The following is a 72,089-nucleotide window of genomic DNA, read 5'->3' as shown; positions in this document are numbered from 1 at the left end:
CGGCCAAATAAAACAAACATATCTAACAATGTATCTTATCATAATGATCGATATTATGCAATTAAAGTACTTCAACCAACCCACAAATATATAAAACATAATTATCAGGAGCAAATAAATAAACATGAAGTATACGGCTCCAATGTACCTTCTCAAACTTTCACTCACCACCCCCTCTTTCTCCAACACACTTTACCATTTCTCGAGAACAAGAAACCTCTCACCCCTTTTTCACACTAAAACTTACTGAACGGGAATCATTAAGACTACGACCCATGCCCGAAATAAATGATTCTATCGAGTAAACTGGATGACATGGATTGATAAGACCGTCTTGCCCACTTGGATGTCTCATGGACTTGGCCAAATAAGTGGCACTGTCATCACCGGCTCTAAGAGTTATTTTGCCTTCAAACACATCGATGATTGCTCTAGCAGTACGTAAAACGGACGACCCAAAATAATAGGAACTCTCTCGTTGGCCTCCATATCCACAACAACAAAATCTGCGGGAAAAACCAAATTATCTACCTTAACGAGCAAATTCTCCACGACACCCCTTGGATACTTAACGGAACGATCGGCTAATGACAATGTCATACGAGTAAGGGTGAGCTCTCCTAGTCCTAGCTTTTCAAATAGAGAATACGACATGAGGTTTATACTAGCTCCAAGATCGTCCAATGCTTGACACGTCGTCTCACTCCCGAAAAGACATGGAATGGTAAAAACGCCGGGGTCGGGTAATTTCTCCGGTACTTTATTCAGAACTACTGCAGAACACTTTCCATTCAGCGGTACAGTCGACAGCTCCTCAAACTTATCATTTCTTTTATGAAGATCTTTCAGAAACTTGGCGTACTTAGGCATATGCTGGAGGACTTCGACGAACAGGAGGTTGACATTCAATTGGCTAAATATATTGAGAAAATGCCCGTAATCTTTCGTATACTGTTGATGCTTTAGACGAGCGGGATACGGGACATAAGAAGGGTTAATGATGTGAGGTGGTGGCTGATATGGTTTAAAATATACATGTTATTATATAAATATCTTCTACAGTTTCAAGTATTTTGAGCCAGTTTTTTATTGAATATATTTTTATTTGGCTCATAATTGAATTTTAAAGATAAAATTTTTAAACGAGATAAATTAAAGTATTTATGTTAAACTTGAGACCACAATGGCATCAAAGTAATAATTGGTGGAATAAATTGTCACATATTTTGTGGAGTTTCATGTTCACATGCCTATTAAAATATAAAATTCCACGTTAGCCATGCTTTAGTTACTTATGAGTTTTATTTCTTTACAAAGTGCAGGGGTGCTTGTTGAACTATTTCAAATGGACTTCAAATTTTACAAGACATATGAGATGGTCCAACAAGAAATAAATAAAATAAAAACCCTACACTATTATTATAAATATAAAGAGAGAGCGGCGGAATAGAGGACAATTAACATTGGCTTCTCTAAAAGTTTTTTTTGTGGGTACTGTGCTTGATGTGAAGTCAACAGAAGATAGAAATCAATATATTATAACTTGAAAAGAGGGTTTATATTGTTGTCGTGAAGTGGTGTGCTACTGTGGAGATCAAAAAAACACAAAGAAATTAAGAAGTCAACGAAGTTATCTATATTATTATTATTGATCCTCTTGTGGGGAATTATAGCCAGAGAAGATACTGTGCACAAAATTGGAGTCACAAAGTACAAAAAATAGAAGACTATATTATTTATATTTTGTGGACGGTTGCTGTGGAGATCAAAATTAAGAAGAAAGCAACTAAGCATATTGGTGAATTATTTGTTCTAACTCTTTTATATATTTTGTCATGAACTTATTTACTTTTGTTTTGTAACATCCCGAAATTTTAGAATAATAGTTAATATATTAATTGCGTTGGGTGAAATAAATGAGTTAGCAGAGCGATAATAATAATAAAATATGAAAGAGTAAGTAGGATAATTAGATGAGATTAGTTATGGACCAAAAAGGAAATATGGGCCTTAGGTCCATGGGCTTAAGGGAGTATAAATACCCCCTTAAACCCTAATCCTTTCCATTTCCATCTTATTCTCTACACACTCAAAACACACACACACACCTACACTATTATCGGCCGCGAGCAAGAGGAGAGGAACGAGATCAAACGAACGTTAGTTGGTGTTATACGAGCTAAATACAAGATTGTAGTTCATCACCAAGCTAACCGTAACCTTAAAAACACTTAAAGGTATGATCTTGATCTCTAAAGTTTATATTTTTGTAAACGGTTAGCCATGAAATTGAACCCTAGAGTAGATCGGGTCTAGATAAGCCATAAAGTAGCAAACTCGATGTTAAAATGAGCTTAACGAACCTACGATTACGAACGGCTCGTTTAAAGAAGCTTCAAACCTAGTTTTTGAACATTTTAGCCATAAAGATCCAAGATTTACATTCATTCGGGTCAAGTTTGGACCGCAAACGGTCAAGCGAATGTTTGGGGCTAAGGCCGGACCATAATAAGCGAATTAGGGTAATGAAATGTGTGTTTAGAACAATAAAACAAAACTTGACAGCAGCAGTTCGCTACAGCAAGTTCGTTGCAGTAAGTTCGCTGCAGTAACTTCGCTATAGCAAGTTCGCTACGCATAAGTTCGCTGCAGTAACTTCGCATGCAAGATCGCCCGTTGTTAACTTCTCCACTTTCAAGTTCGTTGCTGACAAGTTCGCTGGATAATAAGTTCGCTTATTATATAAGTTCGCTTACGCGTATGTTCGCTTACATTTATGACCGCTTGCGATTACAAGAGAGTTAAAATAATAATTTAAAATCCTAATGAAAAATACGTTAAGGCAGTTAATGAAAATAAATTTTTTCCAGCTTAACCCCAGCCAGGGGCTCTGCCCCTTGGACCCTGCTAGGGGCTGCCGCCCCTAGAACTCCGCTGCCAGGGGCGCTGCCCACGGACCCCCGTTCGTTGTGGGTTATATAAAGATAGAAATACGATATGAGTAGTATACGAGTAGTAATAGTAAATTGATACATGTAAATATTATACAGTTAGCCGTGCACAGCTCAAGAAAGGGATTACGATTAACGGTGAACGTAACCGCATTCAGGTGAGTTTCTAGCCCCATTTCCTTGTTATGTTTTCGGGGCTGTGTGCATACTCGATGTGAAGTGTGAATACACTTACCTTAAGTGGTAAGTGTATGCTATAGATGTTATACAAGTAGTTATTATATAACGCCTGCCGGTGCGTGAACGATCTTTGAATATTGCACGTATCGCCAAGGATAGTGACTGTCAAGTGGTTATTAGTGTGTATGATTTCTATGACGTGGCTTGCTTATTATGTAAATAATGTGCTGGTAGGAAGTGGGTTATAGACAAGTAGAGGTATAGTATGGTAGAAGTGGATAGGGGTCTAGTAAGAGTGCCAAAGTGGCATAACGTGATTCGTTATTAAAGTGGCAAAGTGACATAACGTTATTCGTTATGAAAATGGCATAAAGTGGCATAAGTGGCTAAGCTGTAGGGGTAATTAAGTGGCTAAGATGTAGGGGTAATTAAGTGGTTAAGCAGGAACAGGTTAGACAGTGGACTGTATATCTTCAGATATATATATATATATATATATATATATATATATATATATATATATGTATATATATATATAATGCATGAAGTGGTTGTATGGTAAGTTGCTTGATTAACTAGAACTCACTCAGCGTAGCTGACTTTTAGTATGCGCGCAGGTGATTCGACCAAAGAGTTAGCATGAGGATGGCACGTGGCATGGATTGAACGGCTGGCATCTCAAGATTGAAGAAACGATGTTTTAAATATGATATTTTATGTTATGGTTTTAAAGAAAAGATTAAATGTTTTGTAATAAACGGTTAAAGTTTTATATTCCGTGAAAGTTTTAATAAACTCTGATTTGTAGAACTTTGTTTATGAGTAAATCCGACGCTAAAGTAGGGCTACCGGGAACGGGGCCTTACATGTTTCATACTTTATTATGAGTAGCTAAACTTTTACACAGCCTAGGTTTTGGTTGAGTACTATGTTAGATTTGATGGTTTGATGAACTAGTTATTTGACTTTGGTTGATTTAATATTGTGGTAAAGTTTTTAATTAGTTTGGTCACAATATTGTTGAGTAATTAAATCTAGTTTCTTATTTTAATATTTATTCCACTTGTGTTTAATAGTTTTTTTGGAGATGGTTAGGCGCATGATTAGGTTGTCTACTTTGTGTTTTTAACTTGTATGCGGTTTATGGTCGAAAAAAATCGTAGGAATAAGTATTGAAAGTGGTTTAGATTTTATTGTTCTTTCACTAGAGAGGCCGGGAGGCAATTTAGTGTTGTGTCATCTTTGTCTTTTGCGGGTTTGGGTAATAATTGCACGGGGGTAAGTTATCCTAGGTCCCTAAGATTATTGTGATACAAGTTGTGTTCAAGTTAATTAAAAATATCCCCTTTATATTAATATATATTGTATCTGAAGAGACCGGGAGGTGATTTGGGTTGTGGGGTACCATAGTATTATTAGGTAAGGTGAGACCGGGATGTGATCCAACCCTTTGACAATTGAGCTTCACATGTGATTAGAGTTCTAGGGTGTCGTCGGTGAGGCCGGGAGGCGATCTAGCGCATTTTTAGTGGTCTCTAGTGTCATATTTTTAAGATACTGTTTTTCAACCAAGTCAAGTTCGTTAGCTATTAATTTTAACTAGTAGGATTCCATTACCTAGGTAGTTGTTTCTCATATTTGTTTTAAACCCAATTTTTATAAAGTTTTTTTTTTAGTTTAATTTTTATTTAGTTAAGATTATTAGTTTAAGTAATATAAAAAAAAGAATTCTAAACAATCAAAATAAATTCTAGGTTAGTAATCTTTTAGGTTTAATAATTAGAGTTTACCCATAGTGTCCTAGGTTCGATATCCGTTCTTACGTGCTAACTACATTGCGACCGGTACACTTGCTGATTGTGTGTTTTTTTAGGTGAATTCGGTAAAACTTGGTTTTTAATATTATATACGTTTTTCACACATCAGTGCCCAACTCCAACCGGCTTCTTTTCAACTAGTGGCTCAATAATCGGTGTTGTAACTTGTGACTTACCCGGAGCCTCTACCTCTTTATATACCAATTCATCATCCCCATTTTTCCCTATTTCTTTACTAACTACCTCCGGACCAAAAACCCTACCACTACGAGTGGAGTGGCTTTTAATTGAGCAGCCAGATTAGTTTGAGGAATACCTGACAACTGACCTGGAGGCCTCTCTTCCAAACGACGAGCAATATCACCAACAGTCCTTTGAATATCAAGAATAGCAGATTGTTGATTCCTAAAAAGTAGATCGTGCTCGGAAAACTTCTTCTGTGTAGCTTGGTCTCTCTCCAAGATTTGCTTCATTATCTCTTCCAAACATCCAATTCCACTGTTCGAATCCTGCACATTATTTTGAACATTAGTACCATTAGTATTATTATCATTAAACACAGTTCGGATGAGGATGTACTGCTAACGGGAGTGGAATTCCCGCGATGTGGCACTTTGGCAAGGTCCGATTGAGCGAAGCTCTCAAACATCTCGTTACACTCGGTGACATTTTTCCTCGCCAATAAACTTCCTCCCGCGGCCGTGTCGAACCGAACTTGGGTTTCGTAGTTCAGCCCATTGTAAAATTTCTCCACGAGAGCCCATGGTGTGAGACCATTCTGTGAGCATCGAGCTAGCATGTTCTGAAAACGCTCCCAAGCATGACAATATTGCTCCCCCGGCTCCATGTGAAACGAGTGAATCTGATCGCGAAGAATTACCGCTTTAGCCGGTGGGAAGTATCTCTTGATAAATGCAGAACGTAGTGCTTCCCAAGTGGTGAACATGCCAGGTGGCTGCGTGTCAAGCCAAGTAGCTGCTTTACCTGCAAGTGAAAACGGAAACAGATGTAAGAAAATAGCATCTTCGGTAGCACCTTGTAAATTAAAAGTTTTAAGAACGCGGTAAAGTCGGTTAATGTGAGCTGGTGCATCCTCGTCATCACGCCCATTAAACTGATTGGTTTGAAAGATGTTGTTCATGATGTATGACGGAATTTGCCACGAGTTGGGGTTGTCGATCTCGGGAACGAAGATGCATGACTGGTTTCCGGTTAAGCCATCGAAGGCTTGAGCAGCAATTTTCCTATTGTCGGCCATTGGGACGTCTGGTTGACTTTTCGGAATTTCTGGTGGTGAACTGTGCGGAGATGATTTTTGTGACGAACTAGCCTCGGACTTCAACGAAGAAAATTCAATATCGGCTAGTGGTGGTCCTTGAGAGCGAAGATGTGACATAAACCTGAAAAACGCAAACGACCAAGTGAGTAGACTCGAATACTTAAAAATAAACTAAAACTGAAATTAACTCCTACGACTCAAACAAAACTAAAACAAATAGCACATATGTAGCAGATAAGTCCAAATAAAGCTAAAAACACAATCGCTAAGAGTCCCCGACAACGACGCCAAAACTTGATGTGCTAAAAACATTCAATTAAATATTAACTAAATTAAACAAGTAATAAAAACTAGACCTAAGACTCAACTACACAAAACACCGGCAAGTGAACCGATCAATTGTACTAAAGCTAAGTAAGTCCGGAATATCGAACCCAAAGGACTCTATAAACTAGTAAATTAACTAATTAGACTCGACTTACGACACGACTATTTATTATTAATGTTTTAAGGGAGTTTTTAAACTAAGATTAAACTAATATTAAGCTAATAAAATAAATAAATAAGTAAACTAGAAACAAGCAACCAAACACAAGATCGAAACCAATAAGAGAAGGAATCTACCTAGGTAAGAATCCCATGCATCAACAATCATAAAGCAATGGACAAATAACATGATATGGAAACTGATTTCTAAACATATTCATCTAACAAACCCTAAAGACCCTTGACCGAATCAAACGAAATCCCAATGAATAATTATTAGATTATTAAGCAATCAGTTATATTGATTTCCGAAAAGTCATCAATTAGGGTTAATTAATAGTATCATGAGCAATCAATCTTACGAAACACTAAACCCTAGATAACTTGATAAGCTAAACACGACATCATGAACAAGGATCAACACAATAAGCAAGAATATTGTCACTAATCTATCCTAGCATGCGATTGACCAAGATACATGAACAACTCCTCACCTTACAGCTTTTGAAATTTAGCAAAACATTTAAAATCCTAATCAACAATCAACAAGCTTCTATGATCTAATAGGCCTATTCAACCATAATAATCAAAACACCAAGTAAAGATTAAACATGAACCCTAATTTCTAAATAACACAATCAATAGAAAACAAGATCAATGTGAAGCAATAATTAATAATCAATCAAGATAATAAATACTTATACGCATCATGAAAACAAAACCAAGTCTTTTACTATTAACAAAACAAAACCATAATCAAAACATTGTCCAAAACAAGAATCAAGCGTCAAACATGTTCATCAAACATAGGTAGACATGAAGTCTAGCCTAGAATCATTATTAAAAATAATACTAAACAAGTATTAAAAACAAAGAGGAAAGACATGAAAAATAATGAACAAGGAACGAAAGTTAAAGCGATAAAACCCTTTGCAATTGATCCTTGAACACCCGTATGAAAGAACTCTCGATCCTCCTTGGTTCCTAGCTTCAAAACTCCTTTAAACCGTTGGTATCTCTCTCAAAATCGACTGGAATATGTTGTCTTTTCGTTTAGGTTTATAACCCTCTTTATATATAAATGAGTTGGGCATTAAATTGCAAAATATAGCTTATCAGGATGCCTAGGTGCCCCGCGACCGGCCTAGCCTTCCCCGTCGCGCGGTGTGGCGGGTACCAGGATGGAATTTTTTTTTTTTTTTATTTTATTATTAAATCAATGCTAGATCTTGTGCAATCTTTCCCTTGAACTCCAAGTATTAATAGGAACCTTCTAGACCTTCTATTCCTTGACTTTCAAACCTCCATCTATATGCAAATAAATTAAAACTCGTAAGTGAAGTAATCATGTAACCAATGATGAGCAAAACGAGCATAAACTTCGCATGAAAAGATAGAAAGAATTAAGTTTAAGATGCAAGACACCAAAAGAGTTAAAATATGATAAATCGTCGTTTCCATCGAAAGTTAGAGCGATAGAACGAAAGTTACAACAAAATCGTCATTTCCATCGGGAAGGGTTAGAATAGGAGCATTGCAAAGCAGGTCCCTGAGAGTACAAAAGGCTTCCTCTTGCTTCGAACCCCAAACGAATGGTTCCCCTTTATGAGAGAGGGAGGTAAGAGGCAAAGAGATCTTAGAAAAATTCCGTATGAAACGTCGATAATATCCGGCCAAACCGAGGAAGGATCGAATTTCCGTGGGAGTCGTTGGAGTTTTCCAATCCTTAACGGCCTCAATTTTAGCGGGATCAACATGAATACCCTTGTTGTTTACGATATGTCCCAAAATTTGAACTTCCTCGAGCCAAAATTCACATTTGGAGAATTTGGCGTAGTGTTGTTCGTTTCTAAGGAGCTCGAGAATGGAACGCAAATGATGTTCATGTTCGGCTTTGATTTAGAAAAGATTAGGATGTCATCAATAAAGACAATAACGAATTTATCAAGGAATGGTTTGCAAACGCGGTTCATAAGGTCCATAAATACCGCAAGTGCATTTGTTAACCCGAAGGGCATAACCGAAATTTCAAAATGTCCATATCGAGTATGGAAAGCGGTTTTAAGAATGTCTTCTTCGCGAACACGCAATTGATGATAACCCGATCGAAGATCGATTTTGGATAAACAAGTTGCCCATTGAAGTTGGTCGAATAGGTCGTCGATACGTGGCAAGGGATAACGATTTTTGATAGTGAGTTTGTTGAGCTCTCTATAATCGGTGAACATACGAAACGAACCATCCTTCTTTTTCAAGAAGAGAACGGGAGCGCCCCAAGGAGAAGAGCTTGGACGAATGAAGACTTTATCGGAAAGTTCTTCGAGTTGGTTTGATAATTCTTGCATTTCCGACGGGGCTAGACGACAAGAAGCCTTGGCCACGGGCATCGCGCCGGGCACAAGATCGATTCGGAATTCAATTGGATGAACAGGAGGAAGACCGGTGACATCATCGGGAAATACATCGAGGTAATCACGAACAATGGAAATATCTTGGATTTTCCTTTCCTTTCTGTCTTTTATCACCGAGAGAGCTAAAAACGGAACGTACTTTTGGCGTAAGTACTTTTGCGATTGAGCACACGACATGAGATCAAGCCTTCGAGGCGTTGCGTTGCCGAATACCTTAAGAATTTTACTGTTGACGAGCGGAATGCGAATGAATCGAAACAAACGACTTCGGCACGGTGCAAAAATAACCAATCCATGCCTACTATGACATCGAAACTTCCCATTTGCATCGGGATGAGATCGATGGAGAATTTATGCTTGGAGAGAATGAGAGAACAATCGCGAACGACGGAATTGATGGTAATAGAATTGAAATTGGCGACTTCAACAGAGAACGGTCGGGAAAGATTAGTTCGAGACATAGCAAGTTTCGACTCAAATTTCAAAGAAATAAAACTTCTATCGGCACCAGTATCAAATAAAATATAAGCCAATGATAGTTCACCAAAAACATACCGTTCACGACATCGTTTGCCACATGAGTTTGAATTGCATTCATCATAAAAGCTCGCCCTTGGTTTCCATTGTTGACTTGAGGTGCTTGTTGTGGAGGTGGAGGTGGTGCTTGGATTGCTTGGATGGGTTGGATGAATGGTGTATTGAGTTGGGGGAGTTGGGGTTGGTAGGTTTGAACTTGGTAGGCTTGGGTTTGGTAATAAGGTATGGTCATGGTTTGGTTAGCAAAAGTGAGGCGAGGGCAATTGTTGGGAAAATGGTTAGGATCTCCACAATTGAAGCAAGCTCGGGGTTGTTGGGGTTGGTTTTGTGGGTAGGGTGCATAACGGTTTTGGGCATTTTGGGGAAGGGTTCTTGGTTGGTTTGGTTGGTTAGGTTGGGTTGGGTTCGTTGGGTGGATCGACATTTGATGTGGAGATGGCCAAGTCAGTTACAAATGGTACAATGGCGACAAGGCATATTTGGTGGGTGGTGAAGTTAGAAAGTGTTGCATGGCGGGGCATTTCCAACATAGGGTTTTCGGTTTTGTGAAAGTGTTTGGGTTTGTTGTTGTGGTTGTGGTTGGGTAACGGCATAGTTTCGGTAGTTGGTTTTGGGTTTCTTGTTGTTGTTGTTGTTGTTGTTGTTGTGTTAGGAAGAGTTTGAGTAGTTAATGGCTTGTGGTGCAGGTTCAACACTGGCTTGCGGTGCGGGCTCGGGCTTGTCTTTCTCACTTGCTTTCTTGAGGGTTAGGGTACCCGCCTTCACGTGATTTTCCGATAGCGCACCGGCTAATGTGATGGCTTCCTCAAGGTTCGCGGGTTTGCTACTCATGACTGAGTCCCGGATTTTCAACGGTAAACCCCCAATATATTTGTCAAGTTGACGTTCGGTCGGGGTAACCAAGTGAGGAACAAGGATGCTCAACTCGTTAAAACAGAGTGAGTAAGCGGCGTTATCACCACTATCTTGTTTTAGGTTCCGAAATTCTTCCTCAAGCTTTTGGAGATCGTGTTTGGGACAGAATTTCTTCATCATAGGCTCCTTAAGATCGGCCCATGGAAGAGCCATAGCCACATCTGAACCTTAGAGGTGCATAACACTACCCCACCATGTTAGAGCGGTTTCTCTAAACACGCTTGACGCGAAATTTGTCTTTTTCGCATCGGGGCATTCGCTGTGTCGGAACACACTCTCGGTCGATTCGAACCATAGCAACAAGGCAGTCACACAATTGGTCCAAGGAATTTGGATGGGTTGGCACTAGTAAATTTCTTGTACAAGTAAGCTGCGAGTTTGGGTTCAACGGGTGCAACAACGGGTGCGGGTTGGTTAGCTTGGATTTGGGTTATCAGTTCGGGATTCACAACGGCCATTTGCTTGACGACGAAATCAGCCATACGTCGGTGGGAGTTCTTGCGCGGTTGGCGTCTTAGCGGAGGCATGCTAAAAATTATAAAGAAAATGGGATAAGTTTGAGGTAAATAAAATGAATATGAGGGTGTAAAAAAAATTTAAATAAGGTGAGATAAAGTTTCAATTGTCTTTGATTGTGAATCCTAGAGTTAGTAAAGAGGGATGTTAGTGTTAGATAAAATGTAGAACTTTGTATATAAATAACAAAACCGTAAACAAAGTAAATGATTTTGAGATGGTTAAAGCTTGAAAAATTTGAGATTTTGAGATTTATAGAGTCGGAAAATCGTGCATGAAACACCATGACTTGATATTCCAACATTAAAAGTTTATAAAATACCATGTTGGAGTCTAGACATGTGCACGAACCACCGCGACTTTTTCATGTTTTAGACTCAAATAACAATAATAACACAATAAATCGAGATACAACGTAATATCAAAACACTAGTCCACGAACCACCGTAGTTCTATTGTTTTAACACCAAAATTTTGGATGGCGACCGGAACGCTCGCATTCGACTACTTAAAGTATTGACATTTATAACACGGTTTATGGCCTAGAAAACGAGCACTATAATTCAACCATTCCAGGTAAGTAAATCACCTTTGATTCATTGAATCTTTTTGTCAAATGGTCTTTTTATAATCTCTCGTTTCCCATGATGACTACAAACCCAATATAAACGCAACCTTTAAGGGATTTGAAACAACGGGATCCAAGTTAATCTTGTAATCCATAAATCACAATTGAAAATTTACTTTTTGCGTTTTAAGGTAAGGATACCTTGGAAATACTATGAAAGTGTGTGTATGTGAACATTTAGGATATTGGTGAATTTTAAACAAGTTTATAAATAAACATGCGATATGAACAATTAAAATAGAGTAAACACGCATGAACACACGTATAGGACCCTAAGCATAACAATTCTAGGTCGTTATGTATAACCACCTATCCTAATTTTCATGGCTCTGATACCAATCTGTCACACCCCCACCAAAGGCGGAGGAACATGCCGAGGTGTAACGATTGCCCATAAGCGCATGACACTAATTAAAGCGACAATATTTAACAAACTCATTTCATTTCACAACTTCGAAAATGTCACATAACAATATCCAAGAGATAGTCAACAACAATATATAACAAAACATAGTAAATCAAATATTGTTCATTTTTGCTAATAACTTAAAGGTCTTGACGTTCGTTTCCTCCACAATCATCAAATCAACCTAGATGCAACCGTCGTTTGAGTCAATCAAAAACCTAATTATTCTAAATAGTTAGAGCAAGTAGGGTATCGTATCACAAGGAGTATGTGGTCAATGAAATTCGTGTACAGACTTAATATTATGAAGTAAATGGTTTTAGTGCTGATCACACAAGCAATTAAAGTGAGTTTATAGAACTAAGCAACGAACGAACAAGCGAGTTGTAAACAATTAACAAAGCAAATCACACCTGGGAATTCAAGTAAGAAACCAAATAGTATCTCATGCAACCTAACAGATTGATTATCAACGATTAACTGAAAACTGATCAACCAGACAAAACCTTAGACGTCAACAATTACTTTACACACGGCACTGGTTATCAAACAGTCCTTTCCAGTGTGACTCAGTTAAGGGTAATTGTACGTTTTATCGTATTCAATCTAACCAAACAGTTATATGACTAATTTTCTAGCAACTGGTAACAGATCGTTCAGACCAACGTAAACCTAAACCGACCGAACACACAGAAATACTAAATATCAATAATCATATATCAATCATCAATAACAAAACATAAGTATTCTTAATCACATGAGAAAAACTGTAAATGGTTACAAACTATACATCTCGGGTGCGATTCTAGGAGATTAGCTAAGCCTAGACATCATCAAATCTTCGATACGGATGATAGGGATCATGCGGGAGGTCTTGACACGAGCTAGGATGGTAGAAATCGCCTATAGGACTGCTGGAAATCGCCTCTTGGTTGTAAAAACGGAGTTAGGGTTTCTTGTTGATGAAAAAGAAGTTATAAACAAAAAACCCGTCTGCACCACCCATCGCGATACGCGATGGGGTCTTCAATGGTCCATCGCGTATCGCGATGGACGAGAAAGTCAAAGTTATTTTTAACCCCCATAGCGATACGCTATGGGTCTTCAAGGGAGCCCATCGCGTATCGCGATGGGTCTCCTCACCAGCAATTATCATTAAACTTCTCGTTTCACGTGCTGCACATCCCGGGTCTTCATTCCATGCTACAACAGGTCCATATTGAGCACTTTAACATCTGTGACCTGAAATCCAGTAATACACGTATGAAGTATCGAAAGTTCTAGAATAAACAGTTAAAACTAAATAATAAACAAACTAAAACATATACAAATTAACCGGCCATCACATCCCCACACTTATCTTTTGCTTGCCCTCAAGCAAAACTCTAAAGCAAACATCGACCTCCATCATAGGTATGTAGATTATCGCCATTAATACTAGTAAGGTTTAAGGTCATACCCAGTTTCCCAGACTGACACTGTTTTTAGATTGACATCTCAAAAATACTGTTAAATGCTATAATAAAAACAATAGAGCCGCCCAGACAGCTGTACTTTGTTTCCGGTTAAGGCACACATGCTCATACCACTCGTAATATAACATCTCTCCTCTCGGTTTCATATATGGACTAGCAAAAGATGTGCCAGTATCACTCAGCTCTCAATATCACTCATAAGTACATATTAATCCATCAAGCTGCTTTGGCACAAATGCAAATCAAGAGATCAATAAAAGGGTTGTAACGGGGCCAGGTGTAAGGTTATGGAAGGGAAATATTTAAGTAGCTCAAACGATCCGACCCGGTTTATTACAAAACATCTAAATAAACGAAACTAATGTACAACTAACTAACTGATTATATACATCTAAATAAACAAACTATCAACATACAGATTTCACAATTTTTTTTTTGACATAAACGAACTTCAACGAACTACAGAATATATAACTGAATAAAACAGACATCTTTTTGTCTTTTTCTCAATTTTTTTTAAGCATAATAACGTGATGCTTAACAATGGAACAAATACAAATACAAGAACAAAAACAAAAACAATTACAATTACAATTACAAATAAACCTAGTAAGCCGGATCGTCTCGTAACATAATGTTGGGGTTAAACAAACGAAAAATAAGTTCAAGAAATGTTTTCTAAGGGACCCAACCCACCTCCCCTCACATTACCCACGCACATATGTATAATGTATGGGGCCCAACCCCCCAGTACACACACTCTCGCTCATCCAGTCGAGGCTTAACCTAATTGCCACTATCACTTTTGCATTTTGCCAACTACGATCCCGTAATCCATGAACATCAGTGAAAGTACTCAAATGACATGTCTGTACTATATATGTATTGTATATATTTGGGTCAACTCACACACGTACCGGAGGAATAGGGTTGACGATATAAACATGTGTACCTGTCCCCATGACTCGTTATCCCCGCTTAAACGACCCCATTTTCAACTTCTCGTAATAAAAACATTTGTGAGCAAGACTAATGAGATGCTGAAAAACCAACCATGACCAGAAACCTATGACTTGGCATTAATGGCAATAATTAATAGTTAACAACTTTGGTTTCTGAACACTCTTCGAGGTACTATCGGGCTAAAATTTTTCAAAATTTCCCCCATCCCCACACTTGAGGTTTACATTGTCCTCAATGTAAGAACACTTAACATTGTCCTCAAAGTTAACAAAAATGATAAAACGATTAATGAACATTTGAGGGACGGGGTTGAAACTGACTTTTTGATTATTAAGAAATTTTAAAATTTCGGGGCTCATGTGTGACGGTTCTACTAACAAATATACAATTACACTTTTAACGATTAAAAATAATAAACAAAATGAAATTATGGAACCGAAATCACCTGATATCAACGTGACTGGAGAAGGACCAGTCGGCTCGTGAGCTCTCTAAAACACTCGTGTACTCTCGTCTCATCCAATTACCAAACTGACAATCGAACCTGCAAAATCTCGAGATGTGTAGAAGCAAGCTTCTCACAAGTGTAAGATATAGGTCTTGTAAGAGTTATGAAAATGAATATTTGTTAATTTATTAAAACAATTACCGAGCCAAATTAAGTCATTTCATAAGAAATTCTGTTAAGTTAGTTAAAAACGTTAAAAGACCTAACTCACTTTCGTAGGAATCACGATTGCATTTAGCGTATGAAACAAGCCCTGTAAACCCCCCGGTAGCCCGGGAGGACGAGTGAGGTCTCGTGAAGGTTTATAGTGAACTACACCCACAAAGTTCGATTACAACAAAATATACAAGTACCTGGATTAACCACAGCAAAATGAACATGAAAGCTCTCTAGGTAGTTTAACTGTAACCTCGTTTTCTGATGGTGCGGTATCCCCACACTTAGCTTTTGCTATGATGGTACGTTTGAAATACAATTAGTAATATAAAAACTAAAACAAAATGGAAACTAAAAATATACAAAATGTACAATTACCACCCTTTTGAAACTTGTATGCCATTCAAGGTGGGCGTCTGGCCCGCTCCCGTGCAACCTTCTCATTATAAGCACGCTTTTCTTCATTCATTTGTTGCTAGTCTTCCGATAGGCCAGAATCTGTCCCGAACATCCTCAATCTCCATTCTCGATCATTTTGTTTGGGTGGCTGTCTCACTTTCTTCTTCCTTGGTCGGTTACCTTTCTCTTCCACCTTCTCACTCTGTAGTTTCTCAAATCCCTTCTTATCTATCCTGTCAATCACAAAACATTCCTCTTTTCTACGATCCTTGTCCAAGGATACACACTTGTCAACAAGAGGGTTAGTAGAATTTTCAAACAAAAATAACCGTTTATCACGGTCCCCGCACTTGATTCCCAAAACCCCCTTAGCACAATCAATTACCGCATGTGCTGTGGCGAGGAATGGCCTACCCAATATGACTTGTGATTGTGTATTATTCCCACGTTTAGCATAGTCAAGTACAAGAAAGTCAACTGGGTAGAAAAATTCCTCCACCCGAACCATTACATTAGTCACCATGCCCCGGGGAAGTGTATGAGTTTGATCCGCTAACACCACGGTGGTGTTTACAATTTCTAATGGGCCAAATTCATACTGATCATATAAACTACCGGGCATAATACTAACACATGCTCCAAGATCTAGAAGTGCCCGATCAGTTTTAAATTTCCCGATTTGAATTGATAAAAGCGGCCCTCCTGGGTCTTGGAGTTTACTTGAGGTGGTATTATTCTCCACCTCCTCATCTCTCATGTTGGTCAATTTACCATTTAAACATTTTTCACATGTGCAATTTTCACAAAAAGACATTTCATACGTTTTTGGTTCTGATTCATTTTGACCGACACAATCACTCTCACCACTAATATCTTCCACCACCTCCTTAACAAACTGTGGTGGTGAATCCACTTCAATACTAGAAATTTCAAAATGAGGTAAAAGATTTACAGCATTGATGTGCACATTGTTTCCCTTCTTGGAGCTTGAGCAGTAATGGTTCGGGTTGACTGTAGTATCACTCGGGGGTTGACCTGCACTCTTTTGCAACTTTGCCATATCTGCTGCGAGCTAACCAATTTGTTTTGACATTGCCCCTGCTGACTTATCGTGTAACTCAAACTGTTTCTTCTTTTCAGCCTTATGATCTGTCATAAACTTCATCAATGCATCCAACTTTGAGTGCACCGACTCATCCGCATTTACCGATGACCCCCTCTACTGGTCATGATTACCTGATGTGTGAGAAACGTATATAATATTAAATACCAAGTTTTACCGAATTCTCCTAAAAAACACACAATCGGCAAGTGTACCGGTTGCAATGTAGTTAGCAAGTAAGAACGGATATCGAACCTAGGACACTATGGGTAAACTCTAATTCTTAAACCTAAAAGATTACTAATCTAGACTTTCTTTTGATTTTTATATAATTTTTTATATTAATTAAACTAAAAATAAAACTTTATAAAAATTGGGTTTTACTAATATGCGAGAAACAACTACCTAGGTAATGGAATCATACTAGTTAAGTTAATAGCTAACGAACTTGACTTAGTTGAAAAACAATATCTTAAAAGTATGACACTAGAGACCACTAAAAATGCGCTAGATCGTCTCCCGACCTCACCAACGACACCCTAGAACTCTAATGACATGTGAAGCTTAATTGTTAAAGGTTGGATCACCTCCCAGTCTCACCTTACCTAATAATATTATGGTACCCTACAACCCAAATCAACTCCCGGTCTCTTCAGATACAATATATATTAATATAAAGATAGTATTTTTAATTAATTTGAACAAAACTTATATCACAATAATCTAAGGGACCTAGGATAACTCACTCCCGTGCAATTATTACCTAAACCCGCAAAAGACAAAGATAACACAACACTAAATCGCCTCCCGGCCTCTCTAGTGACAGAACAATAAAGTCTAATAAACTTTTATAATTTACTCCTACGATTTTTTCGACCATAAACCGCAAACAAGTTGAAAACACAAAGTAGACAACCTAATCATGCATCTAACAATCACCAAAAACTATTAAACACAAGTGGAATAAATATTAAAGTAAGAAACTAGATTCAATTACTCAACAATATTATGACCAAACCAATTAAAAACTTTTACCATAATATTAAATCAACCAAAGTCAAATACTAGTTCGTCAAACCATTAATTTAAACTAGTACTCAACCAAAACCTAGGTAGTGTAAAAGTATTTAGCTACTCATATAAAAATATGAAACAAAAATAAATAAGATATTAAAGTTCATTGAAAAGAAATAAAAAAATAATTTTACTAATTCGATTTGTGCTTCTGCCGTGGACTTTGAGTTGACCAACCAATCTCCTTGCTTCCTTGGTCTTCTTGCGAATTGTTCTCTGATTTATGCACAATAGCCACCAACCCAATGCCTCCAATAATATGCAACAGGAGCAGCACAAATAATTACGTGACCTCTGCTCCCAATCGCCACCAACAATCCCCTTACTATATATATTCTTCTGTGTCCTAATATAATAATATTTTTTCTCCTTGTTTTGCCGACACAAGTTCATCGTTAATAACCTAAAGTGACCAGCCCAAAAGCACTTTGTTTTGTTTCTTCGAAGCCCATAAATTCCTAGGCTGCTCATGTCCTTTTTCAATTAATTTCAGCCCACCACTTGCACTAAATCAAAATAACCTGTACATGAATCGACAAAACAATCAGATTTCATTTTCCTATTTTTTTTCTTTTTATTCACATTACAAACCCGCAATTCGATTTAATTAGTAATACTTTAAGAACCAATTCAAATGATCTCAACAGTTACTTTATGTCATTCTTTTAAATAGGAGTATAACAATAATATATAAAATGGATTCACTGTTTACTCATTGCCAAAAGATAACTTAGTAAAAGTACCCTCATATAACTCGTCGTCTCTTGAAAAATATACAATTTAAATATAACAAATTAAGCCAATTATTTAATTAAAACACTCCAAAAGTTACTCAAAAGTGTAGGAAATAGTTATAATAAATAGATATAATTAAGCTCATATCATTACCCGATGAATTTCCACCCCGGTTACCGTCTCTGTTATACCCCCGATTCTGATCATACGAACCTTGCTGCTGCTGATAACCGCCCTGGCGGTAATTACCCTGCGACCTGTTCTGGCTCGATCCCTGAAAGTTCGGTCGTCATGCCCGGGTGATATGTGTTCAAATTGAACCCTTGGCCTTTGGAATCCCCGTGAGTGTAATTAACTTCATCGGTGTCATCCTCCTCATCATCACAATACTCGGGGCAATTTTCTGCCTTATGCCCGAGTTCACCACAATCTTCACAAACCGGGAATTTAACACCAACTTTCCCGACTTCTTTCTTCTTACCCTTTCTATACCCAGCCAGTTCACGTTCTAACGCAGCAATTCTTTCAGATTCACTCGTGACTGACTTAACTTACCTGGAGGAATTACCACGTCTTCGTCTTTCAGCTGCTGCTTCTGCCTTGGAATCTTCACACATAAATTCCAAAAAATCCCAATCATCTTCCTCAGGCTGATTCAGCAACAGACCATTACACGAGGCCTTAAGATGCTTTCGATCCTCGTATGTCAACCCATCAACAATGCACTTAACCACTTCCCACAGTTCGATCTGGTGATGTGGGCATTTCCTGATCATGTCTTTATACCTGGTAAAGGCTTCGTGAAATAACTCACCAGGTAACTGTGAAAAGTGACGAATGTCGAAACGGGCCTCGGTTGTCTTCGACTGTGAATAAAACTCATTTAGAAAAACTTGTTGCATCTCGGCCCAGTTTCTGATACTGTGCATCGGTAACGAGTTAAACCAAAGTTTCGCTTTGTCTTTTAGGGAAAATTGAAATAACCGCAACCGGACTTCATCTTGATCAAATGTACCGTCACCGATAGACCCGCAGATAGCCGAAAAATCAGTTAAGTGTGAATACGGGTCTTCCGAAGCCATCCCGTTGAAGTGAGGAACGATGTTGATGTAAGATGGCCGGGACTTGAAAGTTGGTTGTCCCTGCACTCGTTCATGTGGAACCAACGGGGATGCTCCATCTGAGATAGCCGATCTGAACCGACTGTTAACACCATGAGCCGGGGCTATGTAATTTCTCCTCTACCCACCGGGGTTTCCCATACCGCCCCGGTTAAGTGGAATACCACGAACTCTTTCGGGACGTTCTGTCCGATTTACCCTTTCTCGACCTCTCCCATTTTTGTTGTCTGCTTCAGCCCGTCTTCGATTAACAGGCTCCTCCACCTCATCTTGATAATTATTATCACTTTCAATCTCTGGTTCACCAACCTCGTTCTCGGGCTCAGCAGCCCGATTCCTTCTAACCCATCGATCTACCTCATCATCAGCTGCCCGAAAACCTTCGTTTCTATTATTATCTTCCCCCTCATCCTCATCTTCAGTCGGAACACTCGATCGAACATCGTCAATATTTATCCGAACTCGGTGATTGGGATTATTGTTTGGAACTGATGGTCCTGCTTGGTCAAAGTTGAGGTTTAAGTTTCGGTTAAGGTTTCGGTTTCGGGTTTGATTTCGGGTTCTGGATGCACGAGCTGAGTTATTTTGGGCGTTTTGGTTATTTTGCTCGTTTTGGTTATTGAAATTGAGTGGTGGAGGTATGTTATCTGGGTGAAACTGGTTATTCTGTGGGAGTGGATCTTGGTTTTGGTTGTTGTTCTGGTTCTGGTTCTGGTTTTGGTCTTCCATCTCAGAATTTCTGTTTTGTACTCGGTTCTGCCGAGCTAACCTCTCAATTTCGGGTTCGTAAATTAACAGAGACTATCGGCCCGAATGGCGGGTGTGCATAAACCTATAATCTGCACAACTAACACAACCCGCGTAAAATACAGTTAAATAAAATTTAAACTAAAATTTGAAAACAAAATTAAAACTAAAATTAAAATTAAAAATAAACACAAAAATCAAATAACACGAAAAACACTAAGCGCACTAACTCCCCGGCAACGGCGCCATTTTGATGACCGTCGTTTGAGTCAATCAAAAACCTAATTATTCTAAATAGTTAGAGCAAGTAGGGTATCGTATCACAAGGAGTATGTGGTCAATGCAATTCGTGTACAGACTTAGTATTATGAAGTAAATGGTTTTAGTGTTGATCACACAAGCAATTAAAGTGAGTTTATAGAACTAAGCAACGAACGAACAAGCGAGTTGTAAACTATTAACAAAGCAAATCACACATGGGAATTCAAGTAAGCAACCAAATAGTATCTCATGCAACCTAACAGATTGATTATCAACGATTAACTGAAAACTGATCAACCAGACAAAACCTTAGACGTCAACAATTACTTTACACACGGCACTGGTTATCAAACAGTCCTTGCCAGTGTGACTCAGTTAAGGGTAATTGTACGTTTTATCGTATTCAATCTAACCAAACAGTTATATGAATAATTATCTAGCAACTGGTAGCAGATCGTTCAGACCAACGTAAACCTAAACTGACCGAACACACAGAAATACTAAATATCAATAATCATATATCAATCATCAATAACAAAACATAAGTATTCTTAATCACATGAGAAAAACTGTAAATGGTTACAAACTATACATCCCGGGTGCGATTCTAGGAGATTAGCTAAGCCTAGACATCATCAAATCTTCGATACGGATGATAGGGATCATGCGGGAGGTCTTGACACGAGCTAGGATGGTAGAAATCGCCTATAGGACTGCTGGAAATCGCCTCTTGGTTGTAAAAACGGAGTTAGGGTTTCTTGTTGATGAAAAAAAAGTTATAAACAAAAAACCCGACTGCACAACCCATCGCGATACGCAATGGGGTCTTCAATGGTCCATCGCGTATCGCGATGGACGAGAAAGTCAAAGTTATTTTTAACCCCCATAGCGATACGCTATGGGTCTTCAAGGGAGCCCATCGCGTATCGCGATGGGTCTCCTCACCAGCAATTATCATTAAACTTCTCGTTTCACGTGTTGCACATCCCGGGTCTTCATTCCATGCTACAACAGGTCAATATTGAGCACTTTAACATCTGTGACCTGAAATCCAGTAATACACGTATGAAGTATTGAAAGTTCTAGAATAAACAGTTAAAACTAAACAATAAACAAACTAAAACATATACAAATTAACCGGCCATCACATTTCATAAAACAAAATTTGTCAACACAAAGGTTGGTGAGCAATTCATTAGTTTGAACAATAGATATATAGTATGAAAAGTCACAAAACTAGTATACGAAACCATAAATAATAGCTATAAACTTGGATAAAATAGTTATCGCTAACAAGTTAGCGATACCCAACTATAAGGGGATGCCAAATAGTTTAGGATTTTATAGTTATCGTTAACTGCATTACGTTAACGACACCTTGCCATGAGGGGTTGCCAAATGATCTAGAATTAATAGTTCCACCATCCAAAAGCGATAAACAAATAGGCAAATAAGCATAGAACACCAAATCGAGCAATTATTCAAGTAAAGTATACAACAACGTTTGTGGTTTAAGACTAAAGTATAAAACATTTAGTTTAAATAAGATGAAATGTCACCCCAAAAATAAAAGATAGAAAACGGGGTATGAAGTTACTCATATTCAAGTAATAAACTTGAAAGATTGATTATTTGGAGATTTGTCGGAACGACGAGTTTAACGTATGAAGCCTAAATAAAAGAAAGTCTTGGATTTAGAAGGGTTGTCTTGAAGATCTTTAAATAAAATAATTGTTGCAAAAAGTAAACAATTAAAGTTCAAGGTTTAAAATGTAACTATTTAAGAATCTATAATAATTACCTTTTTAAAATGTAAGTTTACTCAAAACCGGGTTAAAGTATCTAACCTTAATATTTACTTAACCTATGTTAAGTAATAAGGTGGATAAAAATGCAAGAATGCAAGTCCCCTGGAATAAAGATACTAAAACGGGTTTTTTAATGAGTGTTCGGGTTGTCGGTTCGGGTCTTGATAAATGGTCAAACCCAAAGTCAACTTTCCAAAATATTAATTGTTATGAGATAACTCATTAAAATATAATAACACTTAACCAAGTATGTAGATCTATTGTTTTAGAACTAACAACGTACATTAAGCGAGTGTTTGGTTTTGTCGGTCCAGACTATGTTATGAGATCAAGTTGGATCCAACACTTCCAAATACTTAAGAAAATAATTAAATCAGTTTGTAAACTATTTTTAAAGAAATATACAAGTCTTGATAGCTAAAAACACACTTGTGTGTCTTAAGCGAGTAAAAATCGGATTGGTTCGTTTTCCATCTCACAATCTGTTCCTTGATGGTCTCCACATGCCCAAATACCTTAGATCTTGTATAATGATTTATAAATGAACAATATTTAAGTTTTAAAACTAAAAAGTTAACAAGTCTTTTAAGCAAAAGTTTCGGTTTGGTTTGGTTTCCATCTCCCAATATGTTCCTTGATGGATTCCATATGCTTAATATCAAAGAACTTGTAAAAAAATGATTTTAGAAACTCAAATCTAACATTAAACATGTTTAAACAATTATTTTAACAAAACTAGTAAACAAAAGTTCGGTTTCCGGTTTGGACTATTTACGGTATAACCGAGGTTAGTCTATACAAACCTACACCATGGAACTTCATAAATATGACAAATAAAATAAAAGGTTAGAAGTTAGTCATGGTTAGTATGTGCAAACAAGTTATATAAGTGTGTGTATATAATAAGAACACGAAGTCCTCCATGAAGCCTTGCCTTACGAGGTCGAAACTTAACCAATCGGAACCGGAGAAGTAACTACCAAAAGAAACAAGGGGTGTGTATTATATATATGTTTTACCACCATATTCAAGTGTTAGTAATGTTAGATGAACAAGTTAAAATGAAAGACTATAGTTAGTTGACCTTAGTAATCAAAATAGTAAAATGTTGAAGATGAATACTTGGATTTTGATAGAGAGTTTGGATAAGATGAACAACCAAAGTGGTGCATAGAGCCTTGCTTTTATCATGGTAAGAGTATGGTTCTTTCTAATAGGGTAAAAATGCATGTGATGGTTGAAATGGTCAAACAAGTTTTTGGTAAATGACAATAATAGTCCCCAAAGTTTGTTTTAAGGCTTTAAAGGACCGAAAAGGATGTCTTCAAGACCCAACAAGTGTAAAACAATATTGTAACATAAAATTCATCATTTTGATTATATCATAAGCTTTGGTTTATTAAACGGGTCGGTTTACATGATAAACGAATACAAACGAGACCCGAAATTGACAAATGTCACAATGAGCGCAAAGCATGCTTCAAGAAAAGGTTCACAAGATACATGTACATTTCTTCAAGGTTGCAACTATCAACTGTCGTAAAAAATGCTATTTTTTAAAATCGTGTTTGAAACTATTTATAATATTCAAGTAAGTTTTTTGAGACGAGATATCAATCGTCCATACTGATTTTGACACTCTATGCATAAATCATAATTCATCCAGAACCATCATTAAGAAAGAAACATCCTTGAGTTAAATTTCAAATCTGAGACCTTAAGATCTCATGCCTTAAACTAATCTTTTAGTTTAACACAAATCGTACCATAGATATCAATAGTATCATATACACATCTTTTCTCTAGTAGTTAAACTAAACGAAAATGATGAAATTTTAAAATAATGATATGTAACCAGTGTTGTAAAAATCGATAGTCGGGCGGCGGGGTGGGACTAGCGATTAATCGGGATTAATCAGATCGAACTTTAATGTATATTTTTCAGTTTTATATATACACGCACAAATTTTTATATGTAATTTTCAGTTTTACACATACACAAACATATTTTGGTCGGAAATTGACTGAAATCTCGTTGGAAACCGCTGATTTTGGTCGGAATTTCGTTGACAACCGCTGATTTAGGCTGCATTTTATCGTTGACCGATTAGTTGGCCGACTAGCTCAAAATTAATCAGTTAAGTGAGTACTAGCGATTAATCAGAGATTAATCGGTGCATAGTCAGGATTTTTACAACAATACATGTGATAACATGAACTCATTTTGTCTGTCTTGCTCGATATATATATTTTAATGAATTTTGTATTTCACCACCATATGCATCTTCTATCTAAGGTTGAGAACAAATCAAAATGAGTAACTTTATGTTCCATATCCTACTAAATTTATAAAAAGACAAAATGTGCTATTTTAGAGGATTCATATCTAATCTTCTATCTTTAATTTAAAATTACACTACAAATTATAATGTGTTGTGAAACAAGCCTAATAGCTAAAGATAAGAAAAGACATGTAGGGAGAAAGAGAGAGATTTTATTAATAAGGTGTGTATTACAATGAGAGATAATAAGATGTATATATAATAGAAGATAACTTGGACAATAAGCCTAATCTATATTAGGTATTGATAACCACATAATATATATATTTTTAACACTCCCCCTTGGTTATCAACTTAATACGTTTGGAGATGCTGCCTCATTATAAACCTCGCTCGGAAAACCCAGTGGGACAAAACCATAACTAAGGAAAAAAGAGTGCAGCGCGTATTATCTCCCCCTGATTTATATATCCGTTAAAATAGTAAATATTAATCTTCTGTCAAAGTTTCAAAACGTTTGTACTCAATCATTTGTGTCTTCTTCCTTCGGCATGCGAATCGTTAAATTGAACAACGTTGCATGATCTTCACGTGAAAACTTCTATTGTATCATCTCGTAATCATATACTATTGTATTGATACCCTGTTGTGTTTCTCTGCATCGACAAGGCTAACAAAACCTGTTTTGATAGGTTAGTAAAATATAAACACATATTTTCATGCCTGAAATATATGTTTTAACCCGTTGAGGTGTCTCCTAATAGAACACATGCCAGTAAATATAAATAAAGAAAATAATAATCATATATAGCTAACAGTACAACATAATGCATAAATGCATTTAATTATGGTATTTCCGAACCAATAATATTCATATATAGATAGACAATGATATAGAGTCATTGTAAGCATCCTTTAACATGCTAAAAGGATTCAATTTGTCCATGGTAAAATGTCTCAACATTTTCTAGATGCATTTTGATGGATTTATAAACATATAATTACACATATACTCGAACTACAAGTCGAGCAATAATCACACCATGTCAAGGTCTTTCAAAAAGAATTTTCTCTTTAAAAGCTCATAAGTTTCTCTCGGTAATATGTACATCATTATAAACTTTGATTATAATGACCTTTTAAGAGTGAAATTTTGATAAAAGTATGGCTAATTATATCCAACTTATCTCCCTCTTTATCAAAATATCTCTTGATTTGTGCCAAGCTCAATTCGAATAGTTTAGATCATACGTAATAAGCATAAATCCATGCATTTACTAATCCATCATGGACTTCTTTTCTACTTGACAAATTATGCATACGCATTCACTTTATCAGGATATTTGCTGCATAAACTTGCTCATTAACACATTACTTTGTATCACATATCAAAATCCATATTGTACAATTTCTTTGTTTATTGAGATATTGTACTCATAATGTGTATTCTCTTATATGTGTATGCTTATTGATGCACATAATCAACTAATCTTTCAAGTATTCAATTACCTTAGGAAACTTTTTAGGATTTCCATTTATGTTCAACATATTCAATATCGTAAAGTATCAAATATGACTCTATACACAACAATCATTATGTTCTCGAGAACTTACTTTACATATTTTGATAATTCAAATCCTTCATAGATTTTCTTGTAAACTCTCAATATCAACTGAATAACAATATTTATTGGACGCATATCAATTCTCTCATTATATTACCAGACTGTTTAGTTATCGGAAAATCATTGATTCCAACATTGGAGAATGCGTCTCCTTATAATCAATCATTGGTCTTTGCAAAATCATTGTGCCACCAATTTTGCCTTATATCACTTAATTGAATTTTCATAACTTATATAAAATATCCGTTTGTATTTAATACGTTTTACAACTTTAGTTGTACGGACTGTTGGTCCAACAAACTTTCCGTTATTTAGAGAATTCAACTCTGCCTATTTGCGTCTTTCCACTTTGGCCAATTATGTTTCATAGGCAGATCTTAAATCTTGATCCTCATCATTTTCAAACGCTATAATTATAAAGACGTCGACTTTATTTCGATTCCATATATCTTTATATACATGATACAATTTAATTTACTAAGAGCTCTTTGTTTTCAGGTACCTGAGGTTCTTCACTAAACATCATGTCTAATGTCTTTCAAGAGACCTTTACTACACCTCGACTTGACCATCTTTATTACTTGCTCCAATTTTCGAGGAAATTTTACCTTTAGAACCGACCGGTCTACCATGCCACACGCTTGCATTAGACTTATTATCAATATGTGTTTGTCCTTCTGGGACATTTATTAATTGGAGCATTAGCAGTTTGTATAGGTGTCTTAGCTAGACACTCTCTTTTGGTCAGTGAATCGTCTGGTAATTGATTCGCTAATCTTTATACATGAATTATCCTTTGAACTTTTAGTTCATATAATCTAGTATGAGGATCAATGATAATTCATTCCAACTAAATTCGTTTTCCAACTGCTTTATTTCTCCCCTAATGTTGGGAATGCTAATTCACTGAAGTGAAAACTAATGAGCTATAAACAAAAATTACATTAACGGCTCTAAGTATATAATCTTAGATATCGACTTAAATTCCCAACTTCCTTTGTGGCCTCATCTTTATGTCTTGTGGTGGATTAACTTCAGTATATATCACACATTAGATGAGAAATACTTGGTTACTGACCAAAACCAATTACAATGGGGAGGAAGTATCATAACTTCTTGGCTTGATGTGAATTAGTTTTTTAAACATGTAAAATCATATGTACTCAAATATAAACATGAACCTTTGTTCTTGTGATAATTGCATTTGCAACTAATTATAGACGTTGAGTAATCGTCTTTAACAAAACAATAATAACATAATATGTTATGAAGTTCAACACTTATTCCAATAATCATTATTAACTTGGGAATCAAATTCATTGTTCTAACCGAATGTAACTATACCAATATGGAATAATATGCTTGCTGTCTTATTAGCTAAGCCATAGATCATGCAAACATCGAGTTGCAGTCTTGATAACCATTTAGACGATGCATCGATTTTCAAAACACTAAATGGTATCATGTTAGGATATGTGTATCATTTTCTCAATTCCATAACATTTAGGGATTCACACCCTCCTTCACTTGGTAAATAAATAATTTCCATTGAAAGCAAACTTTGCATGTTCAATTATCACGAAGAATCATTGGGTTCTTCGATAAATTTCACATCATTGACTCGGTGTGGTCTAACCGGTCATGCCATTATTTAATCATGATCCATAAATTTCAGGTTTATGATCGTATATGTATAATGCTTCTTTAATACAATGCTATAAATATGAGATGGCATTGTACTATCGTTTCAAACGATCATGTTATTTCACTTTAGGAAATGATATAAAACCAAACCATTTTCATGGTTTATTCATAATTTTCTCAAACACGGATACATAATCACCTTAAACCTTTCATATGCTTTAATGATATGCTACACCAAGAGCATATCTTAGGTTTGACAAACAAAAGTTGATTTATCTTATTTACTTACAATATTCTTTCTCGTCACATAATATAAGCATAATTATATTCTTTCATAGGAGTGATATAAAATAAAACTTTGGTTTAACTATTCTATTCAGTACTATGTATATAAATAAATAATAGTATATAAATCAAGTCAAATTATACAATAAATAACATGTTAACATGTATATTGAGCTATAATAAAGCTTTACTAAACAAGTTAATTCATTTTCATCAACTATAAATATATGAGTTATGTATTATTATCCTGCCATGGTATAACGAATCAAAATATATCAAACATAAGGAGGATGCACACACATATAAGACATACCATATATGAAATAAAGAGCCATTACTAAAATAAATAATATGTGATAGTATCGTGCTCAGTTATCAACATCTTGATAACATGCTTTCATATAAAATAAGTTACGTTTAAAAAAAACTTAATTAAATAAGATTTTACCATTAGTTGCAAGCAAATATATAACTTATATACTAACCTATCATGTATAACATGATCACATGGGCATCTTACATAAAATTTTCGCCATACATTTAAACATAAACAAATACAGTGTTTTAGATATAAGCTGAATGCAAGTTTTATTTGCAAACTTTTATGTTTTAAATTTGAGTTTAAACTTTTCTTTTATCTTGAGAAAATATTGATCCTTTTATCTATGCAACAAAAGTGACCGCGATTCTTTTTCCAAGGGATGGAACAAACAAATTAAATATGAGGTTAGTTTATTTGTTTCTTACATCAATTATCAAAGCTAATAAAATATATCATATAAAGTGTAAGCTTATGTCTCGAAAACTAATTAAGATTTTAAGCCATCGTGAAATCAACTCAATGAATGATCAATATAAAGAATACAATATAATATCTTTAACCATACGAAACAAACATACGCACATGGTAATATAAATCAATTAGTACTAGTATGTATTAACAAAAAAAAAAAATAAATAAATTAGATACTACTGATCATTATGCATTTCCTATGGATACTATTGTGAAATAGTACAAAATCAAATAATTGTTGTATTGTGAAATAGAATCATAACTTCATAAGTCTTAGGTCCACTTATCGTAGATACTAATATTTAAATAATCAACATTCATATTAACATGAATTCATAACGTAACAAAATAATAATAATAAACATGTTAATCAAAAGGTGCTATTGAAATTCAATAGGAACAGGAATATGAGAGTAACGCTTAAACGTAGGTTATAAAGGGACAATTTAGGAAAGATGAATTAAATAGAAGATTTGTATCGACTCAATAAAAAGATCAATGAAAGATCTTACAAAATTTTGTATATATAATGAATGTAGGTAAAATCGTTCCAATGACTTTTGCTAAATAAAATTCTTAAATTTATATGTGGAAAAGATCATCATTTAAATTAGTTTATCTTTTAAACCTTTTCTCTTTCTCAACCAATATTGGAAAAAAAAAACTTTATTGAATATACACAAAAACCAACTACAGTTTACGTGACTCAAATTTGCAAAAACCAACGACAATTTACGTGATTCAAATTTAATTTTTAATGAAAACATGAGTATATCTTATTTTAATAAACCATATACATAATTAACACTTGAAACAATATAGTTAATCCAATACTCCATGAATTTGTTTAAGAGATTTAAGAACAACAAAACAAATTTCTAATTCAACCCAAAATTGTATTAATTACAATATGGTTTATGTTTAAGATTATAAAGATTAAAGAACAATAATATGTTAATTAGACGACATACCTTATGATGTGCAATCCATCTCCAAAGCAATTGTTGTGAAACAAGCCTAATAGCTAAAGATAAAAAAAGACATGTAGGGATAAAGAGAGATTTTATTAACAAGGTGTGTATTACAATGAGATATAATAAGATGTATATATAATAGAAGATTACTTGAACAATAAGCCTAATCTATATTAGGTATTGATAACCACATAATATATATTTTTAACATGTATTCAATTAAATAATACTTTTTTATATCTTTATCAATACATTTTCTCTTTCATTCACTCACAATCACTTTCAATAACTATTAAAAAATTCATAGTGTTATAGGACTTTTTCAAATATACAAAAAAATTAAAGCATTTTTTCTATCTTATACTCACAACACCCTAAACCACTCTTTAAATTATAACAACTTTTCTTTCAAAATTTGTTGGGTTGAATGAGAACACAAACATAAGAGTGAACTTCGTCTGTGTTTTGTCCAAATATACGGTTTTAGTTCAGTGGTTCAAATTTGCGATTGTCGTCTCTATGGTTTCGTTTCACTTGCAATTAAACCCGAATTCACTAATACCGTTAAGTCTAGTCGTTAAACTCATCAACCACGTGAGGGACATTTTTGTCTTGTTTTTTCCTTTTTTCCCAAATATACCTCATCCCCTCATGTGAGAGGGTTTGAGAATTAGAACTTGAGTTTAACGACCAGACTTAACGGGGTTAATAAATTTGGGTTTTATTACAAGTTAAATAAAACAACAGGGACAAAAACCACAAATTTAAAACTATTGGACTAAAACTGCAAATTAAAACAAACCACATAAACGAAAACCATAGTTTACTCAATTTAAAACATTAAAGACTATAATACATATCATCTCAATTTAACCAAGGTGTTATTGTGATTACAAAAGTTTATAGTAGCTAGTAACTCACAAATAACATGATATTTTATATAAAATAATCAAAAATGTTTTGTTCAACATAAAATGTAGTTTAGTCAACTTTGAAAAATTGTACCTCTTCTTTTAGTTTTCTCAAATTGACCCCTAAAAGATAGAAACAAACTCAGGCAATTTATGCTTTATAACTTGTGATTACTACTTTCTTCTTAAAATAAACCATCAAACACATAGTAAAACAATTAACATGCATTCTTAAACAACTTACAACAACCAAAACCTAACAACTTTAACTACCATGATCATCCACAACTTGACTGTTCACAAACAAACCTTCTCTTCTTTTACCAAAACCACCAGCCTCCATACTCCCTCTATACTTCAACTCTGACCCCATATAATCCGGGTCCACCGACCCAGCCCGCGGGTTCGGGTCAATAACACTCGGTCTATACGAGTTTGACCCAGGACCCGCGTACCGCGTCGGGGAACCATACCTTCTCGACAACCCTCTTAAACCACCACCATCACCGCCGTTGTTCCCGCCACTTCTCATATCCAAACCCGAATCCCCAAAAGCCCTTTCTCCTGCGCCCGTTGGAGGCCCGTTTACAAACGGGTCATCTGGCCCAAACAGAGTAAAAGCATCCTTTTTCCTAGCAAAGAAATGCCACGCTACAAAAAGAAATAATATAAAGAACAAAACCGGAGTACTCCATAACATCGTGTTGAACTTGCCTTTTGTGACGGGTAGATTCGACTGATACATCCCGATATACCCGTTTCCCAAACTTAAAATAACTAACTTTTTATGATCACTCGCGATCAACGGTCTAGAATCGGCTTTTCTGTTATCTAACCGCCCGATTGCACGATAGTTCAAAAACGAAGATACAATTTCATCAAGCCCGGCTGAAAACACAGGGCGTGGTAAACCCGCTCGCACGTAAAGCTGTGAAGAAACATTATAAACCGACACCTTATCTCGACTAACCATAAGAAAATAGCCCTTAATCGCTTCAAATGCTAACGGGCCACGATCGATATCAAACTTCTTCTTAGACCTGACCCGACACTTGATATTAAGCAAGTCACCATAAATCAACAAATGAACGACTTCACCGCTAGAAGTAAATGCATACGCTTTACCACGATCCGAAGCATCAAGAACATAATTCAAAGCATGCGATCCATTAAACCCGTCACACGGGGCTTCTCTAAGCTTCATAGACCTCAAATCTAACGACCCTACACCCGTTTCAGTCAAAAACAAAAGCTTTTGTTTCAAGACCACAATCGGACGACTATTAGGAACAATCGTACCCATAACCGCACCTTCTTCTTTGAAAACCCTAATCGCACCACTAACATCTATCGACACAATGTACCTTGTTCTACCAACATGATGAATTTCCAATATGTTAATAGCCGACCCCGACCCACTCGCTTGAGTGTGCTCAAGTTTACGAACGGTTTCCTTCTGGACCGAACTCAACTCATCCCCGTTCGGAACTTCCCATACTTTATGAACTAAAATGACACCGTTCTCATGTCCCGTGATTACCATACTCTCGTTCTTAACAACCGAAAGATACGACAACACTGCCGTAACCGGAGAACTCGTCAACGTATCGAACTGAAGCATAACTTCACCGTAGCGAGTAAACACATACAAATTCCCAACATTATCACCAACAGCAATGTACTTGCTCAGTCCTTCCACATCCTTAAAAGGTAAAACATTCAACGAAGTCGGATTCGTATCGAGTTTCACAGCCGACACAAACTGAAACCTTTCCGACCAAAACAAACTATGTTTGGTAACCGAAACAGCACCTAAGCGTTCAATCCTAGAATCCGTTACATCAGTTACATACCCAATATTATTATTATTATTATCATCACTTTTTCGATCTAGTGTTTCCAAATCAGGCATCTTTTGAAACCCATCAACAGATTTACGAATCGAATCCGAATTCGATACGTAGAATACGCGTGATTCTAACTTAGTAACCAATTCGGTTAGGTTTTTAACCAGCTCATCGAGCTTGCCCAATTGAGAGATGTGTTGATTCAGTATGCTTAGAAGTTGTGTTGGATCTGTGGGATCGTGAATATGATCCGAATCGGTGGTGGAAATAATATAGGAAAAGTTGAAGAAGATAATTAAAATGAAGAAGAACTTGCCTTTGATAATAATATCCATGGAAGACTGAAGAAGAAGGAGTGAGTGCGTTAGATTGGACTGGTGGAAACCATTGACGACTGTGACTGATTGAATCTAGAGATTAATAATGTTATTATTAATATTATTGGGGTTTGGAGTGAATTTAGGGCATGAATTAGATTTTTCAGGGGATGATGGAAATAGGAGAGAGGGTGATTTAGCGGTGGCCGGCCCCCGTGGGGATCTTACATTCACATTACTTGTACATCAATTTACTTAATGTCCATTTTCATCCCTGTGGTTTGCTGTTTTCGTCACTTCAGTCCAAAGTTTGAAATTTTGTCAATTTAGTCCTTATAGTTTTAAACATTAGCCAATTACGTCCTCTCGTCTAACGGCATCCAACTATGCCGTTAGTTTAAGGGGCATTTTTGTCTTTTTCCTGTTTTTGTTTAGTTAATGGTCAGTTTCGTCCCTGTGGTTTGATACTTTTGCTACTTCAGTCCAAAGTTTTTATTTTTAATTTATTCAGTATTTTTTTTTTGTTTATAGCCCTTAAGAGCATAATCCAAGCCCAAAACCATCGAGCATCAACCAAAACAGGTTTACGTTTACTCTGTCAATAACAATAATCACACCCTCCTCGTATTTAGTTTCTAGACAATTTCTAAACTCTCCCCCATGGTGGAATTCATTGGTAAAGTGGTCAAGGTAATTCCCTAAAACCGTACTATACCGATAAAACTAAAATCGTTTCTTTGGTTAATGCATAATAGTTACGGTTTAGAGATTAACATATTATAGCAAACATCTTGGTCGAAATCACATCAGGAGGTCGAATATCCAGCATTTCCATGTTTGCTCAAGAAATCGATACACTAGAACGCATGTGTGTTTTTCAAATCGTGGTGCTGTTCTTGAATTCTTTATATCGACTACAATTCTAAGGCTGAATTCGACGAATTCAAGAACAATACCAAGATTTGAAGAACACGCATGCGATTTAGTGCATCGATTTCTTGAGCAAACATGAAAATGCGGGATATTCGACCTCCTGATGTTGATTTCGACCCTGATGTTTGCTACGATATGTTAATCTCTAAACCCTAACTATTATGCATTAATCAGAGAAACGATTTTAGTTTTTTCGGTATAGTTCGGTTTTAGGGAATTACCCTGACCACTTTACCAATGAATTCCATTATGGACTGATGTAGCAAAAAAAAAAAAAAACTAAATAAATAAATTAAACATAAAATTGAAAATTTTTCAAACTTTGAACTGAAGTAGCAAAAGTATCAAACCACGGGGACGAAACTAGTCATTAACTAAACATAAACAGGAGAAAGACAAAAATACCCCTAAAACTAACGGCATAGTTGGATGCCGTTAGACGGGGGGGACGTAATTGGCTAATGTTTAAACCTATAAGGACTAAATTGACAAAATTTCAAACTTTGGACTGAAGTGGCGAAAGTAACAAACCACAGGGACGAAAATGACTATTAACTCTTTTTTCCTTCTATTTTCTTTTTTAAGATTTTAATTTTGTTGTGTTATTATTTAGAACATCTTGTTGGACTCGGTCTGCCCAAGAGACATATTAAATTGATGTGGCTAGTACGTTATGATCCAAGTCGGGTCATACCCAATAACAAGCTAGACAAATACCGATAATATTCGTTCATATATGATGTGATCATAACAAATGAATATTAACACTTGAGTTATTTGGAAAGGGGTTTCTAAATAAAATGTACTTGTGTAATAAACAAATCATATGGATGATTTATGTTTTATGAAAGAACATTACATAGTGTTATTTAAGTTGGTTAAATAACAATATGTGAATAATAATAACCAAGCATGTCTCTTAACATATAATAGGTTTTATAAGTTATAAGTTATAAGTTATAAACTTATAAAAGTATATATGTATGGATATATATATATATATATATATATATATGTTTAAAGTTTTATAAAAGAAAAAGATAATAACTCTTTCAAATGTAATATTATTATATGTTTGAGTGGAGACATGCAAGGTGAGTGGAGACATGCAATGGTTATTATTGGTGGAGAGAAAGATGCCTTTATATAAAACCAAGTCTTTCTCTTTCATTCTTTCATAACACACATAATTTCAAAGTAAACTTTTCTCTCTTCCTCTCTTGGGTATTTTCATCCAACATAAGAAAAGAAGAAGAAAATTTCAAGTGCAAATCCTAGCTAGAAGTGGTGTGTTGTTGAAGCTTGGGGTATGCTAGCTTGAGGAGCTTCCATATTCAAGTTCTTACCTTTCAATCATCATCTCTTTCACCCGGTTTTGTAATATTGAAAGGTAGTAGTAACATGCATGGACTTATAGTGACATGCATGTATTTGATAGCGTGTAATTCGTATTTGTATCCGGGTTTGGGTTTTGCATGTTTAAAATTGGTTTATACATATCATATTAACAAGATTTAAAACTTTTAAATTCCATGCGTTTTTGGTAAAATAGGGATTTTATCACTTTGATAATCTTGTTAAAACCCAACACATCTACGATATAGAGAAGTGGAGTGTGACTGGATGCTGATGTGGCTAGACGAATGCGTTAGAGAATTTGACTATAACCGTCTGACGAGATGAGTGTTTGGATTTCGGGACGGGAGACGTGGGGCCATGGTGTGACGTTAATATGTATGTTAGAAGGTAGGAATATCGGAGGTGGTAAACTTAGTGAATGTTTATGCCTTTCAGAAAATCATGAGATAAGAGTGATAAGTTTGGATTCATTTGCCCTCGTTGAAGGCGTCTATCTAGGACGGTTAGTTTTTTATAGGAGACTTTAATGAAGTTAGATAAAGAGATGACATGTTTCTTCCTCCATTTATAAGTGTCAAATTTTTGGCACGTGCTTGAATATATATAATACGGGGGTAGGAGATATGTGAGCCTAAACAGTAAGAAATTTAACGAACTTGATAGATTTCATGTTTGCCACATTGTTTTTTTGCAAATAGCCTTCTTATGGCCCTGCAAGGAACTTATTAGATCACTGTCTAGTTGTACTTAATTTTGATTATACATACTTCGGGCTAATCCCATTAAAAAGTTTCAGTTCTTGGTTACTTCATGATTATATTCGAAGCATCGTTTCAAAAGCTTGCCCGAGAGGCAGTGGCAGATACATAAATTGTTCTCAGTGCTGATTTTAGAAACTCTAATTTTGTACATTCAGAGACTAAATTTTCGGGTCGGTTTGATGGTTCGGGTCGGATAAGGTTTATTAGATAATGAAAATACAATATAATAACAAAGAACAAACGTTGTCATAAGCTAATTGTATAATTCAGTTCAATAAATTTCAACATGATCAGTCATACATTCTAGTTACGGTGGACTCAACCGTTTTGGAGGCCTATAGCAAAATTTGGGGCTTTTATCGAAACTTCATTAGTTTAAATGTTATTCGACTTGTTTTGTAAGACTTTAAATTTCTGACTAAAGCATTCATTTTAGTTCCATAAAGATTAAGACCAGAATTCTAAAAGCCTTTTATTAAAAAAGAACAAGTTAAGAAACATTACTAAAGAAAGATTATGCTAGCAATTCTCAAACAACATACTTGTGTAGTTGTATGTAACTAAAAGCTTGTCAATGAATGCTGCATTTAATTAGCTACAGCAGGCGTAAGTTGAAATTGAAATCCCAAGACGCACTGGAGGTTTGAAAAAATATATAAAGTTCAAGCATTAGATGGGACTCAAACCCAGGTTAACACTGTATGAAGGAGGATTCTTTACCACCAGACCAAGATTCAATTTATTTATGAGTTAACTTAACATTCTATGTATGGGTTCACTCTCACATTTTATTTAGACATTATACTAAAATTTCGAAACTCAATGGGTTCCCGTAAACCCGCACCTAACATGCTAGGTCCCCCCTGCCGAGAGGGGTTCTTAATTCCGACCAAAAGACAACAATACATTGGAATTCTCTAATAGAGAAAAGTTGCCATGCCTTTACACGTGCTTTGTTGCTTTACCTGTTGCAAAGATTTTTTTTATTGATTGTTTATTACTTTAGTTTCAATTTTGGGTTTTGGTGCTTCACCATCGACCTCAGCCAACCCACCGCTTGAAGGAGCTTCACCGAAGAACCGTCTCCATCCACCTTCACCGGACCACACCACCACCGCATCGCCTTCCGTCTCCATCCACCTTCTCCGAACCACACCACCACCGCATCGCTTTCTTTGTCAACGGTATTCGGTTAGTATGTGTGATTTTGCTGATTAGAGTTTACGGTTTTGCGTTGTACATGTTTACACTTCAATTAGTTGTTTCAATTGGTTTCTGGAAGGTACAGTTTATTACTATATATTTTGACCAAGGCTGATCACTGTTTACATGTTGAAACAATGGATGTTAAGAGACAAACATCAAGAGTTATACTACGTAAGTGAGAACCACTATTAATATTGTCAAATAACACCATAAACATCTTTCACTGATCACATCATATCTTCTCTTTATCTATGTGAAGAAACACTAACCGGACCCCGGGCAGATTACGGATAACCTGGGGGTTAGATAGATGTTTCCCACGAGGGGTTAGACCCGGCAAAGATGGTTCTTCTGATAACCTGTAAAACAGACACCGTGAGCTCGTCACTGAGAAGGGGGGGGGGGGTTCCTCCTTGTGACCACCCTCCGGCGTGAGAATCAGACTAGATTGCTCTTGAATATAAATGTATATTAAGAGATTGCTAGAGCAGATATCAGGTATAATATGTAATACGAGATAGTATATGAAAAGATGAGATGATCATACCATTTGGGGTATTTATAGCCGAAGGTAGGTTTCCAAGAAGGTGTAGCCGGCTGAATAGTATTCCTGTTCTACCAACTGTGGCCTACGCACGTGCCATGCTGGTAGTTGGTGGGTAGGCAGCGGTTGACAGTGACCAGGCCTGCTGTGTACTATTCCTTTTCCACCAACTGCCGGCTATGCACGTGGTATGACAGGAGTTGGTGAGTAGGCAGCGGCTAATAGTGGCATACAGTACAAGAGCATGCTGCTCGCCATACTGTTGTCAATGAGCTGTCGTATCTTTGGTCAGATCTTTTGCCCATACCTCGTCAGGTACAGTACAAAAGATCTTCCCGTATCGTACGGACTGGCCTATTTGGGCGGGAGTATTCCCCCTCCCGCCTTTGTGCGGGATTGTTCCCGGCTTTGCTCATCCCCTCAGGTGACTACTGAGTTATTGAGAGCTAAGTGCCTTGTGCGTGTAGCCTTGCTGCGCGGGTGGCCTTCCCTGATGGCTTGTATCCGCAGCTGCGGGAACAGGCGGAGTACTTCACCATTGGGAGGCATTTCCTGCGGGAACAGCTTGCGTACTGCGCGTAAGGACGTCACGTCTCTGAGCATGGTGGGTCCTGCGGATCCAGTTGGTTTCTGCGCAGACGTCTCTCTTCAAGGTGAGTCCTGCGGGTCCAACTGGGCTCTGCTGGGACCTACCTCTTCAAGTCCCCCCAGTCCAATGTTCTTCTCATGAATGTTTAATAAAGTGAGGTGAACTTTTGGACTTAAGCAAAGGGTTTTGAAAAGGGTTTAGTTTTAAGGTTTTCCATGGGGATTCTTCCCGCGGAAGTCCTTATGTCACTTGCAGAAATTCCCGACTTTCCTGCTTGATCTTTGGGTATGATGCGGGTAGGTCTGTAACCTCCTCGCAAGTCAGGAGCGTTGAGTCCCACTTGTGTGGATTCTCCATGAGGTTTTGGTAGTTTTGAACATAGTGATCAATTATGTTAAAACCACCAATTCCATCTTGGAGCTTCCAACAATGTAGTTCTCGACGTTCCCGCTATGCGGGGATGTTATTCCCGTTTCCGCAAGCATTGCCCAGAAGATCCTTCTTGGTTTCAATTCCCTGCGGAGCGCTAGGTATGTGAAGGGTTTTGCCTTAACACTGTACCCGCGCTCGTCTTACGGTTACTTTACTTCCAAGGTATTCCTGGCGTCAATTCCCTACGGGTGCTAAGTATGTGAAGGGTTTTGCCTTGACACTGTACCCGCACCCGTCTTATAGTTACTTGGTCGCCAAGGTATTCCTGGCGTCAATTCCCTGCGGGTGCTAAGTATGTGAAGGGTTTTGTCTTAACACTGTACCCGCACCCGTCTTATAGTTACATGGTTGCCGAGGTATTCTTGGCTTCAATTCCCTGCAGGTGCTAAGTATGTGAAGGGTTTTGCCTTAACACTGTACCCGCACCTGTCTTACAGTTACTTGGTTGCCGAGGTATTCTTGGCTTCAATTCCCTGCAGGTGCTAAGTATGTGAAGGGTTTTGCCTTAACACTGTACCCGCACCTGTCTTACAGTTACTTGGTTGCCAAGGTAAGGGGTATTTTCCCGCTTACTTTTGAATCTTTTTGAATTTTTTGAAATTCGAAGAGTTGGTGAAAGGATAAGAACAGTCCAAACTATTGAAACGTCGTGCGACGGTTTCTTCTGACTGTGTCAGGACGTGCAGGAAGTTATGGTGACGTGACAGTACATGGTCATTCCAGACGCTTTTTCAGGCGCGTGGGCGCGATTTTTCGGGCGCGTGGCCGCGAAATTAATGGTACGCGTCCTTTCAACAGCTGTTGCCAGCTTGCTTTTTTCCACGTGTCATAGTTTCATTGCACCTTCGATTTCTCTCTCTTCCGCATTAAATTCATCGCATTAATTGCGATTAGTATATAAAGGGGGAGAGGGTCTTTTGTAATCCACACTTTCACTTTTCTCTTCATCTTCAAAACGATTTCCGGCGAATACTCACCTTTTCAGTCGAGCATTCTCTTAAAATCGTTTTCTTCTTTCATATCTGCAAGATGTCTTCTCATGATCTTGAGGCTACAGCCCAGGAGGCTGGGGTGTACGCCGATGACAAGAGTACTGCTGGCGAGTGCCAGTGTGCTCTGCCTGTCGATCTATATCAGTACGTCGTCAGGAAGTTCATGCTCGAGTCTCTCGAGCCTGAGTTTCCTGAACCTCATCAGACGGTTTATGATGCCCCCAGAGGCAAGATCGGGGTATATGCCGCATTCTTTGTTTATGGGAATCTTAGGTTCCCCTTGACAAAGTTTGTGTACCGTGTCCTGGAGAGGCACGGTGTACACCTGACCGAGGTACACCCGATGGCAATCGCGAAGATTCGCCACTTCTAGTGGGTGTGCCGGATTCTAGGCGTTGAGCCCTTCGTCGACCGCCTGATGACCTTCTACTCTTGGAGGTGCATCCAGGGGTGGTATACTCTGATAACCCGGATCAAGGGTTTGAAGATTTGCGCAACCGAGCGCAGTCTTCGTTCGTGGAAGCGGGAGTTCTTTTTTATCTCCGCTCGCGCCATCCCCCTTGCCATGAAGTTCAAGAATGGGCAAGCACTTCCCAGCCTTCACGCCTCCAACTACCAGGAGGCGGAATGGTTCTTGAAGATATCCCGAGTCCAATCTCCGGTTTACCGCTTTGCGGAGTCCGGGATGGTGATGCTCGGGATGAGCCGGGTGTGGAAGGATGCGGATGCGCGAAAGATCCCGATCGTCCTCGAATACGGTTTGAACTCTGTTCCTTACGGTATGCTCTGTTTACTTTGTTTATATAGGTTTGTCTTCTAACTGTTTCTTTTATTTTAGAGGGGAACGACTTGCAGTCGCTCCTGTATCCGCGGGAGGCTGACAGTGCCGCCCGGATGGGTACTCGTGCTCTAGATGAGAACGAGTTGCCCATCCTTGAACAGACGGCGGATCGGTTCGTGGAGGTCTACCCGCCAGGCCACGAGATCCTGAGCGCCAGGCGGCCAGGTAAGGCGTTATTCAACCCTCGACCCCTCAATGCTGAAACCTCTGCTGGAATTCCTCTAATCTTGTGTTCTGATGAGGAATCCGCAGATGGTCCTCCGTTGGTGCGGAAGAAGAAGGCTGCCGGCGGGAAGGGAAAGGCGAAGGTGGCCTCCACTGCCGATCCGGTGCCTCGGTCTGATTCAGAGACCGAGAGCGAGGAGGTGGCGGGGAACCCGGGTGGTGATAGGACCACTGCTCCGGAGGCTGCGACTGTCACCTCCGGAGAGCCCAGGATGACGACGGTGAGCGGCGTAAAGAGGCCGACTCCATCGGGTTCGTCCCCGCCTGTTCGCACTTTTAGGCTCAAGAAAACCCGTAAGTACAAACTTCCTTTATTTTTAACTTCGTAGCTTTCCATCATTAATACTTATCTTCTTTGCGCAGGCGTGGATGCTACCGCATTCCAGGGTGGAGCGGGGAGGAATACCTCCGGACCCATGACGGTAGGCTTGGTCAGCCTACCTGAGGCGACGACCCAGGCGGCTGCGCCTGCTTCAGTTGGTTCAGTTGCTCATCCCGTTGAGCCAACTGTTCTAACTGTGATGACATCACCGCCGGCTGTCAGTGCCATATTTACCGCATCTTTCACTGAGCCGGCGGTTACTTTTTCTGCGCATTCCGCAGCGGCGACCACGGTTGTGAGTTCACCTCCGGTGAGTTCACCTCCGTTGGTTTCTACCGCGGCGGCCTCCATGCCTCCGACGTCGGCAGCTACAGCCGATCCTTCAGGTATGCTTGGGGCTTATCGCCAACCTCTGCCTCCTTCCCATCTGCCTGACCTCTTGGATGGATTTCCCTTGGGTTCAGGTGATGGGTTTGGCGGCTATCGGCCTGTTGTTGACCCTACAGGTGCGTAGGGTTCTTTTAGCCTTTTTTTTTTTTTTTTATATATATCATCTTTTCCTAACTGCTTTTTGTTTTTTGCAGTGTCGGATTCCAATGAAGTGTATGTTCCACGATGGAACATCCGCCGAGGAACAACCCTTCGCACACCTGTGGAGTGCGTGGAGTGGGCTCGTCACGCAGCTCCCAGTGGTGCGTTGGGGGAAGCCATGGCTAGCTACCAGGAGGGTAGGCTAACCAATGAGCTTCGGGTTCTCCTGGCCCGGATGCAGCCGCGCGTCGAGCTGCTTTGTCGTGAAAACGACAAGTTAAAAGCAGCTCGCATTCAAGAAGTAGCTCAGGCGCGGGCTGTCCGGGAGGAGAACAAGAGACTTACTGCAGTGGCTGCGGAAAAGGAGAAGGCCTTCAAGGCCCTCGAGGTTGAAGTTCAGGCCCGGCTCGAGGCCCGTTCCAAGGCTGCCCAAGCTGTTAACGAACAGCTTCGGCTGGCTAAGGAAACTGCAAGGAACGCAACCGAGAGGGCCACCAAGGCTGAAGCTGTTGCTGAGCCTCTACGCCTCGAGAATGAGGAACTTAAAGCCTAACTTGAGGCGCTCCAACAGGCTCATGATGCCTTGGCGATGGAAGACGCCAAGAAGCTCCAAGAGATCTTGGACCAGAGGGGGGTGCTTGACCATACTGAGCGGAAGCTAAAGGGCGTTGAAGAGGCTGCGGCTAAAGAAGTGTTGCTTGCCAACCTCAATAAAAGTGAAGCCGAACGCGCCCGTAACCAAGCTCAAGCTGCCCTCCAAGAGGCTCTGGTTGCCAAGGAATGGCTTCTTCGAGAAGCGTTGTCTCAGGTAAGCTTAACTTCATAATGTCTTTACGCTTTTCTTTGTAAATAGAAAAGGTTTTGATACTTGTATTTTCTTTTTTGTAGGTTGTGCATCGGGTCTTCACGGATACGTCTTATGACGATGCTATGAGCGCAGCCCTCAACGCTTCTCATGAGGATGGGGAAAAGGCCGGCTTCCTGCTTGGTCTAGGGTTCGTTGAGAAAGGCATCCCGCCTTCCAACTTCCCTTTATTTGATGTGGATACTGAAGCTGTATACGACCAAGCAGTGAATCAATATGCCGCCTTCCTGCATCCGGTGGTGGAGAAGGTGAACGAAGCTGCTGCTGCTGATGATGGGCTAGCTATCCTTAAAGCTTTCCTTGAACCGCCGCGCTCTACTGATGGTGCTGGTCCAAGTGGAAGTGGCCCTGAAGCTTGATCCTGAAGATCCCTTCCCACTGTTAGGATAGGTTTAGCTTGTATAGATTTATATTCTTGTAGGCGGGTAGTTACCCGGCCATTCTTGTAATGAATATTATGAAATATAAATCTTTGTGCGGGTAAGACCGCTATTTTCACTGGATTACTTGCTTTATAAACGTTATATGACTTGCATACTTTAGTTTAAATTAGCAATTTTCCAAGTGTTTAGAATAAGTTAACCTTTGAACGTGGTAGATAATAGGTTGAAGTTTTGCTTCCTCTTTCGTGATTGTGCGGGTAGGACCGTCACTTGCACTTAGTAGGATGGCTAAACTTTACCTATATCTGACCTGCGTGGAGGTTTTCCTCATCTTTTTAGAAATTTCTAAGTGTTTAGGATAAGTTAACCTTTGAACGTGGTAGATAATAGGTTGAAGTTTTGCTTCCTCTTTCGTGATTGTGCGGGTAGGACCGTCACTTGCACTTAGTAGGATGGCTAAACTTTACCTACATCTGACCTGCGTGGAGGTTTTCCTCATCCTTCTGTTAGAAATTTTCTAAAGTATTTTGAATAAGTTAACCGTTCGACGCGCGGTTGTCAATAGGTTCGGTTTCCTCTCATGATTTGTGCGGTTAGGACCGGCACTTTCATTTAGTTGGATGACCAAAGTTTACCTATGACTGACCTGCGTGAAGGTTTGCCGTTTTTTGGGTTTATGCGGGTTTTGCCGCCTTCCCCACGCAACGACTTTCACACTTATGTATGCGGTGAAAACCGGCATCAGTGTTGAATAAATTAACCGTTCGACGCGCGGTTGTTAATAGGTTAGTGTTCAGTTTCCTCTATCATGATTCATGCGGATAGACCGGCACTTTCATTTAGTGGGATGACTGAACTTTACCTTTAACTGACCTGCGTGAAGGTTTGCCGTTTTTTGGGTTTATGCGGGTTTTGCCGCCTTCCCCACGCAACGACTTTCCACGTAATTATGCGGTGAAAACCGGCATATCCGTGTTGAATAAATTAACCGTTCGACGCGCGGTTGTTAATAGGTTAGTGTTCAGTTTCCTCTATCATGATTCATGCGGATAGACCGGCACTTTCATTTAGTGGGATGACTGAACTTTACCTTTAACTGACCTGCGTGAAGGTTTGTCGTTTTTTGGGTTTATGCGGGTTTTTCCGCCTTCCCCACGCAACGACTTTCCACGCAATTATGCGGTGAAAACCGGCATATCCGTGTTGAATAAATTAACTGTTCGACGCGCGGTTGTTAATAGGTTAGTGTTCAGTTTCCTCTATCATGATTCATGCGGATAGACCGGCACTTTCATTTAGTGGGATGACTGAACTTTACCTTTAACTGACCTGCGTGAAGGTTTGCCGTTTTTTGGGTTTATGCGGGTTTTGCCGCCTTCCCCACGCAACGACTTTCACACTTATGTATGCGGTGAAAACCGGCATCAGTGTTGAAAGTTCATAAAAGTATAAATGTAAAATCATCAGCGTCGATGTTCTAAGGAGAATCATTTCCATTAGAAGTGGCTCTGGGCCTTTTCTTTACAAATTTGGAATTGATCTACATGCAAACTGTGTAATTGAGCTCCCTTCCATGTTGTTGGGATGGGAGTGCCATCGAGCCGATATGCACCTGGTTCGGGATCTCGTTGTTTACGCAGTATGTAGTCTCCAACATTGAAGCTGTAATTTTATTCGTGTTTTCCCCAACTGGGGTTCTACACGCATCAGCCTGCTCAGCGTTCATTGCGCCACGAGGTGCGCGAGCGTCCCATCTCTGACAAATGCTTCGACCATGTCCTTTACGTCTGTGCATTCTTCAGTGTTGTGGTATTTTGTCCTGTGAAAGTCACAGTATTTGCTCCGATCAGCATTGTGACGATGTCGGATTATTGGAGCCTTTGGCCATGGGAGCTCCTCAGTGGCGAATATCTCGGTGACGCTTTTGGTGAGTGGCGTCCATCTGGAGTTCTGGTTCGACTGTACGTTATCCCTTCCGCCTAACCGATGTTGCAAGCCGGATGAGGTGTCAAAGTTTACCCTTGACTGCCAAATGCCTAGCTTCCGCTTTTTGTTTAATCGGGCGGTAAGGACGTTGTCTTCTCTTGTTTTCTGGGTGTAGAGGTTTGTGCTCTGGGGGAGATCTCTACCCAGTTGCTTCTCCGTTTCCGCAAAGTGTTTAGCTGCTGTCATGATGGCATCCCATGTGGATGGCATGCCATCTTTACCCGTTAAGGTGCGGATGAGCTCTGGGTCGTTCGCGCCCTGGATGAAAGCAGCGCGAACAAGATCTTCGCTAATATTACCCAAACTTAGCTTCTTTGAGTTGAAGCGAGTGATGAAGTCTGGCAAAGATTCATCTTCCTCTCGAATGCATTTGAGGATTGTCCATTGCTCTTCGGTATACTTTCTTTGTTGGCTGAAGTGTTGGCTAAATTTTTGCTGGAAGTCTTCCCAACCGTAGATGTGGTGGACTGGTAGACGATCGAACCACGCTCTAGCTGGCCCAACAAGCGTCATTTGGAACATGTAACACCACGTAGGTTCCGTCCAACTACTGACGGTTGCCCCCGCTATGAACCTGTTCAAATGATCGTCTGGATCAGATATACCATCGTAAGTGCCGATGTTGGACATCTGTTTGGCACTTTTCGGGACGATTGCTTCCGCAATGTCCTTTGCAAATTTGGACGTTCCCGCCTTTGCAGCATTTGGTGTAAATGCTTTCGAGAAGTCACGTGGATTTCCACCTGTGTTTTTTGGTTTGAAGGTTTCTTCAAAACGCCTTCTCGGTTCGGAGTCCGTTTCCTTACGCTTCCCTTTCGCCCTATGACGAGGGTTTGCGTCACTATCGGATTCCTCCGAATCATCGTCAAAGTATACAAATTCATCAGCCTGTTGGAGTAAACGTAAGCGTTCATCCAACTCAGCTTGGAATTCTTTTTGACGTGCTTCCGCCCACGCTTTAATTTCATCGAGTGTTTGGCGGGGGAGCCTCGTTCGTTCTCTCTCTAACCGGGTATCGGTGAATCCCAGTGAGCGATTATTTACTGCACTTGCCCCAGCTTGGGTAACTGGGGTAGTGTTCGTAAAATTTACTGCACTTGCCCCGGCTTGGGTAACCGGGGTAGTGTTCGTAAAAACTGTGTAGTCGCCGGTATTCCCCCCAGTAGCTGGGGTTGTGGTTACCGGAGTTTCTTTAACCATCTTTCCAGAAGTTTGAAAAAACTGAAAAGAAATGTTCTAGCTTTTATGCACGGATGGCGCCAATGAAGAAACACTAACCGGACCCCGGGCAGATTACGGATAACCTGGGGGTTAGATAGATGTTTCCCACGAGGGGTTAGACCCGGCAAAGATGGTTCTTCTGATAACCTGCAAAACAGACACCGTGAGCTCGTCACTGAGAAGGGGGGGGGGGTTCCTCCTTGTGACCACCCTCCGGCGTGAGAATCAGACTAGATTGCTCTTGAATATGAATGTATATTAAGAGATTGCTAGAGCAGATATCAGGTATAATATGTAATACGAGATAGTATATGATAAGATGAGATGATCATACCATTTGGGGTATTTATAGCCGAAGGTAGGTTTCCAAGAAGGTGTAGCCGGCTGAATAGTATTCCTGTTCTACCAACTGTGGCCTACGCACGTGCCATGCTGGTAGTTGGTGGGTAGGCAGCGGCTGACAGTGACCAGGCCTGCTGTGTACTATTCCTTTTCCACCAACTGCCGGCTATGCACGTGGTATGACAGGAGTTGGTGAGTAGGCAGCGGCTAATAGTGACATACAGTACAAGAGCATGCTGCTCGCCATACTGTTGTCAATGAGCTGTCGTATCTTTGGTCAGATCTTTTGCCCATACCTCGTCAGGTACAGTACAAAAGATCTTCCCGTATCGTACGGACTGGCCTATTTGGGCGGGAGTATTCCCCCTCCCGCCTTTGTGCGGGATTGTTCCCGGCTTTGCTCATCCCCTCAGGTGACTACTGAGTTATTGAGAGCTAAGTGCCTTGTGCGTGTAGCCTTGCTGCGCGGGTGGCCTTCCCTGATGGCTTGTATCCGCAGCTGCGGGAACAGGCGGAGTACTTCACCATTGGGAGGCATTTCCTGCGGGAACAGCTTGCGTACTGCGCGTAAGGACGTCACGTCTCTGAGCATGGTGGGTCCTGCGGATCCAGTTGGTTTCTGCGCAGACGTCTCTCTTCAAGGTGAGTCCTGCGGGTCCAACTGGGCTCTGCTGGGACCTACCTCTTCACTATGTTAAGTTAATAATGTCGTTTGTCTTCTTGCAGATCATACGTGCAACTATGGATTGATCACTTGCATCCTGTCGTTTCTCTCTCGGTAATTACTTCTCTACTGCCTACAGTTTTCTTTAATAATGGTATTAAAACCTTTAAAACAATAAATGCTTTGATTCATGTTCTTAACTTTTAAAACAATTTATAGCATCAGCCTATATTAAACTAAAGTGATTACTGGGTTTCCAATTTTGCATTGGCATATGTAGTTACATTTGTATTAAATAATGGACCATAAATTAAGCTAAAATGATTACTGATCTTAAAACTTTGGATTTTTCATTCAGATTATTTTAAAGTCAACGAATGCTTAGAACAGTTTACACACTCCTAAATTAACATATTTGTTACCTAAAACAGGAACAGCAGAAAACCACATACTCTTGGCAGGACAAAGGCAGGAAAACATTTATGGAAAAACTCCCTACATATGAAAAAGTGCAGCCAGAGTCCTAGCAAACCTCCACATATTTTTGTATAGACAAGTCACCTATGGAAGCAGATTTATGTAACTCTACTTTATAAATGTTAATAGTGCAGCCTATGTATGGACGCCAACAACTTGATATGCAACCAAACAATATGTTAGTAACCTTTCATAAACAGTCACACCAAATGCCGCCGCAACGTGCGGATGAACAAACTAGTTTTATATAATATAGAAGAAACATAGAGAAAGACAATTAAAAAATCACTACATTGGAATCCTCTAATAGAGAAAAGTTTATTAAAAAAAGATATAAAGTACACATCTATAATTATAGACTCATATACAACACTCTACTTGATGTGAGTGTATAAAAAAGAGGAAAAATAATCAAATAAGTATTTGTGAGTTGGAATGTAGGATACATATAGAAAGAGAGAGTTGGATGACGGAGATTATTTAAAAGCAAACAAAATTTAAAGAAAACTTTGTTTTTTGGTTAAATTATAGATATAATGATGGATGTTACAATATGAATGATTTAAGGAAGGCAAGTAGTTAACTGATCTCAACACCAAGGTTTAGGCTAAACGTACCCCCATTGTGTATGTAAAAATCGCGCCTAGGCGCCGAGTACTCAACGAGTAATCCCCGAGTAATCCCCGCCTAGGCCGAGTTCTCGGTGAGCCATCCCCGAGTACTCTCCGACTAAGGCCAAGTACTCACCAACTAAGGCCGAGTACTCCCAACTCCCCAGTCGGCCGCCTAGGGTCCGCCTAGCGACTTTTGCAACCATGGTCATACCCCTCCCTTAAACTTTCATTTCCTTCAACAATTTTATTTGGTATATTACCACCCTCTGATATATTTAGTCATTTCAAGTCTCCCTTTAAATATCAAATTAAATACTATAAAGTTTATTTTTTATTTTCTCTCTTTGTGTTTATTGTTCTTTATAATAATAATAATATATTTATTATCATTATAAAATGTATTTAAAGAATAATGATATAACGCCTTTATAAAACGATAAAGCATTTTGTATATATTTATCTTATCATATGCCTCACACCCGAAAAAGAATATCAATTAAATATTTTTTGATAAGTTCGAAAGCATGAAACTATGTCACATGAGAAAAGAACCAACTTGTTGATCAATTCGTATGTTGTTTAATCTGTTTTATTGATAAAAAAATGTGTTTCTTTTTAAAAGTAAGTCATCTCTAAAATTTATTTAAAAAGAAAAACACACCATAAAAGTATTAAAACACTTGTAGAAAAAAAAATTTGTTTTTATTTTTTTTATTATAAAAAAACGTTTTTTTACATAAACAATTTTTTTGTTATTTAAAAAAACAAATAAAAAGTGTTATAATATACAAAAATAGATTTAAAAAATGGAAAAGAAAAAGTGGTTAAGTAATAAAAAAAACTTTTTTAAATAATAATGATAACAAAAGATGACAAAATAACAAATAATAAACATAAAGGTTTAAATTGTTTTAATGTAAAAAATGAGAGATGGGGTACGTTTAGTAAAAATGAAAGGAAAGAGGTACATTTAGCAACACTCAAAACCAAAACCAAAATTAAACTGAGCTTTATTAGCCGAAAAAATGGAGTTATATCCTATATAAAAGGAAATTTAGACAAGTAATGAATAAAATGTCATTATAATTTAGAGTCAATATATAAGTTGGAATATATAAGTTGGAGCTGAAACATAAAACAAGGATGGAATGGAACATAGAAAACAGGCATAAATACTTTTTTTCATAAAGGATTATTGGATTAAAATAATTTCACTTTTAATGTATTGGTAAATAATAATTTTACCAGAGTTATCTCCCTTTGGCAGTCCCACATTTTCCATATTTTTTATTTTATGATCCGTCGTTAAAAATAATTAACGGAGTTAGTTTTTGGCTGATGTGGCTTGATGAGTTGGCATTTAAAAATCCTACATGTTTTTTTTGTCTTCCGGGGCAAATTAATTGGAATCCCTCACCCATTTAACCCCCAAATGATCAATTGGAGCCCTAATTCCATATCCGGATATCACAACCACCGTTCTTCGGAACCCGACCCAAATGAAGGGTGTTGTTTCAACCATTCTTTCTCTTTTCATCCCAGTTTTTAATCCGATTGTTGATAGTATACCCCGACTGTCGGGTCGTCATATAAATTCGGGTCGGGTCTTGGGTTTAAACCAGTAAAACCGCCGACACAAACGTTACCCGTGACGAAAACTGAGGATTTAGGATCGGAAACAGGTCTTTCATTGTTTGGTGTTGTGGGTGTTTAAGGGTTTGAGAAAGTAGAGAAAGTCCAGATGAGAAGCAACACAGCGACAGCGCCAGAGAAGAAGATGAAGGCGTCGGAAGCGTTGGAGAACGACGACAAAAACCGCCGTACCCCGCCGTTGTTTCTTGCCGGCTGAGCTGAAAATGGTGAAGGAAAAACCTCCGGTGACTTCATTGGGTTTTCGTCGGTGGAGGTCCGGCAAGGTTAAGGTGAAGTAAGTAGGATTTTTAAATGCCTAGAAAGAAAAAAAAAAGCCATGTAGGATTTTTAAATGCCAACTTATAAAGCCACATCAGCCAAAAACTAACCCCCTTAGTTATTTTTAACGGAGATCATAAAACAAAAAACATAGAAAATTTGGGACTGCCAAAGGTAAATAACTCATGTGGAAATATTATTGGCCAATACATTAAAGATGAGATTATTTTAATCAAATAATCCTTTCATAAAATCTTAAAAATGTAAACATTAAAAGATTACTAATCAAAGGCGGAACATAAATGGTAGTCGGTGCCTGATCCTAATTTTATTAAAGATTAGCTTTCGAAGTTTTCTTGACCAAAGTTGATCATAAACCATATAGGATTAGCCGGATATATTTAGGAACAAATTCTCTACTATTTCGCCTTCTAATTGGATCAAACTTGAGTCTCCTTTGTGTTAAGAGAAAATCGAGGTTGCAATATGGGCTTGTGATGAGGAAAAAACCAGTGACATAGACTGCTTCACTTAGTGACGGATCCAGAAATTTTTCTCAGTGGGTTCACTATACTAAGATATTATAATTTTATAAAGACCAGACAAACAAAATTCCGGGTCCCTTCTACGGTTCGGGTCGGGTAATCATGTGGTTGAGGCCTTTAAGGCATAGACTAGTGATTAGACGTGGCAAAATGGGTTGGAGGGGGGGGGGGTCGGGTGCGCTAAAAGGTAGTTTTAGAATATGGTATATATGTTTCGGCTCGGAATGTATTTTAACAAAATTAGCACATGCCGGTTTAGAAAGAAGTATTAAAATGATTAAATCATCAAGTTAAAGTAACCCAAAAGTTATCACCTTATCATATAGGATTATCACTAAAAATTTTATTCATCTCCTCAATATTTCGTTATCAAAGTGACCAAAAGTTAGACAAAACATTTTCATATATGAAATCTGAGGACACATAATAGTCAGTGACGGATTTAGAATTTTTTTTTATCTGGTTCGCTATTTTAAGATGCTCTAAATATATAAGAACGCGTATAAAAAAATTGGGTCGGGTTGACAATTCGGATTGGTTTAACGGTTCGGGTCAAGTAAATGCTCCACTACGGTTCGAAAAACACCTGGTTCGCTAAAAAAGTCGCTATTAAATGCTCCACTACGGTTCGAAAAACACCTGGTTCGCTTGACCCGGTACTCAATTAAATAAATCCGTCCCTGATAATAGTTATACTACTTAAACTTGAATTAAGTTGGCTTGCATGTTGCAACTCCTACTTGTCTATACTGTAATAGTGTAATACTCCTATCTATGCTCCTGTATAATTGTTTTGATAGTATTTAAAAAAATTCAGCAAAACACGTCGTAGAAGATAATCGAGCCCAGGTACACCATGCCACAACCTAAGGTTTTAACCAGTAAACTGCTTGTTCATCTTGTATATAGGTTCACTCTATTTATTTATATGGGGTCACTGTAGTTTTTTATATAAGCTTTCTATTTAAAACCGAAACTCAGTGGGTTCCCGTGAACCCGGTACCTACTATGTAGGCCCGCCCCTGACTTCACTTTTGAATTTATTAAGGATTTTGAGACATAATGCAACACGATTTAATTAACTTCATCAAGGAATTTCATGTTCGAGGCACTTTAAATAGAGGGTGTAACTCACTACTAGAAAAAGAGATGATTTTCTATAACTTAATTCGTAGGAAATTTGTTGGAAAATCCAATTTCTAACAAGTTTCCAACAAAAAGTTATGTTGGAAAAACACACGCTTGAAAATTGTTTTCAACCGTTTTCCAACAACTTTTCTTACAAAATTGCTACAAAAACATGTGGTTGTAAACTTCCTACAAAAACTATTTTAACTTAACATAATGTTTATTAGATAATGTTGTAGCAAAGTTGGAACTTTTTTTTTTTTTTTTTTTGGAAATCTGTTTGAACTACATGTCGTAGGAAATTGTATGAAAGTTTTGTGAGAAATGACTTGTTTTCTAGTAGTGACTCATTGTTTTTCTTACTCGTTCCTAAAGTTCGTGACCCTACTTCCTATAGGAACTTTGGTCCTATTAGACTCATCGTTTATATGGACAAGGCAATATTCGAACTTCTTGCTTCTAGACATAAATTAGTCATTTCGATGATCATTACTAAGGAACAAACTGCATATATTGAGGATAGATATATCTTCGATGCCATATTACACTAAATAAGATTGTTAATTTCATAGGTAAAAAAGAATAAAAAGAGCGCTTATTTTTCAAACTCAACTTTGATAAAACCTCATTGAATTGGAACTGTCTTAATTCATTTCTAGCTCAAATGGGATTTGGTAATATATATAGGATATTAGGATGTGGACTAGAGAATGTTTGAATCTTGCTAGAGCTTCAATTATAGTAAACTACCAAGGAATTCCACATTAAAGCGAACGCATGCAAACGACCATTGAAAGCAACATATTTCATGGTATCACACTACCAAATGATTGCCATATTATCCCACGTGTGACAATTGCAGATGATGTTTGTTTTTTCAGTCAACGGTCTTCTAGGAGCATTCGTAAATTCACTAGGGTACAACATTGCTTCTATCTTGTATATGGCTTTAGGGTATGGAAAAAGTAAGGTGTTCGTTGTTGGTGCTGAGAAGCGGGATGTGTTTGTAGGTTGGCAAGTTTGTTTCAATGTGAGGCTACAAATCTTCTAATTATGCACTACCACTACTAAAAAAGCGTCTATTAATACTGGTCTAAAAAGTGATTTACAAAGATGTAAGGTCCAACCATTGAATATAATGCAAATCATCGTTTTATTTTGAACAATTGTCCCAACCCGTGGTAAATAAGAAGAAAACTAGTGTTGTTTTTTAGACAAAACCACTAACAACGGGTTTTTGACATTTATTTTAAAACGGTTAACATCTTCACGTTAGATTCAGTTAATATATTCATTACTGGCAACGGTCTAAAAATGATTTACAACGGTGTGAGGTTCAATCGTTGAATATAATGCAGAGCACTGTTTTATTTGAACAATTATCCCAACCCGTTGTAATAAGAGACACTAGTGGTGCTTTATAGACAAAACCTTTAACAACGGGTTTTAACCTTTATTTTAAAACGGTTAACATCTTAACAATATATTCATCACTTGCAACAATTCTACAAGTACCCGTTCCAATACATAAAATGTTTTGCATATTAGAATGGGGTAATATCATGAAAACCCAACCTACTTTTAGTTTTTGCTTACGAAAGTCTCTCAATTCTTTTTATGCATATTAAAGTCCTTTAACTTGATATTTTTAAACAATTAATAATCGTAAATGTGACCTATGATAGCCTATTTAAAGTTTCATAAAGTAATATATATATATATATATATATATATATATATATATATATATATAATAATAAAAGTTCAAACGCATTATGGTTTCAATCTCCTACCTGAACAATCAGAGGACCAATGAAACTACCAAAACCTTATTTTCCCATCAATGCATATTCCCCTCGCTTTTTTCAATCAAAACATTTACACCGGTCTTTTAACCGGTTTGTTTACAAACTATACCGGTTCTAGTTAATGTATATACACATACATACACTAACTAGAACACAACGTTATTATCAAATTTTCATTATTTTTTCACAATATTTATACCGGTTTTGATAACAACGTTATTAATAACTAACATTTACAGCGGTTCACTATGTCAAAAACACTTGTTTACATTGTTTAAGATTTATCATAAATGAAGTTCTTGTCAATTAAATTAAATCTTTTGTGTATGCGCGTTAATTTGAACGATCATGTCTAATCGAGTGTGTGGCTCGACAAAATCGCATTAAATCACATTAAACATCTTGTCATTTAAATTAATACACACACACATACATACATACATACATACATACATACATACATACATACATACATACATAATACATACATGCATGCATACATATATACATGCATAAATGTTTCTGCATGATTTGTGTCCACAGCTGATCGAAGAGGCTAGGGTAGTTTAGTCAATATGTTGTAATGTAATGTGGCGCATTCGCTATGGATTGCATAGAGAATGGGGTCATTCGTTAAATTAACTGCCTCGTTCGTTAGCCTTGGAGCACATTTCGCTATGAATGTAGCGAATGTGGCTCATTCATTATTTAAAGATGCCCATTCGCTATGGAATGTAGTGAATAGGATCTCATTCGTCAATGGGATCACCGCATTCGTTAGTGATGTTAACGTGTGGGGTCTGGGCATATAAATAGGCAGATCCTATTCACATGAGCTAAGAGATTCGTGTCTAATGTATTAAAGTAACGTTACCATGCTGAATTCTCTATAGAACCGGGCTTAACCGTATCTAATGTATGGACAGTAACGTAATCAATAAATTATTTTTATCGCAATCGTCTCGTGTACGTATCACGTTATGCAATTAGATCCTGCCAGAGGTATAAACGGTTTCCTTAATTGGTATCAGAGCAGGAATTGATCTTGATACGTACTAATTTCGTTGTGATTTTGAACCGAGATGTGTTCTTCAAACTTAAGTTACTGTTTGATCAAATTTTGGAAGATTCAACGGATTATTGTTGAAATTGATTGTTGATTCATGTTCCTGATGCAAATGCGAGGGTTCATAATGTATTTCGGTAGATCAATTGGTTGTTTGATTAGATCCACCATGGATTAACCTTGAAGCTACTGGTTAATCTAATTTAATGATGATTAATGTGTTCTTGATGAAATTGATGATTGCATCAAGTTCATAATGTATCTTCAAAGCTTTGTTGAAGATCTGGAATATTGATTTGAAGATCTGATGAAGATTTAAAGTTCCCGATGATCTCGGTAAGGGATACCGATTCTTAATGGTCAGTTTGTTTAATTTACGATAATCGATACACATTCTAAATGAGCCATCTTTCTTTTTCACAAAAGAACTGGTGCTTCTCACGGAGAGAAACTTGGTCTATTGAATCCTTTATCTAACAATTCTTGAAGTTGGTTTGATTGTTCCTGTATTTCCGACAGTGCCAATCTATAAGGATATCGGGCTATCGGTGCAACATCTCGAACTAAATCAATTCTGAATTCAACTTGCCTTGGTGGAGGTAAACCAGGTAAGTCTTCAGGAAATACTTCAGAGTAATCTCTTACTACAGGACGGTCTTCGATCTTTTGCCCTCCAGTTTTAGTATCCACAACGTTTACAAGGAATGTTGGATAACCCTTGCGTAGAATCTTACGTGTCTTCATAATACTGGTAAGCCTTAGATCTGAGTTACCTTGCTCTCCTTGATAATTAATGTTTCACCACTTGGGAGTGGTAAACGAATTAACTTTTCTGAGCAAACGATTTCAGGCCTGATTCTTGGATAACCTGTCAATTCCCACAACTACATCGAACTACCTAATTCAACAGGTAACAAATCCATACTGAACATGTGGTTTGCTAAGAGAATACTACAGTTTCGCATGATTTCACCGGTTTCAGTCAGCTTCCTGTTAGCTAATTCTATTGAATATTTGGTATCTAGTTTATTGGACTCTATACCAAGGAGGGCTTCAAGTTTTTTTGGAAGCGAAACTTAAATCTGCTCCGGTGTCGAATAATACATAAGCATAATGTCTATTGATAAGGAACATACCGGTGACAACAGAGGAGTCTTTCCTGGCTTTCCTCGCGTTTATCTTGAAGGCTCTACCTTTTGCGTTCTGGTTTCTGAGCTTTGGGCAGTCCTTCCGATAATGTCCCATGTTTCCGCATTCGAAGCATCCGAAAATCAGTTTCCCTGAACCGGACGGTGAGTCCTTACTGAAACAGTACTGTGTTTGGTGTCCAAACTGGTTACACTTGTGACATTTCCAACAATCCCCAACATTAATCTTTCCACACTTGTTGCATGATTACCGTCGTTCAAGTTAATCAAAAACCTAGTTAAACTATATAGATAGGATAAGTAAGGTATCGTATTCACCAGGAGTATGTGGTCAATGTGATTTGTGTAAACAACTTTAATATTATGAAGTAACAGATTTAGTGCTGATCACACAAGCAATGGTTTGAATTTAGAGTTAAAAAAGCAAACGAGTAAACAAGTTTCAATCAATTAACAAAGCAAATCACACCCAGGAATTCAAGTAAGCAACATACAATAATCTCATGCAACCTAACAGATTAATTATTACTGGTTAACTACAAACCGATCAATCAGATAAAACCTTAGACATCAATAATCGCTTTACACAAGACACTGGTTATCAAACGGTCCTTGCCAGTGTGACTCAATTAAGGGAAATTATATGTTTTATCGTATTCAATCTAATCAAACAATCATATGATAAATTATCTAGCAACTGGTAACAAATCGTTCAGACCAACGTAAACCTAAACCGATTGAACACACAGAAATACTAAACACCAATAATCATATATCAACCATAAACAATTATACATAGTGTTCTTAGTCACATGAGAAAAACTGTAAAAGTTACAAACTATACATCCCGGGTGAGATTCTAGGAGATTAGCCGAGCCTTGACATCGTTAAATCTTCAATATGAATGATATGCATCAAGTGTATGGTCTTGGAACGAACTATATTGGTGAAAATCGCCTCCTCAACTGCTGGAAATCGCCTCCCTTTATAAAAAATGACTTAGGGTTGTTTTTGATGAAAAAGTGGATATAAAGCCTAACAGCCCGGCTGACCACCCCATCGCGATACGCGATGGGTCCTCAAGCAAGCCCATTGCGTATCGCGATGGGTCTTGTTACCAGCAATCTTCATAATAATTCCTCGTTTCGCATGCTAGACATCCCGGGTCTTCATTCCGTGTTACAACAGGTCCAAATTGAGTACTTTAACACCTGTGACCTGAAATCCAATAATACACGTATGAAGTATCGAAGTTCCTAAAATAAATGATTAAAACTGAAGAATAAACGAACTAAAACATATACAAATTAACCAACCATCACATCCCCACACTTATATTTTGCTTGCTGTCAAGCAAACTCTAAAGCAAACATCAACCTCCATCATAGGTATGTATATTATCGCCATTAATACTAGTAAGGTTTAAGGTCATTCCCAGTTTCCCAGACTGACACTTTCTAGATTGACATCGCACAAACAAAGTTAAGTGCTATAATAAAAACAATAGAGCCGCCCAGACAGGTGTACTTTGTTTCCTGTTAAGGCACACATGCTCATACCCCTCATAATATAACATCTCTCCTCTCGGTTTAATATCTGGACTAGCAAAAGATGTGCTAGTATCACTCTGCTCTCAGTATCACTCATAAATAAGTATCCATCCATAAATCTGCTTTGACACAAATGCAAATCAAGAGGACATAAAAAGGGTTATAACGGGGCTAGGTGTAAGGGTATGAAGGGAAATTTTCAAGTAGCTCAAACGATCTGACCAGACTTATTACAAAACATTTAAATAAACACTTACTGATTTCAACATTTTTTTTTCAAATATAGACGAACTACTATTTGCGTAACTGCCTCTCGGACCGGGATGATCGCGGGTGGAACGTCCATCTCACAAATCCCGGCCCTCCGAGCATCCGCCAACCCAAACGACTCTGTAGCCGGTCCCCGGGTGTGTACTCGACCGAGTATCTATCAAAAACACCCAGGCTCCATGCAATCCTGGTAATATATGGCCCAAGTGCTAACTGGGCCATCGCCCCCCTATAAACTCCGGCCTCTTCCGAAATATGTAAGGAGAAGCATCGCGATGTTGGCCTCCCTGCCAGTGATGATAGACAGGAGGCACAACAGATCTAGGTTGCTACACTTATCGTGGCCCGAATGACGACCAGCGATAGTGAAAGAAACTATGCGGTGTATCGGTGGAAGGGGTCCCTGATAGAGGATGTCACTATAGATTTCGAATGGGCCCCGTCCGCGACCTGCCCCCAAAGCAAAGCCAGATGAGGCTCAGTGAGCCAAAACTATCGGTCCCGCTGCTGATGCGTCGTATAACCGTGAAAGCTCTATAAGAATGCGAGAGTCTGAACATACTCCCGCGTGTAGAAGCTAGTCGCCACAACGAAATCAGGGACCGACATCTCTTAGACGTGTTGTCCAAGTGAGAACGACACAGCATGTGGCTCGTCGAAATTGGTGGTCGTGAATGTGAACGTCGAGTAAAACTCGCATGTGAGCTCGACATATGATATCGAGTCACACTCGAGTACTACCAGCCACCGATCCGAAATCAATCCCCGGCCTGGTCTCCGCCTCCAAAGTACCCAATAAACCCCAATCAAACGTCCTCATACCCGAGAGCTGCATACCTCGAATGCTAGTAAACCGCGTGTACTCCTCGGTCGTCATAAGGAACCTAAGTACCTGGTGCTGCGTACGGCGTCCATCGCCCGTGATATCCACTGGCTCGATGCCAGGGGCAATCATTACCTCCTCACTATCGTACCGTATGGTGCGGGGCCCAGTCCTCTATCTCTTGCGCCCAGTGGCGCGCGAAGACTCTGGTGCATCAGATATATCTGCAAAATCAAACATGTAAGTTAGATATGTCAACGGTCAATGTGGCGACGACCGTATAGCATTTCGGTCGCGGTCGTCCCACTTAATAAAATAATATTAGAAAAATAAAATAAAATAAATAAAGACGAAAAATTTGGGGACACCCTTTGCGTATTTCTCAACACCAGATTATCCTGCCCGAATGGATATTGAGTACGGGCGGGTAATCAATTTGCAATTCAAAACAATTAATTTCAAACTAGCAAAGTGTCCCCGATACTCGATTAACAAATTTACAATCGACATAACTCGACACAAGATAACAGGCGCTATTAACAAAATGACTCGAATAAACCAAACGAACAACAGACTGACTCGATTAAAGTGCAACAAACCAATAAACAGTCGGCAATAAAGAATTATGTGACAAATCGGGTTTTATGAATAAAATATTAATAAAATATTCATAAATTAAGTTCGAAATAAGCGTTTTATAACGAACCATCACTATTATTTATTTAACTATAAAATAATGATTTAAAATCTTGAACTTCAAAAACCCGTTTTGTCACACCCTCACGTTTAACGAGAACCGATATCGATAACAACCAATACTCGATTAGCCCGGCAACCCCAATTAACCACTAACAAAGTTTCAAATCACACTAGACTTACAAACCAACCCGAACTCCCAAAACCCGACAACCAAATTCAAGAATAATGTTCGGCTCCACTAAAAACACCCAACAACCCGCAAATTATCAAATTACTAAACCCGACATAGACCAAATAAACCGACACAACAATTCGAACTCCAACATAACAATATAATAATAAAATAATGATACCTCGATGTCGGATCGAAACTACAAAATAAGAATACAGTGACGGTGGTTGTCTCGTAGGAGGACGGTGACTGTGATGTGACTGTGGAAGTATGGCTGTGGTGGTGATGATGGGTGGATGGTGGTGAGTATGGTGATGGGTTACAGTGGACGACGGTAGCGGTAGGTAGTGGTGACTGGTGACTGGGATGATGGTGGTGGTGGGTGGTAATGGAATGGTGGTAGTGGTGGTTGTGATCGGTGATGTTGGTTGAGGGAGAATGGTGAGGATGGTGGTGGTTGATGTCGCCGGAGATCGCCGGAGATAGAAGACGGAGAGAGAAGAAGGAGAAAGAAAGAAAGAAGAAGAAGAGGAATCGGTATATATTAAAAATAATAGTCAGGTTATCCACGACCATCGCGATATGCGATGGGTCAAATGGGTGGCGATCGCGTATCGCCACCCATTTGATTTGCAATTAGGGTTTTGCCCCCATCGCGATACGCGATGGGGTTGTTAGTGACGTCATCGCATATCACGATGACGTCACAGACGCCTGATGCCCTTCCTCCATCACGATACGCGATGGAGGTGATAACAAGCCCATAGCGTATCGCGATTGGCTCTATTAACAGAAATTTTTTTTTACAAAAAAACGGGCCCGGACATTTTCGACCCAACCACTTTTTCGGCATCCTGATATCACACTAAACACGTTTCCAAACTCAAAACGCCTTTACGTACCTGGAATAACGTGTAATTGACCAAACGCTTACCGAACTTCTCGAACTTCCAATTCTTTAACGAGCTTCCCCACATTTGGCGTTTGCTGCACAAAACTCGAGACGACACTAAGTACAAGACTCAACAAAATGAAAAAAAACTGGACAGACACTTACAAACCCCGGGTTGCCTCCCGTAAGCGCTGAATTTAAAGTCTACAGCTCGACAGTGTCTCGAACTCAATTGTCTTCATAAACCGGTGAAGTCACAATGAATCTCACCGATTCCTCATCCATCTCGTGTATATCTTTCATCTCCAAATATGGCTTCAATCTATAACCATTTACCACTTGCCTCAAATGATCATCGAAATCCTCAATCTTGTACTGACCATGATTCCCGACTCGTACAATTGAATACGGGCACGTCCACTTACTCTTCAACTTACCCGGAAAGAGTTTCATCCCTGTGTTGTATAACCATACTCGTTGACGAATTTCAAAATTCTTCAACCGGATGTTAGCATCATGAACTTTTTTCATCTTTGCCTTGTAAGCGGACGCACAATTGTATGCCTCGTATATCAACTCCTCGATCTCGCACAAAGCTAATTTTCTCGCCTTACCTGCATCATCATAATCCATGTTAACCTGTTTAGTAGCCCAAAACGCTCTTTGTGCAATTTCAACCGGTAAATGACAATCCTTTCCATACACAAGTCTATAAGGAGTGGTTCCAATTGGCGTTTTATAAGCGGTTTGGTAGGCCCATAGAGCATCGGTCAACTTACTTGAGCAATCCTTTCGGTCTGCCCGAACGGTTTTCTGTAAAATCTGTTTTATTTGCCTATTGGACACCTCTACTTGTCCACTCATTTGTGGATGGTAAGGAGTTGCTATCCTATGATCAACACCATATCGTTTAAGCAATTTCCCGAATTTAGAGTTCTTAAAATGAGATCCCCCATCACTTATGATGGTTCGGGGGACTCCGAATCTAGAAAATATGTTACTTTGAACGAAATTGCAAACGACTATGTGATCATTTATCCTAGTGGCCATTGCCTCAACCCATGTAGACACATAGTTAACGACCACTAGGATGTACAAATTACCGTGCGAATTCGGAAACGGGCCCATGAAATCGATCCCCCAAACTTCAAAAATGTCAACAACTAGGATCGGGTTCAAGGGCATCTCGTCCCTCTTAGAAATGCTCCCGAGTTGTTGACACTTTAAACAGTGTGTTGCAAACTCGTGGGCATCTTAAACACTGATGGCCAAAAGAAATCACTTGATAAAACTTTTCGAGCGGTTTTCTTGCCACTAAAATGACCACTACAGCAGACGAATGTGCGTGTTCCAACACCGATCTGACATCCTCCTCGGGTATGCATCGTTTGATCATCTGATCTGCACCAATCTTGAACAAGTCTGGATTATCCCAAATGTACTGTTTAGCTTGGAACATCAACTGTTTCTTCTTTCTCCTTGGCCAATGCTCGGGTATGTCACCTAAAACTTTAAAATTAACAACATGAGCAAACCAAGGATTTTGTGAGACTGCCAAGATGTGCTCATCCGGGAAGGACTCGTTAATGGGCCCGTCTGTGTTCCCATTTTCCACCATAATTCGGGACAAGTGATCTGCAACAACATTTTCACTTCCTTTCTTGTCCCGAATCTCTAGATCAAATTCCTGCAGCAGCAAAACCCATCCGATGAGCCTCAGTTTTGCATCCTTCTTATCCATGAGGTTCCTAACTGCAGAGTGGTCAGAATAAATGATTACTATACTTCCCAAAATATATGACCTGAATTTATCTAGAGCATATACTACTGCTAGTAATTATTTCTCGGTTGTTGTGTAATTCAATTGTGCATTCGAGAGTATTTTACTCGCATAGTATATGGCAACGGGTTTCTTGTCAACCCGTTTTCCCATAACAGCCCCGACCGCATAAGCACTTGCATCACCCATTATTTCAAAAGGTAAACTTCAATCGGGTGATTTTTAAGATCGGGGCTTCAACTAACTTTGATTTAAAAATTTCAAAGGCTTTAGCACATTCATCATTAAAGTCAAACGGGGCATCCTTAAGCAATAAATTACATAAGGGTTTGGTAATATCACTAAAACCCTTAATAAACCGTCTATAAAACTCGGCATGCCCCAAAAATGATCTAATGCCTTTGACACTCGTGGGATGAGGTAAAGTGAAAATAACTTGAACTTTAGCTCGCTCCACCTCAATCCCACGACTCGACACAACATGGCCCAACAAAATCCACTATTGGATCATAAAATGGCTCTTACCCCAACTAAGAACCAAGTTCGTTTCGACACTTCTTTTCAAAACTCTTTCGAGTTGATTTAAGCATGACTCAAAAATGTTCTGAAAATCAAAAAATCAGCCATGAAGATTTCTAAAGACTGGTAAGGCCCCGAACCTGGTAGCCCTACTTTAACGTCGGATTTACTCATAAACGCAGTTCTTACAATCAAAGTTAATTAAAACTTTCGCAGAAACGTCAACTTAAAACATTTGTTACAAAACATTAAATGTTTACTTTGATACCATAACACAAAACATTATATTTAAAACATCGCTTCTTCTATCTTCAGATGCTAGCCGTGCAATCCATGCCATGTGTCATCCTCATGCTAACTCTCTGGTCAAATCACCTGCGTGCATACTAAAAGTCAGCTACGCTGAGTGAGTTATAGTTAATCAAGCAAATTTTCATTCAACCACTACAGGCATTTATATACGTGTTCTAAGGCACATAATCCACTATCTAACCTGTTACTGCTTAACCACTTAATTACCCCTACAGCTTAGCCACTTAATTACCCTTACAACTTAGCCACTTAATTACTCCTACAGCTTAACCACTTAATCCACTTTATGCCACTTTAATAACGAATAACGTTATGCCACTTTGCCACTTTAATAACGAATATCGTTATGGCACTTTGCCACTTTAACACTCTTACTAGACCCATATCCACTTCTATCTCACTCTACCTCTGCTTTTCTATAACCCACTTCCTATCAGTACATTATATACATAATAAGCAAGTCACATCATAGCAATCACACACACTAATAACCACTATCCTTGACGATACGTGCAATATTCGAAGATCGTTCACACACCGTCAAGCATTATATAATAACTACCTTTATAACATCTATAGCATACACTTACCACTCAAGTTAAGTGTATTCACACTTCACATCGAGTATGCACACAACCCCGAAAACATAACAAGGAAATGAGGCTAGAAACTCACCTTAACTCGATTACTTCTTCTGCTACAGGTTATTCCTTCTCGAGTTGTGCGCGACTAACTGTTTAATGTTTGTTGGCCCTAGTTTTGTATGGTTTGTACTTAGTCTAATTGTATTTGAGTTTAGCATGTATGTGGGCTTGGGTCACGGGTTTGTTGTGTAAGCCGAGATCTCTTAAGAGATCTCGGTGGGCTTTTGGTTCGTTTGAGCTTAGGTGTTTTGGTTCGCTATATATAGTGCATGTATTGTATAGGGTTAGGTTGTTCGTTCATGTGTATTTTGTCCGTCTAAGAGTTACTAGACGCGCGCGTATTGTAAGTGCTTAAGCACCCGACGTATATTAATAATACGTGTGTTTTGAAGCAATCCCGTTGTTACGTTCTTGTGTTTACTTGTGTTCTTGATTCACCAAGTGTTGGTATTCCGCACCAATACTTGTTTATTTATATCATAATTGTAGTGATCCAGATTCGGGACTTACAATTGGTATCAGAGCCTTAGACCTTATTCAGACTCATTATTATGATATCAAAGAGACAAGAAGTGTGTTCCTTGGTGGTGTTGCGGTTTTCCGGCGATATTGTAACCGGAGAAGAAGAAGAAGATAATTTTCGCGGAAGATTTGATATTGGTTTGGAAACAAATCAAAATCCCATTTTTCTTGGGAGTTTGTTATGAGTTTGTTGACAATCTGTATTCTCGGCCAAAACAATCCTATTCTCGGCTACTGTTTGTTCTCGGCCAAGAATAGTTCTCGGCCACTAGTAGTTATCGGCCAAGGTAGTTCTCGGTCAACACTTGGGTTCTCGGTCAAAGATTGGTTAACGTTTGGGTTCTCGGTCAAAGATTGGTCAACGCTTGGGTTCTCGGTCAAAGATTGGTCAACGTTTGGGTTTTCGGTCAGACTCGGTCAATCATTGTGAATCTGCTCAAAGCCCAGTTATCTGTTTGGGCCTGTTTGATTTGGACTTAAGTATTTTTGGACCTAAAATAAATTCATTAACCCAAATAAAATGGCCCAGTTAACAAATGGTAGCAATTCAACAAAATCATCACTTCATCAAGAACTTGATTCCATTATGGGGACTGCCACTCGTATACCTCGTCTCTTATCTCATGAGGGATTTAGTGAATGGAAGTTTTGTTTTGAACATTACACCAAGATGAAAGATTCCAAAATTTGGAAAAGTATTGTTAGGGGACCTCAAAGGATCACCTATCAAAAGGATGGCTCTGATGAAGTTCTTGTGAAATCAGTTGCACAGTATAACGATGATGATTTTGCTAAAGCTGAGGAAGACGAGAAAGATCTCTCCACTCTAAACATGGCACTCTCACCTGAGATTGCTCTTCAGTTTAGAGAACTTCAATCTGCTAAAGAGTTATAGGAGGCACTGATTGAAGTATATGAGGGGAATAAAGATATGGAGAGAAGTCGTCAAGATCTGCTGTGACAAAAGTTCAATATGTTTAATCATGTTTTGGAAGAAATGTTGGAATCCCAACTTCAAAGATTCATCTCACTTGCGACTGAAATGAGATCTGCAGGGATTTATCTGCAAACTTCAGAAATAAAAAAGCTGGTGAACTCATTGCCGAAGAGTTGGGATATGAATGTTGCGGTTATCAAAAAGACTAAGGACCTCAACAGAATGGGTATGACTAAAATGATAGCCACAATTAAATCATGTGATATGGATGATAAGCAACGTGCCATAAATCATTCAAGCTTTTACAGTGCGGCTGGATACAATGTTGCCTCCAACAGTGCTTTTATTTCTCAAGACAGTTTCTCATTGTTCAAGGCTACTCAACAACCACCTCAGAGTAACTTCCAAATGTTCTCATCCACTCGAGGTCAATCAACATCATCCATTCCACCCCAACCAGCTCCAATATTCTTCACCAAGTCTGGACAGCCTTCAAATGATACTGGAAAACTACTCACACTTCCAGTCAGAACTTCAGTCAGATCCCTACCATATCAAAAGAGGCTCAAGAGAATATAGCTCTAATGGCGGGATTCATGAATTGCTATAATGAATTTTTGGATGGAGACTTGGTTAAACCTGTGGTTGCTGCTGAACTATATCAGATCCATCCTGATGATATTGAAGAAATGGACATCTCGTGGCAAATCGCCATGGCAGTATTTCGTGCAAAGAAGTTCACTAAGAGGATGGGTAGAAATAATTGGAACATGCCTAATAATCAAAAGGTGGGTTTTAACAAAGACACTCTTAGGTGCTACAACTGTCACGAGCCGGGTCATTTTGCTCGTGAATGTACTAACCCAACGAAGGATAGAAATACGGAAAGGGCTTTGGTTCAGTTGGGAATGCCAGAGGTGAGGCTGGAGGTATTTTAGGTAATGGTGAAAGGAGTATAGTTGCTCAACAGTTCTCTTGGGAAGGTCAGATGGCTACGCTCAACATTGGAAATCAGACTGCAAACTTCATCGATGTTGAAGACACTGGAGAAGAAGATGCTACTGAGAAGAAGGTCAAGGAGCTTCAATTTGCGTATATGGCGTTCACTTCTCAAAATTCATCTGAGGTAAGTTTTCAACCATGTTCTATAAATTGTGTTGAAAAAATATAAATGTTTAAGCTTCATAACGATAGCTTAAGTAGAGATATGGAGAGAATAAAATCAGAAAATTTCAAACTTAAGAAAAATGAAAAGGGTTTTCTAGACAAAATAGAAGCACAAAAGAAGGACATTTCTAAGCTTAAGTATGATTTTAGCATAAAAAGTTGTCACCACCTTTATGCCAAACAAGAAATTGCTGAGTTAACTGCTAAACTGGAAGCCTCCAAGTTAGAAATCTTGAATCTAACTAGTAAGTTTGAAAAGGCTGAACTTGATTTTAAAAAGTTCGATGGTTCCAGTAAAGTAGTTAACTTAATGAATGATAACCAATTGTGGCTGAAGGAAAATGAAGGTGAGGGAATAGGATACAGTCAAGTTCCCCCACCTTACAACCAGAATTATGTTCCTACCCCTGTCACCAAAGAAGAGGAAGAAAAGATAAAGGACATGAAGTATGGTAAGCAAGACAAAAGTGATGGGACAAGTTCTGTGAATGCTGGTCCTCCACTTCAAATATGAACGATTCTAATGTATCTACTTCATGTGTAGAAAAAATAATTGTGAAGGAGTGGACTGATGAGGATGACGACCCTAGTTTTGAATTTGACAATGACATTGTTTATGATGTTTCTTTAAAACTTCATGTTTTAAATTCTGTTATTCCGACTGTTTGTGTGGGCTCTATTTTAAAGAGCAAATATTCTTGTGTGGTTGATTCGGTTGAAATTTTGAACTCTAATAATGTGGTTTCTAATAAAACTAAAAATTCAAAAACATCCAAAAAATACATGGCACCTAAATTTGTCAAAGAGGGATGCTCTAATGACAAACAAGGTGATAAGTTCAAAGATGAGAACAGGGGTTCTCGCAGATTTAAGTAGACTGGTCCACACAACCGGTCCAGACAAGGAGTTGCCCAAAATGATTTTTTCATAAAACGTTAAACTTGCTATAATTGTGACACTCCTGGTCATTTTGCCAGAAATTGTCCACATCGTCCATATGTTCCTTATTATGGATTTTATCAGAGGAATATGCCATACATGCATCATAACGCATACAGGCAAAGATTCAGGCATTATCAGGCTAGTTCCTTTGACAGTGATTGGAATTGAAACAAATCTGGCAGGTTTAGTCCTCATCAGACCAAACCTGACATGTCTAAAAGAAAGGTTAGAAAAGGTGCTTCAAGTTCAAATTCTAATATGAACACTATGTCTAGACCCAAACAGGAGAAAAAGGCTGATTCGTCTCCTTCCACATCCAAAACACCGGAGGTTACGACAACCATTCGAACCTATAATTCCAAATCATACAGACATAGATGGTTGCCTAAATCTCCGGCAAAAGTTTTCTACAAAATCTATGTTTGATGATCAAAAGGACATGTCATGGCAATCCGTGACAACTGTAGATGAATCAGGGTCACCCAGTGTAAGTATGGACTGGGTACCAAAAACTAACTAATCCCACATTTTGTGCAGGGACAGCTATGGAGGAATATCATCAGACCTTGGTATGTTAATAGTGGCTGTTCCAGGCACATTACCCAACTACACGACATTCAAACATTTAACGGTGGGTATGTGTCTTTTGCGGGAGGAAAGAAAGGAAATATCAATCAGAAGGGTACTGTAAGTAATGGTGTTCTAAAGTTTGAAAATGTTAATTTTGTTCCAGAATTGAAGCACAGTCTTTTGAGCGTGTCACAAAGTTGTGACAAAGATTTCTCAACCCATTTTACTAAAAATGAGTGTTTGATTCTGAAACCTGGTATAATTATACTAGAAGACTGGATTCTCGTTCGATCACAATGGAAATATAATGCTTATGTGATCGACATGAATAAAATGTTCCGGATGAAATAACTTGTTTGTTTTCAAAAGTATTAGAACATAACGCCATGTTATGGCATCGTCGTCTTGGTCATGCAAATTCTAAAAACCTTAATCGTCTTGCCAAAAATAATTTGGTACGTCGACTACCCATTAAGGGTTTTGTTACTATTGAAAAATGTGTGGCTTGTGCTTTAGGTAAACATCATCGAAAATCCCACAAGCCGAAGTTGATTAATACCATTTAATCAGTTTTTTAATTACTTCATATGGACCTTTTGGGCCTGTCCATGTCTTGAGTTTGTCTCGTAGCTCTTATTGTCTTGTTATTACTGATGATTACTCACGGTTTACATGGGTATTTTTCTTGTCAAATAAGAGTGAAACTGCAGATCTAATCAAGAAGTTTGTTGTGCTCATGGAGAATCAACTAAACCTAAAGCTGAAGGGAATCCGTTGTGATAATGGAACGGAATTCAAGAATGTAACATTGAATCATTTCTATTCAGAAAAGGGGGTACTTCGTCAGTACAGCGCCCCACGGATGCCTCAACAAAATGGTGTAGCTGAAAGAAGAAACATAACTCTTATTGAAGCAGCAAGAACAATGTTGTGTGACTCTAAACTGCCATTGTTTTTTTCTGGGCAGAAGCTATTAATACGACCTATTATGTTCAGAATCGAGTGACAATCAACAAATCCAAGATGAAAACCCTGTATGATATTGTTCATGGTCATAAACCCACTTTTGCGCATTTCATAGCTTTTGGGTGCCTGTGCACTTTACTGAATCTCGAAACTACTCCAAAATTTGGGGCCACAGCTGATGAGTGTTACTTTGTTGGTTATGCGGGAAATACAGCTTACAGGGTCTACAACAAGTCAACCAAGCAGATACTAGAGTCATATGAAGTTCCTTGGTTAGAATAAAATGAGACTGACGTTCGTGTTGGTCCCGATTGGCTATTTGACTACAACGAACTTTTTAAACCATTCAACGTGTTTCCAATCATCAACACAGAACCTTTATGTGGTCCCACAATGGAGGCTGCAAAGGATGATTCATAGACAGTGTCTCTCATTTCTCCACTACTGGATGATGAGGTCGCTGAGTTAAGTAATGATTCACCTACAACTGGCACTCAGCCCAAGGAAACCTCAGAAACCGAGTGTTCGCCAAACACGTCTGAAGATGCTGCTAATGTCGAGGGGGAGAGTTCTATTCGTCAGATCTTCGGGAGCACATTGATTCCCGATGACATTCCAAATGAATATGTCGCCAGCACCTCGTACTCTCACAGTACGACGACATCTGGATGGAAGAATCCTCTTGTTGATGATATTGAGAACCTGTCAAATTTACAATTTACTGATGATGTTTCTGATCTGCTAATTCCATCAAGAATTCAGAAAAATCATCCAATTGAGAATGTCATAGGTCCAATTGAAGCGGGAGTGTCCACCAGAAGGACAGGACATATTAATAGCTGTATGTTTTCTTGTTTCATCTCTCAATTTAAACCAGAGTCAGTAGAAATGGCTCTTCAAGAACCTAGTTGGGTTGATGCTATGCACGAAGAATTAAATCAGTTTGATAAGTAGAAGGTTTGGAGATTGGTTAAGTTACCGGATGGAAAGAAAGCTCTTGACGCAAGATGGGTTTACCGAAACAAGCAAGATGACACAGGGGTTATTGTTCGAAATAAGGCACGATTGGTAGTTCGTGGTTTTCGTCAGGTTGAGGGATTAGATTACACTGAGGTCTATGCCCCAGTGGCTAGACTTGAGGCCATTAGAATTTTTCTAGCCTACGCATCATACATGGGGTTCACAGTGTATCAGATGGATGTTAAGACCACATTTCTGTATGGTGAAGTCAAGGAAGAGATTTATGTTGATCAGCCACCCGGTTTCGTTGATCCTAAGAAACCAAATCATGTCTACAAGCTAGACAAAGCATTATACGGGTTACATCAGGCTCCTCGAGCATGGTATGCTACATTGACTGCGCATCTTCTTGATCATGGATATAAGCATGGAACCATCGACCAAACCTTGTTGCGGAAAACTATCAGAAAAGATTTGATTCTCGTTCAGATCTATGTCGATGATATCATTTTTGGATCCACCAGCGCTGAGCTGTGCACAGAATTTGAAGGTGTAATGAAGAAGAGATTTGAGATGAGTTCGTTGGGTGAAATGACAATGTTTATGGGGCTACAGGTTCGACAAAGCTCGGTAGGAATCTTACTGCATCAAGGGAAGTACATTGAGGATATGCTAGCAAAGTTTGAGCTTCAAGATTCCAAGAGTGCCAACACTCCCATGGCAGAAATTCCACTACTGCCATCTGATCCTGAAGGGAGTCCCGTAGATCAAACATACTATCAATCGATGATCGGGTCTCTGATGTACCTCACAGCCAGTCATCCTGACATCATGTTTGCAGTCTGCCAATGTGCTCGTTTCCAGGCTAATCCCAAACTCTCTCATTTAATTGTTGTTAAACGTATCTTTAGATATCTGAAAGGACAACCAAAGTTAGGTATTTGGTATTCCAAACAATCAGATTTTGATCTTTATGCTTTTGCTGATAGCAACTATGGTAGAGATGACAATGACAGGAAATCCACATCAGCTGGTTGCCAGTTCTTAGGAGACCGTCTCATTTCATGGCAGTGTAAGACACAACAGACGGTGTCTACCTCGACCGCCGAAGCGGAGTATGTTGCTGCATCTGCTTGATGCTCTTAGGTTATCTGGATGCAAAACCAATTGCTGGATTATGGTTTGGAATTTCTTGACACTCCTATTTTTTGTGATAATAATGCGGCCATTGCAATTGTGAAAAATCCAGTTCAACACTCTAAAACCAAGCACATCGATATTAAAATTCATTTTATTCGTGACTTTTCGATCAAAAATTGATTCACCTTGAACAAGTCCACACTGACAACAATGTGGTGGACTTATTTACAAAATCGGTCGGAACAACAAAATTTAATGTGCTTGTGGGTTTTCTTAAAATGCTTCGTTTTGAGGATTGAGTCTTTTTGGGTATAAATTTGTACATATTTGTTTAATCCTGCACAAATTTAGGGGGAGAAAAATCAAAAAGTCATAAATAGTGTGTGCGCGTTGTTTTTATTATTAAAAAATTCAAAAAGTTAAAAATAGTGTGTGTGCGTCGTTTATATTATTAAAAAATTCAAAAAATCAAAAACAGTGTGTGTGTGTTGTTTGTATTAAAAAAAATTCAAAAAGTCAAAAATAGTGTGCGTGCATTGTCTTTTGTTTTTTTGGGGTTTCAACATTCATTCCACTTAAAATTATGTCGGTTGCTCAAGTTTGAAGGACATATACTCATATATGGTTGGTCCGGTGTTCTACTCGTATAGTCACAGGATAGCCATTTACCTAAAGGTTGAAAGCACCCGGGGCGATTATGATGTGTTTTGTGTTTTGTGTTCTTTCACTTAAAACTATGTCGGTAACTTTGATCTGGAAGGATATGTATGCTCATACATGTTTGGTCCGGTTAACCACTTGTGGTCTTACAGGATAGCCATTTACCAAAAGCTTAACATTGACCAGGGTGACTGAATTCTTAACACGTGTATTTTATGTAACTCCCTGGAAAGTGATATTATTATTCAGTTAACAGCTTTTAAGAAGCTTCAAAATATTTTCAAATGAAAATTGATCCAACCTTTGAAAAATGATAGATAAATTGTTTTTGTGTACCTAACGGGTGAAATTATTAAGCTTAAAAGGCTCTAGAACAGTCATTGATTTGTATGGTAGCTTTCCATGATGCGTAAAAGTTGAAGTGATATATACTAAATTTGCTAAACTTACTGTGGAGAGTCATTTTGAGGAAATGTGCATGTCTTCAAATACATCTCTCCGAAGGATAGGCAGAAAAG

At 38.4% G+C, this 72,089-nt stretch overlaps 1 long non-coding RNA gene and 1 pseudogene across 1 annotated transcript; one reads left to right on the top strand and one right to left on the bottom strand.

Annotated features, from left to right (window-relative positions):
* Positions 1-31,089: 31,089 nt before the first annotated feature.
* Positions 31,090-33,371, bottom strand: LOC143589828 (putative membrane protein At1g75140 pseudogene; annotated as a pseudogene).
* Positions 33,372-37,513: 4,142 nt separating this feature from the next.
* LOC143589829 (uncharacterized) lies at positions 37,514-48,024 on the top strand. The gene is made up of 3 exons (XR_013145356.1): positions 37,514-37,583; positions 47,412-47,463; positions 47,781-48,024. It is a non-coding gene; the product is annotated as an uncharacterized LOC143589829 (long non-coding RNA).
* The last annotated feature ends 24,065 nt before the right edge of the window (positions 48,025-72,089 follow it).

The sequence above is a fragment of the Bidens hawaiensis genome, unplaced genomic scaffold (genome assembly GCF_021521415.1).
Source record: "Bidens hawaiensis isolate Kalapana, Puna unplaced genomic scaffold, B.hawaiensis_p1.1 tig00037857_1, whole genome shotgun sequence".
NCBI lineage: Eukaryota > Viridiplantae > Streptophyta > Magnoliopsida > Asterales > Asteraceae > Bidens > Bidens hawaiensis.
The sequence above is the reverse complement of the archived record's forward strand: the minus strand, read 5'-3'. Positions and strand labels throughout refer to the sequence as shown.